General features: G+C 44.3%; 3 protein-coding genes across 3 annotated transcripts; 2 read left to right on the top strand and 1 right to left on the bottom strand.

The window, feature by feature from the left end:
- Positions 1-21876: 21876 nt before the first annotated feature.
- Positions 21877-22752, top strand: LOC130134893 (uncharacterized). Its single transcript, XM_056302756.1, has 2 exons — positions 21877-21945; positions 22036-22752. The coding sequence occupies exons 1-2, from the start codon at positions 21877-21879 to the stop codon at positions 22750-22752; spliced, it is 786 nt and encodes a 261-aa protein (XP_056158731.1).
- Positions 22753-43649: 20897 nt separating this feature from the next.
- LOC115681122 (uncharacterized) lies at positions 43650-46514 on the top strand. Its single transcript, XM_056302705.1, has 2 exons — positions 43650-45026; positions 46326-46514. Exons 1-2 carry the CDS (start codon positions 43650-43652, stop codon positions 46512-46514), a joined length of 1566 nt encoding a protein of 521 aa, XP_056158680.1.
- Positions 46515-55670: 9156 nt separating this feature from the next.
- Positions 55671-56863, bottom strand: LOC115681124 (uncharacterized). The gene is made up of 3 exons (XM_056302662.1): positions 56810-56863; positions 56563-56688; positions 55671-56432 (listed from the first exon to the last, which is right to left on the bottom strand). The coding sequence occupies exons 1-3, from the start codon at positions 56861-56863 to the stop codon at positions 55671-55673; spliced, it is 942 nt and encodes a 313-aa protein (XP_056158637.1).
- Positions 56864-72089: the final 15226 nt, after the last annotated feature.

The raw sequence follows: 72089 nt of genomic DNA, 5'->3' as shown, positions 1-72089 counted from the left end.
TACCATCATACATGGCTCCCTCCACTCTTTCTCCGACATCTACCAACTGAGAGAAGGTCAGGCATCCAGAACCCACCAACTTCAAATAGAAATCATTAGGTAATGCCTTAAGGAAGAGATCCAATAGCTCTTTTTCATCGAGCGGAGGACGGACTTGAGCAGCGAGAGTACGCCGTCTTTAAGCAAAAGCTCTGAAGGACTCACTCCTTTTCTTTTCAGTTCGAGTCAACACTTCACGTGTGGGAGCTATCTCGGTGTTGTATTTGTATTGCAGGACGAACGCTTCGGCTAACTCCTCCCACTTCTCAAACTTCTCAGGTTCCGACAACACATACCATTGCAAAGCAGGCCCCGTCAAACTCTCTTGAAAAGTCTAAATCATTAATGGGACATTCTGGGCATATCTCGCCATTCGGTTCAAATTGTACTTCAAGTGGATCTTTGGGTCTCCGGTCCCATCATACTTAGTAAAGTCGGGAATCTTGAACTTCTCAGGAAAGCTCATTTGCGCATATCGGGAAAGATCCTCGATCATGTGCTCTTCATATTCCCGTAGTGCACGGAGTTTCTCTTCTATCTTTGCAAACCTCTTGTTGTGCTCTTCTTCCAAACTGGCCGTGACGGCTTCCGAAACGAGATCAAGTTCTACCACTACGGGTGCGGCATTCAATGTCTCCCCGACACCATTCCTCCTTACAGAACCCTCTTCGGGATCAGGGGCAGCTTGTGGCGTGGCTTGGTTAGCATTCGGCGCCGCCAGTGCGGCTCTAACTTCATTAGCGAACTGCGTGAGCTGAGCAGTTAGCTCATTGATCTTGTTATCAAGCGCGGTGAAACGGGCATTTTGCTCCTCGATATTCATCCTTACCACTCTCGAGCGTGTACGAATAGGTGAGCGCCACGAAGCCGTAGTTTCGAGACCTGGTTCTTAAAATAAAACAAGAAGGCCGAAATTAGTACGCAGTAAAGCGAGAGAACGGAAATTTACACCTTTTAATTTTATATTTTTCTTATAATGAAACTGAAATAAGAAACCTTTTGCACAAGCCGCACCTCATGTAAGCAATTTCTTATAAAAATTTCATTGTAATAAATTATATAATCAAAAGGGAGTAACACATAGTGATTGATTCAAATGCCCATGTCATGTTCCATTCAACCTACAAAAGAGGGAATTTCACTAATTACATCAAAATTTGTGAAAGGAGATCCTTATACATCCGCTAAAGAGTAAAATCTGGGAAAATCTAATCATGAACAAACAATTAAGCACCCAAGAATTAGATGCGCAATCAATGGCAAATCAATCATAGCAACCCTAATTTGGCCTTTAAAAATGAAAATCAAGCAAAACACCCAAACCTTAATGAAGCCCTAGAGGCTTACTCATTTAATGGTGCATTTTTGGGTTTAGGGTTTTTTAGGGGTTTTAACCCTTAAATTTGGAATTTTCCAAAAATGCCACTTAGGCATTTTTGAAAATTCAAATTTCACTTTTTATGGCTAGCCACGATGATTTTGGACCTTTCTGTGAATTTTCAAATTTTTTGAATATTTTGATTTTTTTTTTTGAAAAATTTTTAAGCCGAGAATTGATTTTTTTTTATGATTTTCTGAAAATTTTCATAAATTTTCCAATTTTTTCAATTTTATATATATTTTTTATATTTTATATTTTCTCAATTTTTTTTTCTAATTTTTCCGAATTTTTTAAATTTTTTATGAATTTTCTAAAAAAAATTTTGAATTTTTTTGAATTTTTGAATTTTTGATATATTTTTTCTCTTTTTTTTTAAAATTTTCCAGTCGGGGAACAAACCGGACCAGTTCAGACCAGTTCGCCCGAGACCAAATCGGCCGGCACCGGCGCCGATCTTCTTCTCCGGCGGGCACGGCACGCCAAAACGGCGCCGTTCTGGCCCAAATTCATTGAGGCATTTATGGAATTTTCTGATTCCATTTACTATTTTTCTTGATTTTCTTGCTTATTTTGACTAAAAGAAATTAAGAAAAAATGCAGAAAAATGCTAAGAAATTTTTTTTTTTGTTTAGAAATAGGTTTCTAGGCTTGGCCAAGATCCCTAGACCTAATTTTGAAATTTTTGAAAATATGATACAAAAAATGAGCTAAAAATTAGGTGTCAACAGCTGCCCCTCTTTGAGATTGAGCTCGTTAGAGATTGATCTCAAAGACAATGTGACACCTGAATTTTTAGTCGACTCACTAAACAAGATAAAATGAAAATTTCACAACAACTGATTAGGGTCTTTGCTTTTGAAATTCGTAATCTAATCCAAAGGTTCTCTTTTTGGAACATATTTTGAAAGGTTCTTAATGATTGAGAAAGATAAACTTACCTGTTTGTGAGAGTTTCTTTGTTGCTCATCCAAGGGCATGAATTGATGGTAGTGAAGATTATGATGATTATTCTAATTTCGCGGTTTAAAGATGAACTCACAAACTATGAACGCCCGCGGCTCTTCGCCTTAGGACTTGAATTTGCCTAGTGGTTCCTCACCAGTAGGACTTCGGATATTTGCCTAATGACTCCTCGTCAAATAGGACTTTAGAATTTGCCTAGTGGCTCCTCGCCAGTAGGACTTGAAATTTGCCTAGTGGTTCCTCACTAGTAGGACTACGGATATTTGGCTAGTGGCTCCTCGCCAAATAGGACTTTGGAATTTGCCTAGTGACTCCTCGTCAAATAGGACTTTGGAATTTGCCTAGTGGCTCCTCGTCAGTAGGACTTTGAAAATTCCCTAAAGGCTTTTTTGCCAATAGGACTTGAATTTTGGAGACTTGCCATGTAGTTCCTCTCCCGTAGGATTTTGGAAATTGCCTAAAGGCTTCTTGCCAACAGGACTTGGATTTTGCCTAGTGGTTCCTCACTAGTAAGACCTTAGGAAGACTTCAATGAATGCCTTAACTGTGAGTTTTGTGATTTTGAGGTTTCACTAACCTTAATAGGATTTTTAGTTGACCAAAAACTATTTTGAAAAGTAGTTTTGAAATTAATCAAAACCGTTTAAAATGTGGTTTTTTCTTTTAGCTTATCACAAACTATTTGAAAACTTGGTTTTAAGTTAACCAAAAACTTTTGAAACCTGATTTTGAAATATGCATCCTTTGTATGCATTTCAGACAATCAAATTTCCTTTTCAAGGAATTATTTGAACAAAATACTTGCAAACTTTCAACTTTTTGATTTTTCACAACTTTTGCTTTGCTTTTAACTTGACTTTTGTCATTCTTTCTTTTGAATGTTTTTCTTTCTTTTCTTTTGCTCACTCTTCTGGGCATTGGCCTTGCTTTTACCAGGCACACTGCTTTTTCATGCCCCAGACTCCTTTGTCCTTGATCTTTTTGCATTCTAAGGACTCTGTATTTTGCCCTTTTGCTTTCTATTTATTAAAGTGGATCATATGCTCATGCTCCAGTGCGAAGAGATGATCACCAACTTGGGGTTCTGAAATGAATATTCAGGCTCAATTGGGCTTTATCAAAGGTAATGTGTTTGGGTATAGGAAATGAAGTGCTCTTCTTCCTCTTGGGATATTTTGAGCTTCCTTATGACTTCATGTGAAGTTATCTCAGAAAGATTGATGCAAGAGTATGCAATAAAATCTTTCTTGATCCTATTCTCCATAGCTGTTAATCCACAAACCTCCTGATTTGCCCCAATGTGGGGTGGTTCTTAACAGGGTTAATTTGGGAAAAACTTTTCCACTATTTTTGCTCAAATTTGGTTTGCAAGGGATAAGCATGTGTTTGGAGTAGTGAAATGATTGCCTTTCATCATTTCAATCCATGTAATTATTGTGAATATCCCCTATTTCTTTCGGATGAGTTTTTTCGCACTCACTTCAACACTTTGCCTTTGAGTGTATAGGGGACGTGCTTGGATATGGCTTACCTTTCATCATTTGAAGGTCTTTCCATTTGATTTGATCCAAACTTTTTCTATGAAATTTTTCAAAGCCTTTTGTCAAATTATTCTTTTTAGAGAATTTTGATGCTTATTGCATTTTTCAAAGAAAGCGTGTTTCAAAATCTTTGATTGAAACATTTTTGAAGTATTTTCCTTTTCAAAACACTTTGTTTTGTTTTTGTTCAGCCTTAGTGTCATTCCGCTTGGGGAAGAAAAAGGTTTTATTTTTCTCTTAGAAAGGCGACCTCACATGCCCTCATAATTTAGGGATACCTGTCTGATCAATTTATCCAGATCCCTCTTGTTTGCATGCATTTGCTTTGGTTACACTGGGTATTCTTCTATTGTTGCTCCCTTGTTTTTTTCTCTCTGGGCATGATAAAAAAGAAAGCACATTAGAGGACATCAATAGAAAATAGAATTGGGAAATGATACTTCCCTCTACTATTTGATAACTCCATTGGGAATTCTGAAATTGTCAACTGGTTTAGATTCAAACTTGCTTTCTTCTGCAAAACAGATAAACATGTTTATGAAATGTATGCATGATATGCACATGTTCTAAAGTGACCCGAATCTTTTCTTGAATGTTCGTCTTCATTTCATGGGTAGAAAATCTTGACAGCATCTGCATTTACAGGATATGCCAGTTCTGTTCCTGTCATATCTACAAGAATCAATGCTTCTCCAGGAAGAACCTTCTTAACAATGTATGGCCCCTCATAATTCGGAGTGAATTTGCCACGGGATCTGAATTGTTGAAGATGACTTTCTTCACTACTAGATCATCCACTTCAAAACGTCTTGGTTTCACCTTTCTGTTAAAAGATTTAGCAACTCTTTTCTAGTAAGCTTCTCCATGACATATAGCCCTTAATCTTCTCTCATCAATCATGTTAAGCTATTCGCATCTTTGTTGGCTCCATTCAACTTCTGAGAGTTTCGATTAGGATAATATCCTTAATGAAGGAATTTCTACCTCGACGGGTAATACTGCTTCCATCCCATATACTAAGGAAAATGGAGTTGCCCCAGTTGATGTTCGAATTGAAGTTCGGTATGCCATCAGAGCATATGGCAATCTTTCGTGCTAGTCACGATAGTTCTCAGCTGTTTTGGATAATATCTTCTTGATATTCTTGTTTGCTGCTTCCACTGCTCCGTTCATTTGTGGGCGGTATGGAGATGAATTCAAGTGTCGAATGTGGAAGTGTTCAAGCAGATCATTTACGATTTTGTTATTCAAATTTGAACCGTTGTCGGTAATGATTGCTTCTGGAACTCCATACCTAGCGATGATGTTTCGCTTAATGAATTTTGCCACATTCTTGGCAGTGACATTTGTATATGAATTCGCTTCAATCCACTTGGTGAAGTAGTCAATTGACACCAAGATAAAGCGATGTCCATTTGAGGCCTTGGGGTTAATTGGACCAATCATGTCAATTCCCTACATTGACAATGGTCATGGTTCTGACATTTGATGCAACTCATTCGGCGGTGCATTGATTTTGTCTCCATAAACTTGACATTGGCAACAAAACATCACATGTTGAATGCAATATGTTTCCATTGTCATCCAATAATATCCCAATCTCATGATTTTGCGGGCTAGGAGATGGCCGTTCATGTGCGGACCACATTCGCCTTCATGGATTTCTCTCATGATTTGTTCAGCTTCTTTGCTATCAATGCATCTTAACAGGATCGAATCGAATGATTTCTTATAAAGAACCTGTCCGTTGAGAAAGAACTTGTTGGCTATCTTTCTGATAAATTTTCTATCGCCTGACTAGCTTTCTTCAGGAAATTCTCCTGCTTGTAAGTACTTCTTGATATCATGAAACCATGGTTCATTGTCAAATTCTGATTGAACTACCATGCAGTGTGCTGGTTGTTCGAGAATATTGATTCTCAATGGTTTTATATCCATACCATCTTCAGCTTGGAGTAAGGATGATAAGGTTGTAAGAGCATATGCAAAATGATTCTGAGCTCTTGGAAGATAATCAAATGTTACATGCTTCATATTCAGCGATGTTGTTGGTGCATGGGAATACCAGTTTTGCAGATACTGGGTAATGTTGGCTTTCTAGGGAGATTAGCACTGCCCCAGTTCCTGATTCAGATAAGTTGGTTGCACCATCAAAATACATGGTCCATTTATCGTCGACCAATGTTAATATGTGATCATCAAGTTGTTCATCAGAACTGGTGATATTCTGTGAATTTTTTACCAGCATGTCTGCTATCGCTCATCCTTTGACTGACTTTTGGGATGAACTTTTGATATCGAACGCAGATAATAGGACTTGCCATTTTGCTAATTTCCTAACCAAGGAGGATTTCTCAAGAAGATACTTGATCGGGTCATTCTCGGTCACTAGCAAAATTTGGTGATGAAGGGTGTACTGTCTTAATCTGTGTAATACCCAAATTAATGCAACGCATGTCTTCTCAACTGCTGGGTAATTCACTTCTGATGTTGTGAATTTCTTGCTCAAGTAATAAACGGCTTGTTCTTTACCATCATTTGGTCTTCTTTGTACAAGCACCGCTCCTAGCGACTCATGGTAAATCGTCAAATATAAGATCAACGGGACTCCAGGAATTGGGGGTACCAACACTGGTGGGCAGACCAGATATTTTTTGATCTTGTCAAAAGCTTGTTGACATTCTGCATCCCATTTTACTTTGACGTTTTTCTTCAACAGTTTGAAGAATGGTTCAGCAGTCTCAGAAAGCTGATAGATGAAACGGGCAATGTAGTTTAATCGCCCCAACAAGCTTCTCACTTCTTTTACTGTAGAAGGAGTCTTTAAGTCATATATTGCCTTGATCTTGGAAGGATCAATTTCGATTCTCCTGTTACTGACCATAAATCCTAGCAGTTTGCCAGATTTTGCCCTAAATACACACTTGTTGGGTTCAGTCGCAATTTGTACTTTCTAAGTCTTTCGAACGATTTGTGAAGCACTTCAACATGATCTTTTCCTTATTTGAATTTTGCAATCATGTTATCCACATATATTTCGATTTCTTTGTGCATCACGTCATGGAACAGAGTTACCATTGTCCTTTGATATGTGGCACCAGCATTTTTCAGACCGAAAGGCATCACCTTATAACAAAATGTGCCCCATGGTGTTATGAAGGATGTTTTCGCCTTATCCTCTTTCTTCATGAGGATTTGATTATATCCTGAGAAACCATCCATGAATGAAAATGTTTCGAACACAGCAGTGCTATCCACTGATACATCAATATGTGGAAGCGAAAAATCATCCTTTGGGCTTGCTTTATTTAGGTCGCGATAATCAACACACACCCGCACCCGACCATCTTTCTTCATTACGAGTACTATGTTGGCAGCCCATTCTAAATATGGCACTACTACGATGAAATCGACTTTGAGTAATTTCATCACCTCTTCTTCTATTTTCTTTGCCAATTCCGGCTTTGTTCGCCTCAATTTTTGCTTCTTTGGTGGAATACTTAGATCAATTGGCAAAGCATGTTCAACTATACTTGGATCAAGGCCTGGCATGTCAGCATAGGACCATGCGAATATATCTTGATATTCCTTGAGCAAATCTGTTATTCTTTCTGCTTCTGTTGAGGGGAGACTTTATCCAATCTTAACCTCTTTGGGATAGTCTTTATCACCCAGATTAATAGTAATCGTTTTCTCTAACGTGAGTGGCTTTGATTTTTCATGACGGATCCATTCTCTTCTGATCCATTCCTCATCTTCATTATCCACTTCAATATCACAAGCGATCTCCTCGGAGAGATTTGGGTCACCTATGAACCTATTATGGATGTGTGAATGCTCATGCCTGACATGTAACAAACATGATTAGTAATCGCATATGAAATGAATTGATGCATGAGGTTTAATGAAAAACCATTTTGAAAAATTATTTTGAAATCTGTTTTGAAGAGATCAGGAGAATAGAGCTAATTCTCATATCCTTGGACATCCTTGCTCTTAAAACCGTTGTCACAATTAGGAGTCATATGGAAACCCAAAGCCTTAAGCCTCACGTGTGAGAGCAATATTCATCATTGGTTTGGTTTTGTTTCCATATGTCCTTAACAAAACATTGAACACTTTTATTGAATTACAAAACGTGATTACAACTGTATTAACAAGAATGAGAATTGCAACTAAGCCGAAATTGCAAACAACATCAATATGAAACAGACAAATTGTAAAAGCAACAATAAGGAAAGGGTTCAAAAGAATCTTCCTATTCCAGTGCGTAGGTGTCTTCGTCTTTAGTTATAACGACGCTGATAACGTCCTCTTCAAATAAACCCAACAAGATAGACTCTGCTTCTGCATGTAAATTTTCTTTTGAAAGTAGTTTGGGAGGCCCAGGAAAGTTTTCTCTGATATGAATTTGATGATAGGGTAACTCTCTAGCCTTACCTTTCCACATTGATGGGTTAATGGTTTGATCACCTCGGCTTCCACGGCCTTCATGATTCTTTTGACCTTGGCCTCGGCCTCCATGGTGATTACTAGTGACTTCATACCCCACCCCACACTTTTTCTTTGTACCAAATGGGAGAATGGGTTCTTTAATTCCTTGCGCTTTTGTCCCAAGTCCATCATCAAGGTTGAATCCATATTGGCATAATACTTTTCCTGACATAATAGACGATGTCGAAAGTTCCGGAGACTTCATGACACTACCAGCGAGAATTTGTATCATAGAAATCATCTCAAAGGGAATGATAGCTGGGCTCTTCTTTTATCTCAGTCTCAACATAAGGTGTGCCACTTTCCTTGTAAGTGGTGAAGTCCGTTTCCCCGTGCACGGTAATCATTTTACCATTAATAACAAATCTAACTTTTTGATGAAGACTAGAAGGAATGGAGCCAGCCATATGAATCCAAGGCCTCCCCAATAGTAGGTTGAAAGTCCTTGGAATGTCTACCACTTGAAAATCGATCAGGAAAGGCACAGGGCCTATATTTACTTCCAGCTCGATGTCACCGATAACATCTTTCGTCATCCTATCGAACGAACGTACAGTCACCTTTGAAGGCTTGACGAACTCTTCATTAATTCCTAGACAATGCAACGTGCTTAATGGACACAAATTAAGCGCGGAGCCATTATCAATCAACACGCGAGATACTTCCTTGCCCCCGCATTTGACGGCAATATATAAGGCCTTGTTATGTGAACGGCCATCCATTGGAAAATCTTCGTCAGAAAAAGCTATTTGATCTTTCAAAAGAATAGCCCCAATGAAATCTTCTAGTTGTACCTCGTTGATTATTTCAGGAACATGTACTTCATTAAGAAGCTTCATAAGCACCATTTTGTGGCTTTCTGAGGTTTTAAAAAGATCTAATAATGAAATTTGTGCGGGCATCTTCCTCAATTGCTCAATTACCTCATATTCACTTGTCGTCATGACTGACAACAACTGCTTGACATCTTCTTTAGTTACTCCTTTCTTTTTGTGCTCACCTTCTTTTGGGACATAACATATTCTCGATCTGATTATTGCATCAACTTCTTTAGGTGTGAAGTCCCATGGTACACATCTGGTATCAAATTTCTCCTTTGGAGGCAATGGTAATTGGTTGATCAAATTTCTCCTTTGGAGGCAAAGTGATGATCACAGGCTGAACCTCTTTCTCTTCGATCTTTAGTTGATCAATTGGGAGCTCAATGGTAATTGGTTCAACATGATCCTTCTCTTCCTCAAGCCTATCCACTTCATCAAGATTAATCAATAGTTGTGTAATCATGGACACTATGCTTTTGTCAGCTTCAATAGTATCCATTCCACCCCAACCGTCAGGCACGATATTTTCATCTTTGGATGCCCATGAAGGTGGTGTGTATTTGACACGGTAGTTATACCGGCCACTGTTTTGTCCCAGATAATCCACAATTTCGCCTTGTTTTCGTACTTTGCAAACAAATCGTCTGTCTCCTTGGTGAGCCTTTTTCTTCATTTTCTCGTCTTGATCTTCTTTCTCCTCAAGATTTAATTTGTTGATTGGAATTTCATCTATGCCTCCCCATCCATCAGGCACAATAGTTTCGTTTTTAAAAGCCCAGGGTGGAGGTGTGTACTTAACACGGAAGTTGTACTTTCCACTGTCTTGACCAAGGAGGTCTACAGTGTCACCTTGCTCAAGTGATGTTTGGGTAAATCGCCTTTCACTCCGCCGAATCCTTTCTTTTTGCTCTTCAAATTGATCCACTTCATCACCGGATGGAGTCTCACTTTGTCTGCTGAGCTCATCGTCCATGCCACCCCAACCATCGGGCACGATCACTTCACTTTTAAAGGCCCACGGTGGTGGAGTATACTTTACTTGGAAGTTGTATTTGCCAGAATCTTCTCCTAAGTTGCCTATAATTTCCCCTTTTAAGAATACTTCATGATGAAAGCGAGCATCTCCTTGTCGAGCAGTCTTTAATTTGGCCTCATATTCATCTTCATCATCAGGCCTTATTATTTCTCCTTCTGTAAGGACCATATTTACCATATTGTGCTTAGGAAGAGGGTTCTGATGCACATTTGGCTCTGGCTTTTGAAAACTTAATATCTTCTTGTCTATGAGTTGCTGAACTTTGTATTTCAAGACTATACAATTGTCCACATCGTGTCCTCTTTCTCCCATGTGATATGTGCAAGTCTTTGACTCATCGTACCAGGGGAACCTTGCAGGATTATCTCTTGGCACTTCTTTGGCCACCAAATGCCTTTCCAATAGTATCGGTAGTAATTTCGACAGGGGCGTGGCAACGAAGTGAATTGCCTTACGGGTCTTTTTTTCAGCTCAAACTGTTTTGGATTTCTCCAAGGGACGTTAGACTGTTTTGGGAATGAAGCCTGATTAACATTGGGACTAGATACCATAGCCACGTCCTGTACAGGTTCTTTATCCTTTCTTCCAGGATACGATCTTCGTGCTATCACTTCTTGAGATTTCTTTTCCTTCAACGACCATTCGATTCTTTCACCGACCTTCACCAACATGGTGAATGTTTGGCAGCCCGATATATGCAGCTTGTCGTAATACTCAGTTGGTAACGACTTCAAGAAGAGTTCAATAAGCTCATCCTCACTTATAACCGGTTTAACTTGTGAGGCTACAGCTTTCCACCTCTAAGTGTAGGCTCTGAATCCTTTGCTTCTTCGTTTCTTGGTTCTGACTAAGTCTTCCCGGGTTGGAAGTACTTCGACATTGAATTTGTATTGGCGAAGGAATTCTCCCGCCAAATGGTCCCATTCGGTAAAATCTTCTATATCGAGAGTAGTATACCGTGCCAGGGCTGCTCCCTTCAAACTATCTTGAAATGTGCTGATAAGAAGTGGCATATTGTTTGAATATCTTGCCATCTTGCGGAGATAATATTTCAAATGGCTTTTAGGACAGCCAGTTCCATCATATTTATTCACAAACTCCGGTTCTTTGTAGTTTTCTGGACCCACCACCTTTGCGTAAGGCGAGAATTTATCGAACCTTTGAAGCTCATATCCTTGGCTTGCAAGGCATTCTTCAATTTTGGCCAATCGTTTGGCCTCCTCTTCATCCTTGGATGTCTTTTTAACCCGAATGTCTTCTTCCAGATCCACTATTTCAGGTGTAGCTTTTGGAGGATTCTCCTGAACTGGTTCTTTACTTCTCATTGGCTCTTCAACAGGTACTTCAGCGGTATTTGCAGCTCCTGGATTTGAAACTGTAGGATAAGATCCCTTCGCAGCTATAATGAAGGCCTTCATTTCTGTCATCATGGCAGCCATTTGTGTCATCTGGTTCTCCACTTCAGCTAGTCGAGTACGAGTTTCTTCCTCGGCCATTTTAATTTGTAAACGGGTTCGGGGTCTTATGCCTTCCGTTGTTAGAAAACCTATCTTCATGAAAACCATCGGGATATTAGAATTGGTGAAATGAATATGAAAACTCACATTCTTTTAATTGTATGGTTTCTTGTGATTAACAAGGATAAGAACTTTTACAAAAGCCTTAGCCTTGCATAAAACTTCTCATCAATGTTTTTCTCAAGGAATCAAACCATTCAAAGAATTGTAATCCATGGTGATCCTTCTTTTTAATCATGTCTTTGAATCTATCCAAACGGATTTTGAAAAATGAGTATTTCATATAAAATCCAAGATTGCTTTACAAAACGATTTTAAACTCGAATGGGAATTCTAAATCATCCAAGTCTAGGCCTCTTGCTAACCAAGGTAGCTTCCGCCCCGTGGTAATCCTTCCATTCCTTGATTTGAGATTCCCATTCTTCGACATCGATCACGACTTCTTCGGGGATGTAAGGCTCAACTCCAGGCACATATGGGACAATGTATTATGGGACATACTCCCTATCGGGATCCGTTATAATGCTCAATGGAACGTATGGCTCCACATAAATTGGTCGTTTACTTTCCATCCACTTGATGTATTCCTTGGATGCCACCATGTCTCCTTCCAAGTTCTTTGGCCATTCCACTACTTGTGAAGGTGAATTATCCAAAGAAAGGATGATTTTGTGAACCTTGGCTTGAAGGTCTTTCTTCTCTTCTACGGGTATATTTCCATTTGGGATGTCAAAAGCAAACTCCTTAAGGTTCCATGCCGGTGGGACTTGTTGAAGCATCCCAAATTGTCTGACAACTCTCAAGGGACAATAGGCGGCTCCTCCATTCAGCCCGAGTAATGGTACCACGTTCCCTTCTTGGCTTGTAATCCTTGCCTTACTAATCTTTGGCCAATTGATCCGCCATTGGATTTGATTAGGAGTTAAGGCTCTAATGAAATTGGCCCAATCTAAGAAAGATTGTTTGGGTAATTTATTTTGGATACGAATGTATCGCTCAATTGGATTTATCGCCGAACAAATTTCGTGAATGTTCATGAAGCGACACCAAGGTCGAATGTGTGAGATGAACCATAATGACAAAAGACCAGTAGAAGCTTGAAAGATACCCTTCACATGCTTTTGATATGTGTTTAAGGAGATGACGGTTTGGGCAAGAAGCATATTAGAAAAATCCCATTTAAGACATGCTTGTCTTGCGATCACAGCCACTAAATGGTCTAATCCCGTTCTAGACACGGGAAATAGAACAAAGCCGAGGGAAGCTAGAATGAATACCCGGGCTGAAGTGTTTCCCATTTCCTTAGGAAGTTTTGAAAAATTGTCCATTAGAAAGGATAATGGAAATCTACCCGTGTTTGATTTGATTAACTTTTGGATTTTGGAAGTTTTAAGGTTAAGGAATTCTACAAGAATGCTTATGGGATTAAGTCCAACGGGTGGCTCTACGACCCTAGGCTTGGAATCAATTCCAATGGCGGCTTGATATTCTTCCAAAGTCGGTGTCAATTCATACTCTCCAGATTGGAAGGTAGCGGTGGAAACTTCCCAAAAATACGCCAATGCTTGGATCAAACTGACTTGATGTTCCACATGGATCAAGTCTAAAAGGTATCCCAACCTATCTTGGACATAAACTTGGTTATCTTTTGTCATGTCCTTCCACCAAGCCATGAGTTCTTTTCGTGGAATGGGAACCACTTGGATGTCTAGTTTTCCCATCGAGCCTAATCATGCAAAAAAAAGTTCATTATTAATCACCATGGATTACACATCAATTTTAAATGCCCCCATTTTAGTTATATGTCCTTTTATGGAAAAAAATGGAGGTAAAGTACATTTGCATACTTATGACGTAATACAAATGCCACTTCTAATCCATTTATGCCTTAAAAGAACATATACTTGAAAATGTGAATGAAACCAATGTTTAATGCAAATGCCTTTTGTCATGCTCCATTTTGACCATAAAGTCCTATCCTATGGTTTACAACTTCGAATACATTGAAAATAGACTTTTGGCAAATGGGATTGTACTTGTCACATCTTGAGCATTCAATCTACTTGAATTATATTGAAAATCGTCATGGGCCTATACATTCCATCTAGAAATGAAAAATATGACCAAATGGAGCATGTCACCCTTTTCATTCATTCTAGTATAAAAAAGGCATTTTGATCAAACATTGATTGTTATTTGGGCATTTTTTTAACAAAATTGTGTCAACTAACTTTGCATAATTGAAAAGATGAGAGAAGTGGAACGACACTTACTTACCGATACATTTTTGCTTGGTTTTAGGTATACCAACCACAAGGACAAGCATATGCAACAAGTGAGGTTTTGACACCTAAAAGGGTGGGATATACTAAAGGCTCAAAGTCACTACCTTAATGGACAAGGGATTCCGTTCCAATAGGCGATCGACCTAAAGTAATGGAATATTATTCCATCTCGGTGATCGGTATTATATTTAAACGATCCCATGAGCAATCGGCTCACAGTTTCGCCTAAACACATACCTCCTAAGGGTGATCCTAAATGTAGCCGGGGTTGGGCCACGGGTGGTGTGTGCGAAAAGTGTAGTGCTAAAGTAATTTAAAGGCAAGCACAACAATTTATAACCAAACAACACTTCTAAAATTTGGTGGAATCATATTCAATCCCAACACCATCCTGCAAAACAAAGGTAAGTACGGACTACAACCCTTATACCTCCCACCTGCATCACCATTTAGCACGTCATTATTGGAACGTACCTGAGATCCTTGCGAGCACAAACACATGCATATCGTTCTATTTTAGGCTTAAGTCCACTTAAAAACCCAAGGTTCCCCAGTGGAGTCGCCAAGCCTGTCGCGCCACGCTCTCGCGTGCTAGAATGGAGATATTTTTCTACATGGGTCTCTCTCAGATCATACCTCACGTGACAGCAAGGTTTATTTGATCTAAATTTGAACTTGGAGTCGCCACTAGTCATTTATGGTAGGTTGACTAGAAACCTAATCGAGGTACGGGAAAAATACCACGATCCTACGAACCAGAGAATCTGAATAAGGGACTTGGTTACATTAACGATCCCAAATTGAGATCATTAATGCCCTTTCGGTACCTAAGAACGATTATGGCATGTCTAACGTGTCACATGGATTCCTAAGGTCAATTCACTAATCTAATCATGAACAAACAATTAAGCACCCGAGAATTAAATGCGCAATCAATGGCAAATCAGTCATAGCAACCCTAATGTAGCCACTAAAAATGAAAATCAAGCAAAACACCCAAACCCTAATGAAGCTCTAATAGCTTGTTCATTTCATGATTTACACATTTTTAGGGTTTTAGGGGTTTTTAGGGGTTATAACCCTTAAATTTGGAATTTTCCAAAAATGCCACTTAGGCATTTCTGAAAATTCAAATTTCACTTTTTATGGCTGGCCACGATGATTTTGAATCATTCTGTGGATTTTCAAAATTTTTGATTTTGTTTTTCGGAAAATTTTTTAAATCGAGAACTGATTTTTTTTATGATTTTCTGAAAATTTTTATGAATTTTCCAATTTTTCAATTTTTTATTTTTTATGAATTTTCATATTTTCTATTTTTCTGAATTTTCTGAATTTTTATGAATTTTCTAATTTGTTTTAATTTTTCTAATTTTTTTTTGAATTTTTATGAAATTTTCTAATTTTTTGATTTTCTAAAAAAATTCTAATTTTTTTATGATTTTCGTGATTTATTTTTTTGAATTTTTCTGATCTATATTATTATTTTTTTTTTTTGAATTTTCCCGCCGAGGGAAACGAACCGGACCGGCCCGGTTCAACCCGGTTTAGCTGAGCTGAACCGGGAGTCACCGGCACCGACGCCGATCACCCCCTCCGGCGAACCCAACGCCGAAACGGCGTCGTATTGGGTATTTTTCATTAAAGCATTTTTGCAAACACCTAGTATGCACTGTTTCCACTTCAACGTTCTCGAGATCACCGATTCAGGCTTGTCACTGACGAGCCTCCGGCGACCTTTTGACCATTCCGATTGCATCACAATGAAGTCCATGTTACCTATTACCAATCTAGCCTAATTTTTGTGCCGTCAGATGTTCGCCGGCCGGCGAAAAAACGATAGAAAATGTCAATTTACTATTATTCCCGGCCTAACATTACCAGATGCTCCGAGTTCCTACTTTCATCGCCCTAGCCATCTACATCGATTAAAATAATTTCCAGAACATCAAACAAGGTAAGAACAGACTGACTTGATAGGCCTATGGCCTCGGCGATGCTCCGGCGAAGCTTTGGGGTTTCTGGCGAGGGGGTTTAATGGTGAGGCCGACTCGGTTCATGCATTTTTAGTACCCAAAAATACAATCAAACAACACCAAAATGAGTAGAAACTAATAATGAATATCAAAATGCCAAGATTCGTCAATAAAATCACTCAAACATGCACATTGAAACCAAAACCAAATTTTGGAAAATTTTTGAAAAAAAACTGATCGTGAACGATATTTACCTGCTTCGTTCGATGATCAAACAAAATTTTCGAACTAATCGATGCCCCGAGGGTTGTTCTTTGACACTCGATCTTCACCCTGGTGGCCTTGGCCTCACCGGAACAGGTCTGGATTGGCCGGAATATGCTCAATTTCAGGCCTTCCGGATCAGCCGAGTCGACCGGAACGGTGAGGGGAGAATCACAGCCGAACCATGATTCGCCGGTGCTCCGCCGTCTACGGTGACACCGAGCACTCGTGAGAGGACTCTCGACCCTCTCTCTCTACCTTTTTCGCGTTGGTTTTGCTCCTTTTTCTCTATTGACACCTAATTTTTAGCTCATTTTTGTCATATTTTCAAAAATTTTCAAAATTAGGTCTAGGGATCTTGGCCAAGCCTAAAAACCTATTTCTAAACCAAAAAATAATTTTTTAGCATTTTTTAGCATTTTTTCTTAATTTCTTTTAGTCAAAATAAGCAAGAAAATAAAAAAAAATAGCAAATGGAATCAGAAAATTCCATAAAAATAGTCATTAGTTTTATTTTAAATCCAATTTCATAAATAAATTGTCACTTTTGAAAAATTTCAATCGGGTATATGTTTTTCCCAAAATTCGGCAAAATTAAACCCGAATTGAACCAAAAATGAAATTAAATTTTTTTTAGACATTTTTAAATCATAATGTCTTCACAACAATTGGTTCTGGGATCTTGAATTGCATAATGGTCGGTCCAATTACACAATTTGACATAAAAATAAAAAAATCCCCAAAATTTGATTGAAAATTAAGAATTTTGAACCCAAATTGGGAATTGTGCCCAATATGAAATTGTCGAAATGTGAGACCATCATTTCTAGGGTTAATCAGGTGTGGGTAATTCAATTTTGGCATTAATTTTGCCTAATCAGGTCATTAGGACATCAAATTAAACAAAACCCTACTAACCCGAATATAAAAATGAGAAAATCTTGGGCACAATTATAATAAAAATTGGGGCAAATTATACATTTGGGGTTCGGAATATGATGGGGAATTCAATTTTGGGGTTTAATTTGAAAAATTGGGTCAAAATCGGGTTGAATTGACGAATTTAGACCTACCCGGGTCTGCCGGGTTAGTTGGGTCAACCCGACTCGACCCAGGTAGCTTGTCTTCCCTACCCAACTTGTCCACGGCACAAAAAAAAACCCAGAAAAATAACTCGTGCCCGCAACTTCATTGACTCACCCCGATCAAATTAGCACGTTTTAATTGGTTTTTCCAGCTAGAAAATGTCCAGCTGGCACCGGTTAACGATCCCAACCGATCGAAAGTCGGTTCCAACTGAATTTGAGCGAGAAATCAATCAACAAAAAAGGAGAAAAACTGAAGAACATGGACGAAACCTATTCGAGGAAATTCCAGAGAGAAGGAGGAGAGAGAAATAGAGAGAAAACGCTTGAAATCTAGAGAGAGAAAGGAGTAGAGATCCCCCTGGTCGAGTGATCGGCGCCGGTGAATCGACCGTTTTGGGAGGATTTCCTCCTTGGTTGAACCAGGAGGAGGCTGATCGGGAAGGCCTGAAACCAGGCGTTTTCTGGCGTATTCAGACCTGTTCCAGCGAAGCTACGGCCACCGAATTGAAGACCAAATGTTAAGGAACGAGACTGCAGGCTTGGATTACTTCAACAATTTCGTTTAATTGTTGGACGAAGAAGGTAAATATCGTTCATGGTCAGTTTTCTCAAAAATTTTCCAGAATTCGATTTTGGTCTCAATGTGCATGTTTGAGTGATTTCATTGACGAACCTTGGCATTTTGATATTCATTATTAGTTTCTAATCATTTTTTATGTGGTTTGATTGCATTTTGGGCATCAAAAACACTTAAACCGAGTCGGCCCGTGCATTAAATCCCCTGGCCGGAAAACTCGAAGCCTCGCCGGAGCATTGGCATGGCCGTACGGCCATTCAAGTTAGTATCCCTGACCTTGTTTGATGTTTTGATGATTGTTAGAACCGATTTAGATGGTTAGGGCGGCTAGTGTTAGGATTAGTGTTCTGGAAAATTTTGTTTAGATTAGTGTTACATTAGGATTTTCCAATCGATTTTTCGCCGGCCGGCAAGTGTCCGACGTCGATCTGATTGGGCTAAAATGATACTGGAACATGTGGACTTGATGATAGTGCAAACAGAACGGCGAAATAGTCGCCAGAAGGTCGCCGACAGAAGGTTCAAACCGGCGGCCTAGAAAACATTGGATACAAAATAGTGCCCACCAACTGTCCGAGGAAATGCTTAAATGAAAAAAGGCCCAAACGACGCCGTTTTTGGCATTGTGCTCGCTGGAGAAGGAGATCGGCGCCGGCACCGGTGCCGGCCGGTTCGGTCTTAGCCGAACCGGTTTGAACCGGTCCGGTCCGGTCCGGTTCAATTCACCAGCGGGAAAAATTCGAAAATAAAAAAATAATAAAAAAAACCAAAATCAAATAATAAAAATTCGGAAAAAAATTCAGAAAATTCATAAAATTCAGAAAATAGAAAATATAAAAATATAAAAATTCAGAAAAATAAAAAATTGAGAAAATTGGAAAATTCATAAAAATTTTCAGAAAATCATTAAAAAAAAATCAATTCTCGATTTAAAAAATTTTCCGAAAATAAAATAAAATAAAAATTCAAAAAATTTGAAAATTCACAGAAAGATCCAAAATCATCGTGGCCAGCCATAAAAAGTGAAATTTGAATTTTCGAAAATGCCTAAGTGGCATTTTTGGAAAATTCCAAATTTAAGGGTTATAACCCCTAAAAAACCCTAAACCCAAAAATGCACCATTAAATGAATAAGCCTCGAGGGTTTCACTAGGGTTTGAGTGTTTTGCTTGATTTTCATTTTTAGTGGCCAAATTAAGGTTGCTATGATTGATTTGCCATTGATTGCACATTTAATTTTGGGTGCTTAATTGTTTGTTTGTGATTAGATTAGTGAATTGACCTTAGGAATCCGTGTGACACGTTAGACATGCCATATCATTCTTAGGTACCGAAACGGCGTTAATGGTCTCAATTTGGGATCGTTAACGTAACTAAGTCCCTTATTCAAAGTCTCTGGTTCGTAGGATCGTGGTATTTCTCCTGTACCTCGATTAGGTTTCTAGTCAACCTACCGTAAATGACTAGTGGCGACTCCAAGTTCAAGATTAGATCAAATAAACCCCGCTGTCACGTGAGGTATGGTCTGGGAGAGAACCGTCTAGAAAAATACCTCCATTCTAGCACGCGAGAGCGTGGCACGACAGGCTTGGTGACTCCGCTGGGGAACCTTGGGTTTCTAAGTGGACTTAAGCCTAAAATAGAACGATATGCATGTGTTTGTGCTCGCAAGGATCCTAGGTACGTTCCACTAATAACGTATTAAATGTTAATGCAGGTGGGAGGTATAAGGGGTGTAGTCTGTGCTTACCTTTGTTTTGCAGGATGGTGTTGGGATTGAATGTGATTCCACCAAATTTTAGAAGTGCTGTTTGGTTATAAATTGTTGTGCTTGCCTTTAAATTGCTTTCACACTACACTTTTCGCACACACCACCCGTGGCCCAACCCCGGCTACATTTAGGATTACCCTTAGGAGGTACGTGTTTAGGCGAAACTGTGAGCCGATTGCTCATGGGATCGTTTAAATACAATACCGATCATCGAGATGGAATAATATTCCATTACTTTAGGCCGATTGCCTATTGGAATGGAATCCCTTGTCCATTAAGGTGGAGACCTTGAGCCTTTAGTATATCCCACCCTTTTAGATGTCTAAACCTCACTTGTTGCATATGCTTGTCTTTGTGGTTGGTATACCTAAAACCAAGTAAAAATGTATCGATAAGTAAGTGTCGTTCCACTTCTCTCATCTTTTCAATTATGCAAAGTTAGTTGACACAATTTTGTTAAAAAAATGCCCAAAAAACAATCAATGTTTGATCAAAATGCCTTTTTTATACTAGAATGAATGAATAGGGTGACATGCTCCATTTGGTCATATTTTTCATTTCTATATGGAATGTATAGGTCCATGGTGATTTTCAATGTAGATTGAATGCTCAAGATGTGACAAGAACAATCCCATTTGCTAAAAATTTATTTTCGATATATTCGAAGTTGTAAACCATAGGATAGGACTTTATGGTCAAAATGGAGCATGACCAAAGGCATTTGCATTAAACATTGGTTTCATTCACATTTTCAAGTATATGCTCTTTTAAGGCATAAATGGATTAGAAGTGGCATTTGTATTACGTCATAAGTATGCACATGTACTTTACCTCCATTTTTTCCATAAAAGGACATATAATTAAAATGGGGGCATTTAAAATTGATGTGTAATCCATGGTGATTAATAATGAACCTTTTTGCATGATTAGGGTAGATGGGAAAACTAGACATCCAAGTGGTTCCCATTCCACGAAAAGAGCTCATGGCTTGGTGGAAGGACATGACAAGAGATAACCGAATTTATGTCCAAGATAGGTTGGGATACCTTCTAGACTTGATCCATGTGGAACATCAAGTCAGTTTGATACAAGCATTGGCGCATTTTTGGGAGGTCTCCACTGCCACCTTCCAATTTGGAGAGTATGAATTGACACCGACTTTGGAAGAATATCAAGCCGCTATTGGAATTGATTCCAAGCCTAGGGTCGTAGAGCCACCTGTTGGACTTAATCCCATAAGCATTCTTACAGAATTCCTTAACCTCAAAACTTTCAAAATCGAAAAGTTAATCAAATCAAACACGGGTAGATTTCCATTATCCTTTCTGTTGACACCTAATTTTTAGCTCATTTTTGTCATATTTTCAAAAATTTCAAAATTAGGTCTAGGGATCTTGGCCAAGCCTAGAAACCTATTTCTAAACCAAAAAATAATTTTTTAGCATTTTTCTGCATTTTTTCTTAATTTCTTTTAGTCAAAATAAGCAAGAAAATCAAGAAAAATAATAAATGGAATCATAAAATTTCATAAAAATAGTCACTAATCTTATTTTAAATCCAATTTCATAAATACACTGTCAATTTTAGAAAATATCAATTGGGTATATATTTTTCCCAAAATTGGGCAAAATTAAACCCGAATTGAACCAAAAATTAAATTAAATTTTTTCTAGACATTTTTAAGTCATAGTGTCTTCACAACAATTGATTCTGGGACCTTTAATTGCATAATGGTCGGTCCAATTGCACAATTTTACATAAAAATAAAAAATCCCCAAAATTTGATTGAAAATTAAGAATTTTGAACCCAAATTGGGAATCGTGCCCAAAATGAAATTGTCGAAATATGAGACTATCATTTCTAGGGTTAATCAGGGGTGGTAATTCAATTTTGGCATCAATTTTGCCTAATCAGGTCTTTAGGACCTCGAATTGAACAAAACCCTATTAACCCGAATATAAAAATGAGAAAATCTTGGGTACAATTATAATAAAAATTGAGGAAAATTATATGTTTGGGTTCGGAATATGATGAGAAATTCAATTTTGAGGTTGAATTTCGAAAATTTAGTGGAAATTGGGCTGATGGGGTCATACAAGCACTGTAGGAGATAGAAAATTTGATGGGAAGGCAGGCTCAAGAGAGGGCTGCCAATATTGCCCAAGCTGCTGAGGCCGCTGCAGCTGCTGTTGTTAATGAAAATCAAGCCAATTAGGGGCCAGCTCAAGTGGTCGTGAATAGACAAATGCACCAGCTGGTGGAGTAGTTCTTGAAATTGAAGCCGCCGAAGTTCGATGGAAAGGGTGACCCTGAGGCCGCGCCGCGTCGGGTGGAAGAACTGAAAAAGGCCTTTGAAGTCTTGGGGTGCACCGAGGCCGAGAAGGTGACTTTGGCTATGTACCAGTTGCAAGAAAATGCCAGTGATTGGTGGAAGGCCACTAGGGGGAGAGTGTTCCCTGAGGGTACTGCCCAGACTTGGGCTATGTTCACTGAGAATTTCTACGGAAAATACTTTTTTGAGAGTGCTAGAGAAAGGAAATTAGCGGAGTTCATGAGACTTCGCCAAGGATCGATGACTGTGGATCAGTATGAGGCGGAATTTGCAAGGCTATCGAAGTTCGCGCCAAGGATGGTGGAGGACCCACTAGATAAGGTCCAAAGGTTCCGGGATAGGCTGAAGCCGGACCTTCGTAGCCAGATGATCTCGCTGAATATCCGGGATTATGGAGAAATGTATGAGCGAGCTCAAGCGATAGAACGGGATCAGATGGATAGGGCCGCCGCTTCTGGATCGCGGTTTGCCCCGGCTAAAGACAACCACCGCTTCGGGAAGAGGCCGATGGCGGGAAACAGGCGTTTTGTCCCTCCCGTTAAGAAGAACATCGGGAAGCCGAACCATTCTCAGAATCAATTTGGGGCATGTTTCGGGTGTGGGAGCCTGGATCATCAGATAAGACATTGCCCTCAATGTCCAACAGGACCGCCAATACAATCTTAGCCGCCCCGGAGTGAAAATCAGACTGGAAATCCCCCGTCGGCAATTCAGAGTAGACTGCCAGCTCAAGGAAGAGTGTATGCAATGGCGAGAAGGAAGGGTGAGGACATGCCAGGCGTGGTCATAGGTACGGTCTCTCTCTGTTATCATGCTGCCTATGCCTTGTTTGATCCGGGAGCTTCGCACTCGTTTATATCGGAACAGTTTGTTAGATTGACTGGAATTGAGAAGATTTTGCTTGAAGTTATGTTTTGTGTAACGACTCCGCTGAACGATATGGTGTTAGTCTCGTTAGGGTGTCCTAACTGTAAGATAGTAATTGGGGGTAGAGAGGAAAGGATAGACTTGGCGGTATTGACTATGTTCGATTTTGATGTGATTGTCAGGATGGATTAGTTAGTTAAGCAAAAAGCCGTGATGGACTGTAGCAACAGGGTGATCAAATTCAACCCGATTGGGCATCCTAGATTCGAGTTTATGGGAAATCGAGGAGGGACCTCGATCCCTTGGATTTCTTCACTTGAAGTAACCAAGTTGTTGGATGAAGGGTGTGAAGGGTATTTGGTAAACGTAGTCGATCCGAAAGTTGCGGAACCAAGATTAGAGGATATACCCGTGGTGTGCAATTTTCCCGAAGTATTTTCTCAGAAATTGCCGGGTTTGCCACCAGAAAGAGAAGTGGAATTCGTAATCCAGTTGGCCCCAGGAACTGAGCCGATCTCGAAGGCGCCGTACCGGATGTCACTATCAGAACTGAAGGAGTTAAAGGTCCAGATGCAAGAGTTGTTGGACAAGGGTTTTATCCATCTAAGTGCATCTCCATGGGGAGCACCGGTGTTATTTGTAAGGAAGAAGGATGGGACATTGAGGTTCTGTATAGACTACAGGCAGTTGAACCAGATAACCGTCAAGAATAAGTACCCATTGGCGAGGATTGATGACCTGTTCGATCAGTTGCAGGGAGCTTCAGTATTTTCTAAGATCGATCTATGGACGGGGTATCATCAGTTGAGGATTAGGAAGGAGGATATACCTAAGACGGCCTTTCGGACGAGATATGGGCATTACGAATTCACGGCGATGCCTTTCGGTTTGACTAATGCCCCCGCTGCCTTCATGGATTTGATGAATCGGGTATTTAAGGAGTTCTTGGATCGGTTCATTATAGTCTTAATCGATGATATATTGGTATACTCGAAGAACCCGGAAGATCATGAGATGCATTTGACTGAAGTGCTACGGACCTTAAGAGAACACGCACTCTACGCCAAGTTCAGTAAGTGCAAATTCTGGCTCAACCGAGTGGCGTTTCTTGGACATATAATTTCTGGAGATGGAATTTCGATAGACCCGACTAAGATTGAGGCAGTGACCAAGTGGGCAAAGCCGACGTCAGTAAGAGAAATTCGGAGTTTTTTAGGTTTGATAGGATACTACAGGCGTTTTGTAGAAGGATTCTCGTCAATAGCCATGCCGTTAACGCGATTACTCAAGAAAGAAACGAAGTTCGAATGGGACGATAAGTGTGAGAGGAGTTTTCAGGAGCTAAAGCATAGGTTGACGACTGCTCCAATGTTAACTATTCCGTCTAGGTTAGGAGGGTTTGAGGTCTACAGTGATGCGTCGTTGAGAAGACTTGGGTGTGTTTTGATGCAACATGGAAGGGTGGTTGCGTATGCGTCACGTCAGTTGAGACCGCACGAAATGAATTACCCGACTCATGATTTGGAATTGGCTGCAATCATCTTCGCCCTTAAGATTTGGAGGCATTATTTGTGCTGGAAAAGTTTCAGATTTACACAGATCATCAGAGCATCAATTATTTGTTTTCACAGAAGGAGTTGAATATGAGGCAACGTCATTGGATGGAACTCCTCAAGGACTACGATTGCGACATCTTGTATCACCCTGGAAATGCTAATCGAGTGGCGGATGTGCTAAGTCGGAAGTCGAGTATTGCGCACATAATGGTCAAGGAATGGACTCTATCGGAAAGGATAAGAGATTCAGAATTTAAGTTTGAAGTGAGCCGTGTGTCGAATTTACTTGCCGCGTTGAGGATCGAACCGAAAATTCAAACCAAGATAAAGGCATTGCAATCTACGGACCAAGAAATTCAGAAGATAGTGGAAATGGATGCCGCCAAGAGAAAACCGGATTTCCAAGTATCCGAGAATGGGATCTTGAAGTTCCGTGGACGATTGTGCGTGTCCGACGATGTGGAACTGAAGGAGGAAATTTTGAGGGAAGCTCATCGCAGTAATTATAGCATTCATCCGGGCAGTACAAAGACGTATCAGAACCTGCGGTAGCATTACTAATGGAATGTGACGAAAACGGATGTGGCCAAACATGTGGCGAAATGTCTGACATGTCAGCAAGTAAAAGCGCAGCATTGTAAGCCTGGAGGACTTCTGTGATCATTGGAAATCCCCGAATGGAAATGGGAACATGTCACGATGGACTTTGTCACGGGATTACCAAGGAGTCAGAGAGGGCACGATTCGATTTGGGTAATAGTGGACAAACTGACTAAGTCAGCACACTTCCTGGCGGTGCGAAAGGATTTTGAGTTGGAAAGGTATGCAGATTTGTATGTACGACAGATTGTCTGACTTCATGGAGTACCGGTGACGATCACTTCGGACCGTGATCCCAGGTTTACCGCCAATTTTTGGAAAAGTCTATAAACGGCCTTAGGGATGAAATTTCAGTTTAGTACGGTCTATCATCCACAGACGGATGGCCAATCGGAGAGGAGGATCTAGACTTTGGAAGACAGTAATTGGAGGGTAGAGAGGAAACGATAGACTTGGCGGTATTCACTATGTTCGATTTTGATGTGATTGTCGGGATGGATTGGTTAGTTAAGCAAAAAGCCGTGATGTACTATAGCAACAGGGTGATCCAATTCAACCCGATTGGGCATCCTAGATTCGAGTTTATGGGAAATCGAGGAGGGACCTCGATCCCTTGGATTTCTTCGCTTGAAGTAACCAAGTTGTTGGATGAAGGGTGTTGAGGGTATTTGGTAAACGTAGTCAATCTGACGGTTGCGGAGCCAAGAATAGAGGATATACCCGTGGTGAGGAATTTTCCCGAAGTCTTTTCTCAGGAATTGCCAGGTTTGCCACCAGAAAGAGAAGTGGAATTCGTAATCGAGTTGGCCCCAAGAACTGAGCCGATCTCGAAGGCGCCGTACCGGATGTCACTATCAGAACTGAAGGAGTTAAAGGTCCAGATGCAAGAGTTGTTGGACAAGGTTTTATCCGTCCGAGTGCATCTCCATGGGGAGCACCGGTGTTGTTTCTAAGGAAGAAGGATGGGACATGGAGGTTGTGTATAGACTACAGGCAGTTGAACCAGGTGACCGTCAAGAATAAGTACCCACTGCCGAGGATTGATGACCTGTTCGATCAGTTGCATGGAGCTTCAGTATTTTCTAAGATCGATCTACGGACGGGGTATCATCAGTTGAGGATTAGGAAGGAGGATATACCTAAGACGGCCTTTCGGACGAGATATGGGCATTACGAATTCACGGTGATGCCTTTCGGTTTGACTAATGCCCCCGCTGCCTTCATGGATTTGGTGAATCGGGTATTTAGGGAGTTCTTGGATCGGTTCGTTATAGTCTTCATCGATGATATATTGGTATACTCGAAGAGCCCGGAAGATCATGTGGTTCATCTGACTGAAGTGCTACGGACCTTAAGAGAACACGCACTCTACGCCAAGTTGAGTAAGTGCGAAGTCTGGCACAATCGAGTGGCATTTCTTGGACATATAATTTCTAGAGACGGAATTTCGATAGACCCGACTAAGATTGAGGCAGTGACCAAGTAGGCAAAGCCGACGTCAGTAACAGAAATTCGGAGTTTTTTAGGTTTGGCAAGATACTACAGGCATTTTGTAGAAGAATTTTCGTCAATAGCCATGCCGTTAACGCGATTACTCAAGAAAGAAACGAAGTTCGAATGGGACGATAAGTGTGAGAGGAGTTTTCAGGAGCTAAAGCATAGGTTGACGACTGCTCCAATGTTAACTATTCCGTCTGGGTTAGGAGGGTTTGAGGTCTACAGTGATGCGTCGTTGAGAGGACTTGGGTGTGTTTTGATGCAACATGGAAGGGTGGTTGCGTATGCGTCACGTCAGTTGAGACCGCACGAAATGAATTACCCGACTCATGATTTGGAATTGGCTGCAATCATCTTCGCCCTTAAGATTTGGAGGCATTATTTGTGCGGGGAAAAGTTTCAGATTTACATAGATCATCAAAGCATCAATTATTTGTTTTCACAGAAGGAGTTGAATATGAGGCAACGTCGTTGGATGGAACTCCTCAAGGACTACGATTGCGACATCTTGTATCACCCTGGAAAGGCTAATCGAGTGGCGGATGCGCTAAGTCGGAAGTCGAGTATTGCGCACTTAATGGTCAAGGAATGGACTCTATCGGAAAGGATAAGAGATTCAGGATTTAAGTTTGAAGTGAGCCGTGTGTCGAATTTACTTGCCGCGTTGAGGATCGAACCGAAAATTCAAACCAAGATAAAGGCATTGCAATCTACGGAACAAGAAATTCAGAAGATAGTGAAAATGGATGCCGCCAAGAGAAAACCGGATTTCCAAGTATCCGAGAACGGGATCTTGAAGTTCCGTGGACGATTGTGCGTGCCCGACGATGTGGAACTGAAGGAGGAAATTTTGAAGGAAGCTCATCGCAGTAATTATAGCATTCATCCGGGCAGTACAAAGACGTATCAGAACCTGCGGTAGCATTACTGGTGGAATGTGACGAAAACGGATGTGGCTAAGCATGTGGCGAAATGTCTGACATGTCAGCAAGTAAAAGCGCAGTATTGTAAGCCTGGAGGACTTCTGCGATCATTGGAAATCTCCGAATGGACATGGGAACATGTCACGATGGACTTTGTCACGGGATTACCAAGGAGTCAGAGAGGGCACGATTCGATTTGGGTAATAGTGGACAAACTGACTAAGTCAGCACACTTCCTGGCGGTGCGAAAGGATTTTGAGTTGGAAAGGTATGCAGATTTGTATGTACGACAGATTGTCCGACTTCATGGAGTACCGGTGACGATCACTTCGGACCGTGATCCCAGGTTTACCGCCAATTTTTGGAAAAGTCTGCAAACGGCCTTAGGGACGAAATTTCAGTTTAGTACGGCCTATCATCCACAGACGGATGGCCAATCGGAGAGGAGGATCTAGACTTTGGAAGACAGTAATTGGGGGGTAGAGAGTAAATGATAGACTTGGCGGTATTCACTATGTTCGATTTTGATGTGATTGTCGGGATGGATTGGTTAGTTAAGCAAAAGCCCGTGATGGACTGTAGCAACAGGGTAATCCAATTCAACCCGATTGGGCATCCTAGATTCGAGTTTATGGGAAATCGAGGAGGGACCTCGATCCCTTGGATTTCTTCACTTGAAGTAACCAAGTTGTTGGATGAAGGGTGTTGAGGGTATTTGGTAAACGTAGTCAATCCGACTGTTGCGGAGCCAAGATTAGAGGATATACCCGTGGTGAGCAATTTTCCCGAAGTCTTTTCTCAGGAATTGCCGGGTTTGCCACCAGAAAGAGAAGTGGAATTCGTAATCGAGTTGGTCCCAGGAACTGAGCCGATCTCGAAGGCGCCGTACCGGATGTCACTATCAGAACTGAAGGAGTTAAAGGTCCAGATGCAAGAGTTATTGGACAAGGTTTTATCCAGCCAAGTGCATCTCCATGGGGAGCACCGGTGTTGTTTGTAAGGAAGAAGGATGGGACATTGAGGTTGTGTATAGACTACAGGCAGTTGAACCAGGTGACCGTCAAGAATAAGTACCCACTGCCGAGGATTGATGACCTGTTCGATCAGTTGCATGGAGCTTCAGTATTTTCTAAGATCGATCTACGGACGGGGTATCATCAGTTGAGGATTAGGAAGGAGGATATACCTAAGACGGCCTTTCGGACGAGATATGGGCATTACGAATTCACGGTGATGCCTTTCGGTTTGACTAATGCCCCCGCTGCCTTCATGGATTTGATGAATCGGGTATTTAAGGAGTTCTTGGATCTGTTCGTTATAGTCTTCATCGATGATATATTGGTATACTCGAAGAGCCCGGATGATCATGAGGTTCATCTGACTGAAGTGCTACGGACCTTAAGAGAACACGCACTCTACGCCAAGTTGAGTAAGTACGAAGTCTGGCACAACAGAGTGGCGTTTCTTGGACATATAATTTCTGGAGACGGAATTTCGAGAGACCCGACTAAGATTGAGGCAGTGACCAAGTGGGCAAAGCCGACGTCAGTAACAGAAATTCGGAGTTTTTTAGGTTTGGCAGGATACTACAGGCGTTTTGTAGAAGGATTCTCGTCAATAGCCATGCCGTTAACGCGATTACTCAAGAAAGAAACGAAGTTCGAATGGGACGATAAGTGTGAGAGGAGTTTTGAGGAGCTAAAGCATAGGTTGACGAGTGCTCCAATGTTAACTATTCCGTCTGGGTTAGGAGGGTTTGAGGTCTACAGTGATGCGTCGTTGAGAGGACTTGGGTGTGTTTTGTTGCAACATGGAAGGGTGGTTGCATATGCGTCACGTCAGTTGAGACCGCACGAAATGAATTACCCGACTCATGATTTGGAATTGGCTGCAATCATCTTCGCCCTTAAGATTTGGAGGCATTATTTGTGCGGGGAAAAGTTTCAGATTTACATAGATCATCAGAGCATCAATTATTTGTTTTCACAGAAGGAGTTGAATATGAGGCAACGTCGTTGGATGGAACTCCTCAAGGACTACGATTGCGACATCTTGTATCACCCTGGAAAGGCTAATCGAGTGGCGGATGCGCTAAGTCGGAAGTCGAGTATTGCGCACATAATGGTCAAGGAATGGACTCTATCGGAAAGGATAAGAGATTCAGGATTTAAGTTTGAAGTGAGCCGTGTGTCGAATTTACTTGCCGCGTTGAGGATTGAACCGAAAATTCAAACCAAGATAAAGGCATTGCAATCTACGGACCAAGAAATTCAGAAGATAGTGAAAATGGATGCCGCCAAGAGAAAATCGGATTTCCAAGTATCCGAGAACAGGATCTTGAAGTTCCGTGGACGATTGTGCGTGCCCGACGATGTGGAACTGAAGGAGGAAATTTTGAAGGAAGCTCATCGCAGTAATTATAGCATTCATCCGGGCAGTACAAAGACGTATCAGAACCTGCGGTAGCATTACTGGTGGAATGTGACGAAAACGGATGTGGCTAAGCATGTGGCGAAATGTCCGACATGTCAGCAAGTAAAAGCGCAGTATTGTAAGCCTGGAGGACTTCTATGATCATTGGAAATCTCCGAATGGACATGGGAACATGTCACGATGGACTTTGTCACAGGATTACCAAGGAGTCAGAGAGGGCACGATTCGATTTGGGTAATAATGGACAGACTGACTAAGTCATCGCACTTCCTGGTGGTGCGAAAGGATTTTGAGTTGGAAAGGTATGCAGATTTGTATGTACGACAGATTGTCCGACTTCATGGAGTACCGGTGATGATCACTTCGGACCGTGATCCCAGGTTTACCGCCAATTTTTGGAAAAGTCTGCAAACGGCCTTAGGGACGAAATTTCAGTTTAGTATGTCCTATCATCCACAGACGGATGGCCAATCGGAGAGGAGGATCTAGACTTTGGAAGACAGTAATTGGGGGGTGAGAGTAAATGATAGACTTGGCGGTATTCACTATGTTCGATTTTGATGTGATTGTCGGGATGGATTGGTTAGTGAAGCAAAAGCCCGTGATGGACTGTAGCAACAGGGTGATCCAATTCAACCCGATTGGGCATCCTAGACTCGAGTTTATGGGAAATCGAGGAGGGACCTCGATCCCTTGGATTTCTTCACTTGAAGTAACCAAGTTGTTGGATGAAGGGTGTTGAGGGTATTTGGTAAACGTAGTCAATCCGACGGTTGCGGAGCCAAGATTAGAGGATATACCCGTGGTGAGCAATTTTCCCGAAGTCTTTTCTCAGGAATTGCCGGGTTTGCCACCAGAAAGAGAAGTGGAATTCGTAATCGAGTTGGCCCCAGGAACTGAGCCGATCTCGAAGGCGCCGTACCGGATGTCACTATCAGAACTGAAGGAGTTAAAGGTCCAGATGCAAGAGTTGTTGGACAAGGTTTTATCCGTCCAAGTGCATCTCCATGGGGAGCACCGGTGTTGTTTGTAAGGAAGAAGGATGGGACATTGAGGTTGTGTATAGACTACAGGCAGTTGAACCAGGTGACCGTCAAGAATAAGTACCCACTGCCGAGGATTGATGACCTGTTCGATTAGTTGCATGGAGCTTCAGTATTTTCTAAGATCGATCTACGGACGGGGTATCATCAGTTGAGGATTAGGAAGGAGGATATACCTAAGACGGCCTTTCGGACGAGATATGGGTATTACGAATTCACGGTTATGCCTTTCGGTTTGACTAATGCCCCAACTGCCTTCATGGATTTGATGAATCGGGTATTTAAGGAGTTCTTGGATCGGTTCGTTATAGTCTTCATCGATGATATATTGGTATACTCGAAGAGCCCGGAAGATCATGAGGTTCATCTGACTGAAGTGCTACGGACCTTAAGAGAACACGCACTCTATGCCAAGTTGAGTAAGTGCGAAGTCTGGCACAACCGAGTGGCGTTTCTTAGACATATAATTTCTGGAGACGAAATTTCGATAGACCCGACTAAGATTGAGGCAGTGACCAAGTGGGCAAAGTCGACGTCAGTAACAGAAATTCGGAGTTTTTTAGGTTTGGCAGGATACTACAGGCGTTTTGTAGAAGGATTCTCGTCAATAGCCATGCCGTTAACGTGATTACTCAAGAAAGAAACGAAGTTCGAATGGGACGATAAGTGTGAGAGGAGTTTTGAGGAGCTAAAGCATAGGTTGACGACTGCTCCAATGTTAACTATTCCGTTTGGGTTACGAGGGTTTGAGGTCTACAGTGATGCGTCGTTGAGAGGACTTGGGTGTGTTTTGATGCAACATGGAAGGGTGGTTGCGTATGCGTCACGTCAGTTGAGACCGCACGAAATGAATTACCCGACTCATGATTTGGAATTGGCTGCAATCATCTTCGCCCTTAAGATTTGGAGGCATTATTTGTGCGGGGAAAAGTTTCAGATTTACACAGATCATCAGAGCGTCAATTATTTGTTTTCACAGAAGGAGTTGAATATGAGGCAACGTCGTTGGATGGAACTCCTCAAGGACTACGATTGCGACATCTTGTATCACCCTGGAAAGGCTAATCGAGTGGCGGATGCGCTAAGTCGGAAGTCGAGTATTGCGCACATAATGGTCAAGGAATGGACTCTATCAGAAAGGATAAGAGATTCAGAATTTAAGTTTGAAGTGAGCCGTGTGTCGAATTTACTTGCCGCGTTGAGGATCGAACCGAAAATTCAAACCAAGATAAAGGCATTGCAATCTACGGACCAAGAAATTCAGAAGATTGTGGAAATGGATGCCGCCAAGAGAAAACCGGATTTCCAAGTATCCGAGAACGGGATCTTGAACTTCCGTGGACGATTGTGCGTGCCCGACGATGTGGAACGGAAGGAGGAAATTTTGAAGGAAGCTTATCGCAGTAATTATAGCATTCATCCGGGCAGTACAAAGACGTATCAGAACCTGCGGTAGCATTATTGGTGGAATGTGACGAAAACGGATGTGGCTAAGCATGTGGCAAAATGTCTGACATGTCAGCAAGTAAAAGCGCAGTATTGTAAGCCTGGAGGACTTCTGCGATCATTGGAAATCTCCGAATGGACATGGGAACATGTCACGATGGACTTTGTCACGGGATTACCAAGGAGTCAGAGAGGGCACGATTCGATTTGGGTAATAATGGACAAACTGGCTAAATCAGCGCACTTCCTGGCGGTGCGAAAGGATTTTGAGTTGGAAAGGTATGCAGATTTGTATGTACGACAGATTGTCCGACTTCATGGAGTACCGGTGATGATCACTTCGGACAGTGATCCCAGGTTTACCGCCAACTTTTGGAAAAGTCTGCAAACGGCCTTAGGGACGAAATTTCAGTTTAGTACGGCTGATCATCCATAGACGGATGGCCATCGGAGAGGAGGATTTAGACTTTGGAAGACATGTTGCGCGCATGCGTGTTGGATTTTCAGGGTAAATAGGAAGAGCAGTTGCATTTAGTCGAGTTTGCCTATAATAACAGCTATCAGCAGAGTATTCAGATGGTACCGTTTGAGGCATTGTATGACACAGTATGCAGAACACCAGTGTGTTGGGATGAAGTTGGGGAATGGAATATAACGGGTCCAGAATTGGTGCAACAGACAGTTGAGGCAGTCGAGATCATTCGGGAAAGGTTAAAGACAGCACAGAGTCGTCAGAAAAGCTATGCCGATTGGAGACGGAGACCCTTGGAATTTCAAGTTGGAGATCATGTTTTTTTAAAGTGTCGCCAATGAAAGGACTATCCCGATTTGGCAAAAAAGGAAAGTTAAGCCCGAGATATGTCGGTCCATACGAAATTTTGGAGAAGATTGGAGATCTGGCCTATCGACTCGCCTTACCACCTAACTTGTCCCAAGTGCATAACGTGTTCCACGTGTTGATGCTGAAGAAGTACGAGCCGGATCCGACCCATGCTGAGATATGAAGAAATAGACGTGGACGACAGGGTGTCGTACGTGGAAAGGCCAGTGAGGATCGAGGATAGAAAGGATCGGGTGCTGCGAAACAAGACGATTATGATGGTCAAAGTTGTTTGGGAGCATCATGGAACGGAAGGTGCCACTTGGGAGAGTGAAGAAGTGATGCGACGTCAACACCCCCAGTTGTTCGAGTAGACGGGTTTGGGTTGTAAATTTCGAGGACGAAATTTTTGTAAGGGGGAAGAGTTGTGACATTCTGAATTCGACCCACTTCCGGGATCAATGAAATGAATGTGTATTTCTCATTTCGTTTTAGTAAGTCTCGCCCGGAACTGATCACTCTCGGGATACTGACCAATAGGGAATGGCTAACTAGGAAAACGGTACGTGGACCCAAGAACTCGACCGTGAATCAAGCTTCGATTCCGAGGAACGACGAGGGAATATTTTGGGCCAATGTGGGCCGATCCAAAGAGGGCGACGGATTTGGTTTGCCAACGACGTATGATCGGATCGCGAGTGATTCCGTACGACCGAGAGTACGCATGGCGAACGATCCTAAACTTACTCAAAACGATCGCGACCTCCGGAACTAGCGATAGATCCTTGCGTTCTCTTGGAACTCGAGACCGTCACGACTCGAGTAACCCTAGGTCGATATGCATAACCCCTAAAAAGCCACCCGTTAGTAAGAGACGCTAAAATCGCATTTGAGCGAAATTGATCGTTAAGTTGAATCCGGACTTGAGCGTTGAATTTTACGAACGTACACAACTAATTTTCAAGGACGACGTCGTATTAGTGTGGCCAATCATATTTGGGATCGGTATGGTCGAAAAATGGAAATTTTGGATTGGGAGTGAAAAATTACCATTTTGCCCCTGAGCCTTATGCATTAATTCCGAATTATTGGAGAATAATATAGACATATTCAGCCCCCAAGAGAGCCGAAATTCATGGACCATGTTGCCCCCATCACTCTTGCTCATTCTCAACTTTGCCCTTAGATATTTTGTTTTAGATTGAATACTAGCCATTGGTTTTAGATGTGATTGATTGGTCTTTTAATCTTGGCCATTGGATTAGGTTGATAGTGGGGTGGATAGGCTTGTCAATGTGAGTGGAGTGGGTCACCTACTCCCACTCAAGGTTTTGTTTAAACTCTCATTCTCTCTCTCTCTCCTCCGTCATTAACCCCCATTCGGCCGGCCACTCCCCATCCCACTCTCCCCACTCTCTTCTCCCCTTGGCCACGAGAAGCCAAGCCGCCAGAGCAGCCCAGCCGTGGCCGTGCCGCCACCGCAGGAGCTGCACGCCGCCGCCGGCCGCTCGACCACCTCACGCGCGCCACCACCACCATTCGGCCACCCCATTCCCTCATTCTCCCCTTCTCTCTCTCATTTTCGGCACCACTAGCACCGACCAGCACCGCCTTGGCTGTGTGCCGCCGCCACCGCCGGCCGCCCTACCGCCTCACGCACCGCAACCACCGCCACCCTCACCTTTCCCCTCTCCATTTCCACGCCTCACCACCATCACCATCATCCTACCTCTCCGTTTGATTCAGCTGAGAGCCACCAGCCCGTCGCCGCCGCCAATCACCGCCGTGGGAGCCGCCGGAGTTCCTTGCTAGTCTGGCGTGATCCGGCGACCGTCCGGCCCATTTTTCCCTTAGTTCGGCACCCTTTGGAGCTTAGGACCTTGGTGAGTGGAAACCCTAAACCCTAATTAGGCTTTGATGCATTTTTAGACGAGTTTAGGGATTATTTAGGGTAATTTAAGGGTCGTTTTAGGGCCGGTGATTAGGGCTGATCATGTGGTGATTTTGGTGGCCTAGTGTGATGATTTAAAGGTGATTTAGAGGCCTAGAGTGGTCTGTTTAAGGGATGAATAATGTGAGCTTGAATGGACAATATGTTGCTAGTCTATGGTTTAAAGGTGTATTGCCATGGGTGTTTTGATTGGACCATAAGTGGCATATTTAGGCATCGTTTAAATTACTTGTGCGACATTGTGATGTTGCAAGGGGTGCTCGATATGGCCGTGAAAAGGAGAATACATTGTGGGTCATAGACTTGTGTGATTTCAATGACTTAATTGCATGATCTTTGGTGTGTCAAATTATGTACCGTGGCTGAATTACATTAAATGATGAATTGAGCATGTTGTTATGTGAATTGAGTACTCAATGTAGATTCAATTGATGCCCTGAGTTTTGGATGTTATGGCCATGGTTTCGTGCATATTGAGTGACGGCATATTATGTGAATCATGTGAGTTTGCACAAATGGCATTGAGCATGTGATCATCTAAAATGCCTTGAGGCGTCGTTTACGCGGGGTTCAGATAATAATTGGTGAAGTGTGTACGTGTGATCATATAAGCCCTGAAGCATTTAACGCGGGGCATTGAACCCATCCTGAAGCGTTTAACGCGGGACGATACCCGGTTTGCCGGATGATGGCCAACCTGAGGCGTCGTTCATGCGGGTTGTGTCACGGACTTGAGGCGTATTACGCGAGTCCCGAGCAGTGATGGACCTAATACGTTTAACGCGGGTCAGAGATTAATTGATGAATTGGCACACGTGCGAAGTGTGCATTAATGAGTGCAAGCATGTGCATGGCAAGTGATTGTGGCCAATTGATATTGTGTTGGTGCCATGATTGGTTTTATTGGTGTTATTATTATGTGCCTAATCTGCAGGGTCGGTTATATGTTTGATTTGGGCCCGAGGGCCTAAGTCGTTTGAGTACTGGACTGTATGTTTGATGGTTACTTGTTTGGAGGTACGAGGTGCATATTAGCCTAGTTTAGGTTTAGGGGGTCTACTCACTGAGATTCGTTCTCACTGTTGTTAAACCCAAATATTTCATACCCCCGACCTTGAGGATGGCCGGCATACCACTACATTTTGGGATCCCGAACCATATAGAGTGTTCGGTGATTGAGTACCCCGGTTGAAACGGGGAGGCCTATATTAGATTTTACACTATCGTTTGGGTCGACGAGGGCAGGCCACAGCTCAAGGCCCATCCCTACCTTAGTTGGTGTTATCGGGACCAGACCGGCTTTCACGGATCCCTTAGGACTTTCGACGTTCCGTTTGATGGGCTAGGCCAGTGGGATCCGTATGCAGCTGATGGAGAGGTAGTGAGTCCCGATGCCGTGTCCGAGGCGGATTCTGACCCCCGGCCAGTCATCTTTGAGTCCGACATGGATTTCGACCACCAGGAGGAGGAGCCGATGGAGTGGGAGTTCGATCCCGAACCGGAGCCGATGGAGCTAGAGTCAGAGCCGAAGGATGATCCCGAGGAGAAGCCGTTGGAGGTCGAGTCCGAGTAAGAGTCTTTGGATTCTGAGTTCGAGTCGTCTGATGATTCATCCGAGTCTTCGGGATCCGACCCGGATTGGATACCCTAGGGATTAGCCTAGAGCATAGCTAGGGCCGACACTTTTTGGGAGAAACCATTTTTAGATATAGTACCTGACCGCCCCGAGCCACAAATCCCTTTTTGATGTTGGTGGCTGCTAACCCGTTTTGGTTTATATATACTTATGTTTTTAACGGATATTGTAAATCCTCATTTTATGAATGTAAGTATGTGTTTATGATATTTGTTGCTACCTTGGTCATGTTTAATTATGTACGGGTCTATAATCGTTTCCGCATGTGTATTATTCTCTGATTTGAGTTTTGGGTCGGCGATGCGTCCTGGGACGTCGCACTAATTCGACCAAAGAAGGGATGCCATGTGCCGTAGGGTTCGGGGTGTGACATCCCGCGTTGATTTGGTATCAGAGCGAGGTCAGCTCAATCCAACTCGGTCGAAGCCTGGAGTGATAAGGAGCGATTGTAACGCCCCGACCTCGGGGTCACTAACGTGACGTCCCGTTCATTATTATCTTTCTTTACACACAAGCGGAAGCATATCTCGGGACAATCACATTTTAAACAAACAGCGGGATTCAGAAAAACAGCATCATGAGCAAACCTTGTATTTATAGGACACGCAAACATATTTTACAAGCCAACTTAGCCGATTTTAACCATTTACACAACAATAACAAGTGGCTTGGGTGTCCTAAGCCCACTACTTCGGATTCACAGCTCCTAGCTTTCCCCGAACTCCAACATGGCTCAAACTCCCCTTGTCGCCGCCGTCCGTTCGACCATCCTATGAACCTAAGAGGGAGAAACGGGGGATGAGTCGGGGAGACTCAGCAAGTGAAAACACTAATGTCAAGTGAGGATAAATCGATCACCGTTAACATGAGTCGGCCCTTACCGCACCGGCGTCGATGGCAAATCAATAGCAAAGTTCATGCGGATAAATACTAGAGAACTCTAAGCATGGCTATAACACGTGAACATCACTAGCCAAATTCCGGCTTCTATCTCGAGATATGAACGTCAAACACAAAACATAAACAAGCCAAAGAGATAACCAAGCAAGACCGAACACGGTCCAAGCAAACTACGTCACAACGCATCTCATCATCCTTTCCCGAGATTAGGGAATTCACTTACACAATGATATCAAACAAGAACTAGAGAAAACGAGGCGTGTGAAGGACACGTGAGTCTCGGCGATTCTCAGGCGATTCTTGGGTGGTGCTCGGGCTTGAACACGAACACTCGGGCCTTGGACGTGGCTTCCTCACTCGATCAAACCACAAGAGAGACACGAGCTAGTCGATAAGTTCTCTCTCTTTCTTTTTCTCTCTTTTCTCGGTCATGAACAAGAAGCAAGAAAGCAAGAACCAAGATGGTGGTGGCGTGAGGATGAGGAGAGAGTGGCGTGAGAGAGCTTGAGGGTGGCCAAGCCTATTTATAGGCAAGCCAAACTTGCTCCCCAAGTTGCTTTCCAACTTGCTCAAGAAGATACGTGGCCATCATGACAAAGCTTCCAAAGTCAAGACTCATCATAGCATGCATTTAATGTCATTAAATGCTCTTAATGAACTAAAATGATGAAGGGCCAATGCTTATCTCAGTCTCATTGGTCCTCTCTCTCTCTCTCTCTCTCTCCCTCGCGGCTACTCTCTCTCTCTCTCTCCCTCTTGGCCGAATGGCCTTCTTTCTATTTATAGAGAGACAAACTTGGGGCCAAAGTTTGGGGTATGAAGTCACGGCATATGTCATGTGTGGCTTAAGTCATGGTTTAGGTCATTTGGGGCATGAGGTCATTGCTTACCTCACATGGCCATTAAGAACATAAGCCAAAAGCCATGATGAAGGTGATAAGCTTGGACCAATAAATGTGACTTCCACAAGAAGATTTAACCCTTGACTTGGTTAATTTCGTTTTCTCCTGGGATGACCTCCAATCAAAGTACAAAATATCTCATTTGAAATCTCGGAACGTGTACTTTAAATCACCAGAAGACACCAAGTCCAAATTCCAATGTTCTCGTATAGAAAATGCCGAATCTTTGAAATCTGACAAAACCGGACAGCTTTGCACTGTTCAGGAAATCGGACTTGAAAACATAGTAAATGGACTTAAAAAATTCTCAAATTTCAATACGTCATAAACAAGATCTTAACAAACATTTTTCATGCAGAGCACGAAATCTGAATCTCTCTGTAAACACCATTTTTAGTAGTCCAAATACAGACTAAAAACAGTTCGCTGGAACAGCATTCTTGTTTCTCAAATTAAGCTCTGTCCAGAATCCAAATCATCTCGGAAAATTCCCAAATTTATATACATTATAGAAAAGGACGTTCTCAACAAGTTTTGTGAAGGAAAATTTTCCAAAATGGGCCCAGAAAAGCTTGTAGAAAATAAGGACGGTGTGAATATCACCGAAATACCCATTCTGGGCAGTTTCACACGGTCCGAAAATCAGTCCATCGTACCACTCATATTAACTCCAAAAATTATGAAATTAAAGTATGTAAAACTTAAATATGTTTGGAACAACTTTCAAGAATAAATTATTTGGAAATTCGGATCACAAAAATCTCCCCAAAAATAACAAAATGAAGGGGTACAAAGGATCCGAAACTGGGTTTTCCAAAACAAGAGTAAAAATTAGTTCCAATTGGAAAACCACCAAACTTAAACCATAGCCATTTCCCAGGGACTGAAATTGAGGATATTACAATTTACCTGCGGCTTCCCAGGCCCAAAAATCGGGATGTGACAATTCTCCCCCTCTAATAAAATTTCGTTGTCGAAATTTAAACGCGTACCTGGTTCCTCGAATAAATGCAGGTATCAACTTTTCCTCAATTCCTCACTCTCCCAGGTGACTTCTTTTATGCCCTGGTGACACTATAGGACCTTAACTAAGGGAATGGCCTTACCTCTCAATACTTGCTCCTTACAATCCACGATCCGCACCTGCTCTTTAGCATTGGACACTCTGCTGTCCACTTTGACCTTGTCAAAAAAAATTCAGCACGCGTGCCGGATCGGCTCATACTTTCACAATATCAATACATGGAACACAACATGTACCTGAGCAAGTTTTGGTGGCGGCGCCAACCGATAGGCCAAATTCCTTATTCTTCCTAGAATTTCAAAAGATCATACGTACCTGGGACTTAACTTACCTTAGTACCTTTACAGCATCCACTTTAATGTGGACTAGCTTTGGACCAGCGACCTTTCTTTCCCCGACCTCGATCCAACATACTAGAGTGCAGCAAGCTTGACCACGCTTCCGCTGCGCTACTCTGATAAAATCTTCCTCAAACACAATTTACTTACTTATAACAATCACGAAGATCGCACTTATCATTTCAAGTAACAGTTCCCATCTTACTTTCAATTCAGTTCCTAGTTCGGTTTATTCCTTTTCTTACCCACCATCCTAGAAGCCTGCCAGGAGCTGCACCTTGTTCAAGGTTTTAACCTCGGCGATCACTCTTGCTAGAAGCCGCACCTTGATCAGGCTTCTTGCCTCGGCGTCCACTTCCAGCCAAGAGCCGCTCCTTGATCAGGTTCTGCCCCGGCGATCACTCCCCACCCTCATCGGATCGAGCTATGTCAAAATTCAATAGCCTTCTCTTGGCTTAACACCGAACTGCAACTTACTAGAGGGGAACCTGCTTGGACTTTTCTTTTAAGGTCGTGGCGTCCTGATGGGACTTTCCTTTTTCCTCAGCGGTCGCAGCCTGGTCCTGAACACTTATTTTGCTATCAGTAGTCTATCAAGACTTTCTACAATACAAGAATAGGTCAGTGATCACAAACAAACAAGAGCATTTAACCTATTCAACCACAATCAATCATTCACATGCATAGGGGTGTTTCCTGGCTACCCAACTTCAGCGCACCTTATCACTCCAGATCTTTATTCCCGCTTTGATTTTAGAATCGTTTTCCCAATTCGGTGCACAGTTCGATCATTCTTGCCTTTAGCCATCCTAGAAGCCTGCCAGGAGCCGCTCAACGATCAGGCCCTTCACCTTGACGGCACTTCTGCCTAGAGGCCGCTCAATGATTAGGTCGTATGGCCCCGGCGCCACTCCCCGCCCTCATTGGACTGGCCAATTGTAAGTTGCCCTGAACTGCACCTACTGGAGGGAAAACCTGCTCTGATACCAAATTAAACTGTAATGCCCTGACCTCGGGGTCATTAACGTGACGTCCCGTTCATTATTATCTTTCTTTACACACAAGCGGAAGCATATCTCGGGACAATCACATTTTAAACAAACAGCGGGATTCAGAAAAACAGCATCATGAGCAAACCTTGTATTTATAGGACACGCAAACATATTTTACAAGCCAACTTAGCCGATTTTAGCCATTTACACAACAATAACAAGTGGCTTGGGTGTCCTAAGCCCACTACTTCGGATTCACAGCTCCTAGCTTTCCCCGAACTCCAACATGGCTCAAACTCTCCCTGTCGCCGCCGTCCGTTCGACCATCCTATGGACCTGAGAGGGAAAAACGGGGGATGAGTCGGGGAGACTCAGCAAGTGAAAATACTAATGTCAAGTGAGGATAAATCGATCGCCGTTAACATGAGTCGGCCCTTACCGCACCGGTGTCGATGGCAAATCAATAGCAAAGTTCATGCCGATAAATATTAGAGAACTCTAAGCATGGCTATAACACATGAACATCACTAGCCAAATTCCAGCTTCTATCTCGAGATATGAACGTCAAACACAAAACATAACACAAGCCAAAGAGATGACCAATCAAGACCGAACACGGTCCAAGCAAACTACGTCACAACGCATCTCATCATTCTTTCCCGAGATTAGGGAATTCACTTACACAATGATATCAAACAAGAACTAGAGAAAACGAGGCGTGTGAAGGACACGTGAGTCTCGGCAATTCTCGGGCGATTCTTGGGTGGTGCTCGGGCTTGAACACGAACATTCGGGCCTTGGACGTGGCTTCCTCACTCGATCAAACCACAAGAGAGACACGAGCTAGTCGATAAGTTCTCTCTCTTTCTTTTTCTCTCTTTTCTCGGTCATGAACAAGAAGCAAGAAAGCAAGAACCAAGATGGTAGTGGCGTGAGGATGAGGAGAGAGTGGCGTGAGAGAGCTTGAGGGTGGCCAAGCCTATTTATAGGAAAGCCAAACTTGCTCCCCAAGTTGCTCTCCAACTTGCTCCCCAAGTTGCTCTCCAACTTGCTCAAGAAGATACGTGGCCATCATGACAAAGCTTCCAAAGTCAAGACTCATCATAGCATGCATTTAATGCCATTAAATGCTCTTAATGAACTAAAATGATGAAGGGCCAATGCTTATCTCAGTCTCATTGGTCCTCTCTCTTTCTCTCTCTCTCCCTCTTGGCCGAATGGCCTTCTTTCTATTTATAGAGAGACAAAACTTGGGGCCAAAGTTTGGGGTATGAAGTCATGGCATATGTCATGTGTGGCTTAAGTCATGGCTTAGGTCAATTGGGGCATGAGGTCATTGCTTACCTCACATGGCCATTAAGAACATAAGCCAAAAGCCATGATGAAGGTGATAAGCTTGGACCAATAAATGTGACTTCGACAAGAAGATTTAACCCTTGACTTGGTTAATTTCGTTTTCTCCTGGGATGACCTCCAATCAAAGTATAAAATATCTCATTTGAAATCTCGAAACGTGTACTTTAAATCACCAGAAGACACCAAGTCCAAATTCCAACGTTCTCGTATAGAAAATGCCGAATCTTTGAAATCTGACAAAACCGGACAGCTTTGCACTGTTCAGGAAATCGGACTTGAAAACATAGTAAATGGACTTAAAAAATTCTCAAATTTCAATATGTCATAAACAAGATCTTAACAAACATTTTTCATGAAGAATACGAAATTTGAATCTCTCTGTAAACACCATTTTTAGTAGCTCAAAACAGACTAAAAACAGTTCGCTGGAACAGCATTCTTGTTTCTCAAAGTAAGCTCTGTCCAGAATCCAAATCATCTCGGAAAATTCCCAAATTTATATACATTATAGAAAAGGACGTTCTCAACAACTTTTGTGAAGGAAACTTTTCCAAAATCGGCTCAGAAAAGCTTGTAGAAAATAAAGACGGTGTGAATATCACCGAAATACCCATTCTGGGCAGTTTCACACGGTCCGAAAATCAGTCCATCGTACCACTCATATCAACTCCAAAAATTATGAAATTAAAGTATGTAAAACTTCAAGATATTTGGAACAACTTTTAAGAAGAAAGTATTGGAAATTCGGATCACAAAATCTCCCCAAAAATAACAAAACGAAGGGGTACAAAGGAACCGAAACTGGGTTTTCCAAAACAAGAGTAAAAATTAGTTCCAATTGGAAAACCACCAAACTTAAACCATAGCCATTTCTCAGGGACTGAAATTGAGGATATTACAATTTACCTGCGGCTTCCGAGGCCCAAAAATCAGGATGTGACAGCGATGACCTTGGGTAGCTAATAGGGAGACTTGTGTGCTACATGTACCTCCAGACAGTTTGATTTTCGTGATTGATTGATTGTTGGATATGACACGTAAAGTGCAGGTACGGCAGGACCGAGGTAAGTACGCATATCTCTTTGGTTGAGACTTCATGCTGCTTGTGATTGACCGCCTGTTATACGAATGATTGTTGTGATTCTTTGCCTAGGACCTTATACTGGTATAGTTTGGCCTGGGTCTCTAATTCCTGAATGGAATTATAGCAGGTAGGTGAGTAGTGAGAAAACCCGTGAGGATGAGCAGAGGAATAGGGACACGAGGACAATCGAGTGCAATGGGCCAAGAGACGAGAGACCCGAGTATTGATGGGGTCATTCAGGCACTGCAGGAAATAGGAAACTTGATGGGAAGGCAGGCTCAAGAGAGGGCTACCAATATTGCCCAAGCTGCTGAGGCCGCTGCAGCTGCTGCTGGTAATGAGAATCAAGCCAATCAAGGGCAGGCTCAAGTGGCTGTGAATAGACAGATGCACCAGCTGGTGGAGCAGTTCTTGAAGTTAAAGTCGCCAAAGTTCGATGGAAAGGGTGACCTTGAGGCCGCACCGCGTTGGGTGGAAGAACTGGAAAAGGCCTTTGAAGTTCTGGGGTGCACCGAGGCTGAGAAGGTGACTTTAGCTGTGTACCAGTTGCAAGAGAATGCCAATGATTGGTGGAAGGCCACCAAGGGGAGAGTATTCCCTGAGGGTACTGCCCAGACTTGGGCTGTGTTCACTGAGAACTTCTACGGGAAATATTTCTCTAAGAGTGCCAGGGAAAGGAAATTGGCGGAGTTCATGAGACTTCGCCAGGGATCGATGACGGTAGATCAATACGAGGCGGAATTTGCAAGACTATCGAAGTTCGCGCCAAGAATGGTGGAGGACCCACTAGATAAGGTCCGAAGGTTCCGGGATGGGCTGAAGCCGGACCTTCGTAGCCAGATGATCTCGCTGAACATCCGGGACTATGGAGAAATGTATGAACGAGCTCAAGCGATAGAACGGGATCAGATGGACAGGGCCGCCACTTCTGGATCGCGATTTGCCTCGGCTAAAGACAATCGCCGCTTTGGGAAGAGGCCGATGGCGGGAAATAGGCGTTTTGTCCCTCCCATCAAGAAGAACATTAGGAAGCCGAACCATTCTCAAAATAGGTTTGGGGCATGTTTAGGGTGTGGGAGCATAGATCATCAGATCAGACATTGCCCTCAACGTCCAGCAGGACCGCCAATGCAATCTCAGCCGCCTCGGATGGGAAATCAGACTGGAAATCCCCTACTGGCTATTCAGAGTAGACTGCCAGCTCAAGGAAGGGTATATGCAATGGCAAGAAGGGAGGCTGAGGAAACGCCGGGCGTGGTCACAGGTACGGTCTTTCTCTGTGATCATACTGCGTATGCCTTGTTGGACCCGGGAGCTTCACACTCGTTTATATCGGAACAGTTTGTTAGATTGACTGGAATTGAACCGGTTTTGCTTGAAGTCATACTTTGTGTAACGACTCCGCTGAATGATAGGGTGCTAGTCTCATTAGGGTGTCCTGACTGTAAGATAGTAATTAGGGGTAGAGAGGAAAGGATAGACTTGGCGGTATTGACCATGTTCGACTTTGACGTGATTGTCGGGATGGATTGGCTAGTTAAGCAGAAAGTCGTGATGGATTGTAGTAACAAGGTGATCCAATTCAACCCAATTGGACATCCTAGATTCGAGTTTATGGGAAACCGAGGAGGAACCTCGATCCCTTGGATTTCGTCACTTGAGGTAACCAAGTTGTTAGATGAGGGGTGTGAAGGGTATTTGGTGAACGTGATTGATCCGACGGTTGTGGAGCCAAGATTAGAGGAAATACCCGTGGTGTGCAATTTTCCCGAAGTTTTTCCTCAGGAAATGCCGGGTTTACCACCAGAAAGAGAAGTGGAATTCGTAATCGAATTGGCCCCAAGAATTGAGCCGATCTCGAAGGCACCGTACCGGATGTCCCTGTCACAACTGAAGGAGTTAAAAGTCCATATGCAAGAGTTGTTGGACAAGGGTTTTATCCGTCCAAGTGCGTCTCCATGGGGAGCACCGGTGTTGTTTGTAAGGAAGAAGGATGGGACATTGAGGTTGTGTATAGACTACAGGCAATTGAACCAGGTGACCATCAAGAACAAGTACCCACTGCCGAGGATTGATGACCTGTTTGATCAGTTGCAGGGAGCTTCAGTATTTTCTAAGATTGATATACGGACAAGGTATCATCAGTTGAGGATTAGGAAAGAGGATATACCTAAGACGGCCTTTCGAACAAGATATGGGCACTACGAATTCACAGTGATGCCTTTCGGTTTGACTAATGCCCATGCTGCCTTTATGGATTTGATGAATCGGGTATTTAAGGAGTTTTTGGATCGGTTTGTCATAGTCTTCATTGATGATATATTGGTATACTCGAAGAGCCCGTAAGAGCATGAGGTACATCTAATCGAAGTGCTACGGACCTTAAGAGAATACGCACTCTATGCCAAGTTCCGTAAGTGTGAGTTCTGACTCAACCGAGTGGTGTTTCTTGGACATATAATTTCTGGAGAAGGAATCTCAGTGGACCTGACCAAGATTGAGACAGTGACCAAGTGGCCAAGACCGATGTCTGTAACAGAGATTCGGAGTTTCTTGGGTTTGGCAGGATACTACAGGTGTTTTATAGAAGGGTTCTCGTCAATAACCACGCCGTTAACACGATTACTTAAGAAAGAAACGAAGTTTGAATGGTATGATAAGTGTGAGAGAAGTTTTCAGGAGCTAAAGCATAGGTTGACGACTGTCCCAGTATTGACTATTCCGTTCGGGCCAGGAGGGTATGAAGTCTACAGTGATGCATCGTTGAAAGGGCTTGGATGTGTGTTGATGCAACATGGAAGAGTAGTTGCGTATGCGTCACGTCAGTTGAGACCGCACGGAATGAATTATCCGACTCATGATCTGGAATAGGCTGCGATCATCTTCGCCTTTAAGATTTGGAGGCATTACTTGTGCGGGGAAAAGTTTCAGATCTACATGGATCATCAGAGCCTTAAGTATCCATTTTCACAGAAGGAGTTGAATTATGAGGCAGCGTCGTTGGATGGAACTCCTCAAAGACTACAATTGCGACATTTTGTATCACCTTGGAAAGGCTAATCGAGTGGCGGATGCGCTAAGTCGAAAGTTGAGTGTGGCGCACATGATGGTCAAGGAATGGACTTTATTGGAAAGGATAAGAGATTTAGAATTTAAGTTTGAGGTGAGCCGTGTGTCGAATCTACTTGCCGCGTTGAGGATCAAACCGAAAATTCAAACCAAGATTAAGGCATTGCAATCTACGGATCAAAAAATTCAGAAGATGGTTGAAATGGACGCCGCCAAGAGAAGACCGGATTTCCAAGTATCCGAGAACGGGATCTTGAAGTTCCGTGGATGATTGTGCGTGCCCGACGATGTGGAACTTAAGGAGGAAATTTTGAAGGAAGCTCATCGCAGTAATTATAGTATCCATCCAGGCAGTACAAAGATGTATCAGAACCTGCGGCAGCATTACTGGTGGAATGGGATGAAAACGGATATGGCCAAGCATGTGGCGAAATGTCTAACCTGTCAACAAGTAAAGGTGCAGCATTGTAAGCCTGGAGGACTTCTGCGACCATTGGAAATCCTCGAATGGAAATGGAAACATGTCACGATGGACTTTGTCACGGGATTACCAAGGAGCTATAGAGGGCACGATTCGATTTGGGTAATAGTGGATAGACTGACTAGTCAGTCGCACTTCTTGGCAGTGCAAAAAGATTTTGAGTTGGAAAGGTATGCAGATTTGTATGTACGACAGATTGTCCGACTGCATGGAGTGCCAGTGACGATCACTTCGGACCATGATCCCAGGTTTACTGCAAATTTTTGGAAAAGTCTGCAAACTGCCTTAGGGACAAAGCTTCAGTTTAGTACGACCTATCATCCACAGACGGATGGCCAGTCAGAGAGGACGATCCAGACTTTAGAAGACATGTTGCGCGCATGTGTATTGGATTTCCAGGGCAAATGGGAAGAACAGTTGCATTTAGTTGAGTTTGCCTACAACAACAGTTATCAGCAGAGTATTCAGATGGCACCGTTTGAGGCATTGTATGGCAGAGCATGCAGAACACTAGTGTGTTGGGATGAAGTTGGGGAACAGAGTATAACGGGTCCAGAATTGGTGCAACAGACCGTTAAGGTAGTCGAAATCATTCGGGAAAGGTTAAAGACAGCATAGAGTCGTCAAAAAAGTTATGCTGATCGGAGACGGAGACCTTTGGAATTTCAGATTGGAGATCATGTTTTTCTTAAGGTGTCGCCAATGAAAGAACTGTCCCGGTTCAGCAAGAAAGGGAAGTTGAGCCCGAGATATGTCGGTCCATTCAAGATTTTGGAGAAGATTGGAGATTTGGCCTATTGACTCGCCTTGCCGCCTAACTTGTCCTAAGTGCATAACGTGTTTCATGTGTCGATGCTGAGGAAGTACGAGCCGGATCTGACCCACGTGCTGAGATATGAAGAATAGACGTGGACGACAGGGTGTCGTACGTGGAAAGGCCAGTGAAGATCGAAGATAAAAAGGATCGGGTGCTACGAAACAAGACGATCCCGATGGTCAAAGTCGCTTGGGAGCATCATGGAACGGAGGGTGCCACATGGGAGAGTGAAGAAGCGATGAGACGTAAGCACCCCCAGTTGTTCGAGTAGACGGGTTTGGGTTGTAAATTTCGAGTTAGAAATTTTTATAAGGTGGAAGAGTTGTGACATTCTGAATTCGACCCACTTCTAGGATCAATGAAATGAATGTGTATTTCTCATTTTGTTTTAGTAAGTCTCGCCCGGAACTGATCACTCTCGGGATACTGACTAATAGGGAATGGCTAACTAGGAAAACTGTACGTGGACCCGATATGTCACGCCCCGAACCCTACGGCGCGCGAACATCCCTGCCGAGGTCGAAAGTGTGCGACGTCCTAAGATGCATCGCCGTCCCAACACCCAAACAGAGATCATTGCACATGCGGAAGTAATGTAAAAACACCTGTACAAATAAAACACCAGACCAAGGATAGCATGAACAACAAACAACGGGATAACAAATATACACTTGTATTAACCAGGGAAACATATACATTATCCATTTACACCAAAATACACACCTCGAACCAAAAACGGGTCAACGGCCACTAACTGCAAAAAGGGGTAGGTGGCCAGGCGGTGAGACTACTACCTAAGGTGGGGCTCCGATCAAAAAGGTACTGGCCCGACCTATCTGAGCTAAGGCTAACCCTACGAAACACAGTCTGGGTCGGATCCTGAGGACTCAGAAGATGAAGAACTGTCAGACAGCTCAACCTCAGAGTCTAGGGAATCCAGCTCGGACTCGGCCTCTGCCGGCTCCTCCTCAGAGTCCATCTCCTCAGGCTCGCCCTCCTGCTCGAGATCCTCCTCCATAGGCCCTGGCTCCTCATCCGACTCCATCGGCTTCGGGTCAGAGTCCCAATCCACCGGCTCCTCGTCCATTAGGTCCAGCTCATCCACCTCCTAGACGACAGGTCCGGCGCCAGAACTCGAACTTCCCGCGGGCGTAGCTTCGGGGCTCGCCAGGTCTCTGTCGGCACACTGCGGATCTATCTCGCCCAACTCGTTGAACGGGACATCAAAAGTCCGAAGAGGTCCAAACTCCCCGGAGTAGTCCCTAAAGCACCAAGCTACATTCTCGTGGGTCTGGTAATGCGTTTCCCCCACATCAACCCATACTATAGTATAGTGCCTAATGTACGTATCCCCGTTCCCTACGGGGTACTCGGTCACCGCTCTCTCTATCTGATGCAGGATCAAAAAACGTACCGGAACTTCTTACATCCTCAGGGCCGGGGGTCTGAAAAGTTGGGTTTTAACAACAATGAGACGAATCTCAGCGAGTAAAACCCCCTAAACCTAAACTCGGCTAACATGCACCTCCTGACAGGCAACGAATCACATACAACTAGTAATAATTGACAATCAATTGACCTAGGTCCTCGGTCCCAGATCGATCACACAATTGACCCTGCAGGTTAGGTATAATATAATCACCATAATGGCACCTATGCGACAGGCTTAGTCACACGTACGCCATGCACATGCTCATGCTTGTTAATGTCTACATCACACACGAGTCACCGATACGCATAACTGCCAATGCACTCTTGCACACATATACCACCATTATGCCATACTCATGATCTGGATCAATAATACACACTCGCACACTGTTCACTTCTCAATTAGAATTCGACCCGCGTAAAACACCTCAGGTCTATCAATCAATACCAACATTTCATGGCCCACGTAAAACGCATCAGGCCCAGTGTCTCTAGCCCTAGTAAAACGCATCAGGCGCAACACCGATCTCCATATACAGACCAAAACCCGCGTAAAACGCATCAGGCTGGCCGTCTTCCGGTAGAACCGCGCATCGTCCCACGTAAAACGCATCAGGACTCATAATGATCACACGTGCACACAACCAATTTTATCTGAACCCCGCGTAAAATGCATCAGGGCAATTAGGTGATCACATGCTCATGTCAGATCTGCATACTCGCACAAATCTCGGTTCAAGCTAATGCTCAACATGCGAAATGCGTGGTCATACAATCCGGCATTCGGGCAACAACACCATGCACAATGAGCACTCAATTTCACTTAGGCACCTCAATAATTTATGCCAATTCAACTCACATCTCAACGTGCCCAATTTATGCCAATTCAACTCACGTCTCAACATGCCTGATTCGCGATCGGATCCCTGGTCCACGTACCGTTTTCCTAGTTAGCCATTCCCTATCGGTTAGTATCCCGAGAGTGATCAGTTCCGGGCGAGACTTACTAAAATTAAATGAGAAATAATATCTATTTCATTGATTCCGGAAATGGGTCAAAATTCAGGATGTTACACGAGAACTCGACCGTGAATCGAGCTTCGATTCCGAAGAGCGACAAGGGAATATTTTGGGCCAATGTGGGCTGATCCAAGGAAGGCGACGGATTTGGTTTGCCAACGACGTACGATCGGATCGCGGATGATTCTGCATGACCGAGAGTAAGCGTGGCGAACGATCCTAAACCTACTCCAAATGATCGCGACCTTCAGAACTAGTATAGATCCTCGCGTTCTCTTGGAACTTGAGACTGTCACGACTCGAGTAACCCTAGGTCGATACGCGTAACCCCTAAAAAGCCGCCCGTTAGTAAGAGACGCTAAAATCGCATTTGAGCGAAATTGATCGTTGAGTTGAATCCGGACTTGAGTGTCGAATTTTACGGACGTGCACGACTAATTTTCAAGGACGACGTCGTATTAGTGTGGCCAATCATATTTGGGATCGGTATGGTCGAAAAATGGAAATTTTCGACCGGGAGTGGAAAATTACCATTTTGCCCCTAAGCCCTATGCATTAATTCCGAATTATTGGAGGATAATATGGACTTATCCAGCCCCCAAGAGTGCCGAAATTCATGGACCATGTTGCCCCCATCACTCTTGCTCATTCCCAACTTTGCCCTTAGATATTTTGTTCTAGATTGAATCCTAGCCCTTGGTTTTGGATAGAATTGATTGGCCTCTAAATCCCAACCCTTGGATTAGCTTGATAGTGGAGTGGGTAGGCTTGTCAATGTTAGTGGAGTGGGTCACCTACTCCCACTCAAGGTTTTTGTTTAAACTCTCACACTCTCTCTCTCCTCCCTCATTCCCCTCATTCGGCCGGCCACTCCTCCTCTCACTCTCTCGACTCTCTCTTTCTCCTCCTTGCCACGTGAAGCCAGCCACCGGAGCAGCCCAAGCCGTGGCCGTGCAGCCCCGCCAGAGTAGCGTACCGCCGCCAACCGCTCGACCATCTCATGCACAACAACCGCCACCCTCACTTTTCCCCTCTCCTTTTTCCCTCGACCCATCACCATTACCGTCACCCCACCTTCGTCGTGAAGATCAGCCGTAAGCCCCCAGCCGTTGCCGCCGCCGTTCGCTACCGTGGGAGCCGCCGGCATCCCCGCTGCTGCTCGGCCACCTTCTCCTCCTGTCCAGCCAACATTTCAAGCTTAGGACTTGTGTGAGTGGAAACCCTAAATAGGTTTTAATGCATTTTTAGACGAGTTTAGGGGTTATTTAGGGTAATTTAAGGGTCGTTTTAGGGCTGATCATGTGGTGATTTTGGTGGCCTAGTATGATGATTTAAAGGTGATTTAGAGGCCTAGAGTGGTCTGTTTAAGGGCTGAATAATGTGAGCTTGAATGGACAATATGTTGCTAGTCTATGGTTTAAAGGTGTATTGCCATGGGTGTTTTGATTGGACCATAAGTGGCGTATTTAGGCATCATTTAATTTACTTGTGCGACGTTGTGATGTTACAAGGGGTGCTCGATATGGCCGTGAAAAGGAGAATACATTGTGGGCCATAGACTTGTGTGATTTCAATGACTTAATTACATGATCTTTGGTGTGCTAAATTATGTACCGTGGCTGAATTACATTAAATGGTGAATTGAGCATGTTGTTATGTGAATTGAGTACTCAATGTAGATTCAATTGATGCCCTGAGTTTTGGATGTTATGGCCATGGTTTCGTGCATATTGAGTGACGGCATATTATGTGAATCATGTGAGTTTGCACGAATGGCTATGAGCATGTGATCACCTAAAATGCCCTGAGGCATCGTTTACGCGGGGTTCAGATAATAATTGATGAAGTGTGTACGTGTGATCACATAAGCCCCGACGCATTTAACGCGGGGTATTGAACCCGTCCTGAGGCGTTTAATGCGGGACGATGCCCGGTTTACCGGATGATGGCCAACCTGAGGCGTCGTTCACGCGGGTTGTGTCATAGACTTGAGGCGTATTACGCGAGTCTCGAGTAGTGATGGACCTAATGCGTTTAACGCGGGTCAAAGATTAATTGAGAAATTGGCACGTGTGCGAAGTGTGCATTAATAAGTGCAAGCATGTGCATGGCAAGTGATTGTGGCCAATTGATAATGTGTTGATGCCATGATTGGTTTTATTGGTGTTATTATTATGTGCCTAATCTGCAGGGTCGATTATATGTTTGATTTGGGCCCGAGGGCCCAAGTCGTTTGAGTACTGGATTGTATGTTTGATGGTTACTTGTTTGGAGGTGTATGTTAGCCTAGTTTAGGTTTAAGGGGCCTACTTACTGAGATTCGTTCTCACTGTTGTTAAACCCCAACATTTCAGACCCCCGACCTTGAGGATGGCCGGCATACCACTACGTTTTGTAATCCTGGACCGTATAGAGCGTTCAGTGATCGAGTACCCCGGTTGGAACGGGGAGGCCTATATTAGATTTTACACTATCGTTTGGATCGACGAGGGCGGGCCACAACTCAAGGCCCATCCCTATCTTAGTTGGTGTTATCGGGACCAGATCGGCTTTCACGGACCCCTTAGGACTTTCGACGTTCCGTTTGATGGGCTAGGCCAGTGGGACCCGCATGCAGCTAATGGAGAGGTAGTGAGTCTCGATACCGCGTCCGAAGCGGATTCTGACCCCCGGCCAGTCATCTTTGAGTCTGACATGGATTCCGACCACCAGAAGGAGGAGCCGATGGAATGGGAGTCCGATCCCGAACCGGAGCTGTAACGCCCCCACCTTGGGGTCATAAACGTGACGTCCCGTTCATTGTTATCTTTCTTTAAACACAAGTGGAAGCATATCTCGGGACAATCACAATCAATACACACACACCGGAAATAAGACAAGAAGCATCATGAGCAAACTTTATGTTTACAATGCATACAAACATATTTTAACAAGCCCTTCAGGCCATGGCAAAAAACACATATTTCATCGCCGACTATAAATAGCAAATTTTAACTTGGGTTAACCTATACCCACTACGGCTTCTCGCTCCTCGCTTCTTCACCTTCACCCCGGTCCCGTCCGCTTGGCCATCTCACATCCTACCCGTGGCTTTATACCGGAGCCGGCCCGCCCGCACCGCCAAAGCACCGTTGAACCTAGGCACGGATGAGGCACCAAGTCCGTTAGGCCCTCATCGAATCGTCACAAGCATCGAGATTGACGATAGGCGCGGTCTTTCTGACATCTATTACGGTGAGCAGTTCGGCTTTCTTCTCCACGGGATTGCCAACGCGGGCTGGGGGAGATGCCATCCTACGGACCTTAAAAAAAGGGAAACAACGGGGGATGAGTCGGGGAGACTCAGCAAGTAAAATTTTACTAACAAGCGAAGACATATCAATCGTCATTACACGAAACATTCTTACCGTACCGGCCTCCATGGCCGATCAAACAACGACGGGCATAGCAAGCACAAAACAAGGATTCCAGGCATGGCTAAGTCACGATTTACCTCATGTGTCGCGCCTCGGTTTCTAATTCGTGTTAGATAACATGCAAAAACACGAAACAAGGCAAACTTGTTATAGAGAACACAACATCGGAACACCAAGAACCGAGAACGGGGAAAGCTCGTGATACAACGTATTTCAACGTCATTTCCCGGTAGTAAAATCTCTCTTACTCTAATACAACAGGAACTAAAGGGTAGAGAATGGGCGGGAAAGGCAACGGCCTCGGGTCTCGGACAACTCACGGTGTTGGCTTTTCTTTTCTCTCTCACGGGTTTTCTCTCTCGGTTTTCTCTTTCTCTCTCTATCTCGGCACTCTCTCTCTCTCTCTCTCTCTCTCTCTCTTTCTTGGCCGGTTTGTGTATGAGGGAAAAGTGAGCCAAAACTCTCCCAATGGCTTCTATTTATGGAGGAAGCAAGGGCTAGGGTTTTGATGAGGCGTGCGCCCACATCACTTGGGAGATGAGGTAAGCGCGCGTGTCATCCACCCAATAATGGCCTAAGTCCAAAAGTCAAGAATAATGATGAAAATGGCAATTATTCTTCCTTTCTCTCTCCTCACCCATTGGCCGTGGGTCTCTCTCTCTCTCCCCAAGCTGGCCGTGACTCCTCTCTCTCTCCCTTGGTCAATACTTGATGACCAAGGCTTCATAATGGCTTCATAAAGGCTTGTGGAAAAAGAAGGCCAAGCAATAAATGAGAGTAATGATGAAGATGATAAGGTTTGACTTAGTCAAACTTTCTAGGGTTTTCTCGTAAAAATAATTCCCAAATTTATATACGTTATAGAAAAAGACGTTCTCAACAACTTTTGTGAAGGAAACTTTTCCAAAATCGGCCCAGAAAAAGCTTGTAGAAAACGACAAAGTGTGAACATCACCGAAATACCCATTCTGGGCAGTTTTACACGGTCCGAAAATCAGGCCATCGTACTATTCATATCAACTCCAAAAATTCTGAAATTAAAGTATGTAAAACTTCAAGATGTTTGGAACAACTTTCAAGAACGAAGTGTTGGAAATTCGACTCACAAAAGTCTCCCCAAAAATAACAAAACGAAGGGGTACAAAGGATCCGAAATAGGGTTTTCCAAAACAAGAGTAAAAATTTTAGTTCCGATTGGAAAACCATCAAACTTAAACCATAGACATTTCCCAGGGACTGAAATTGAGGATGTGACAATTCTTCCCTTGTAAAAGAATTTCGTCCTCGAAATTTAAAACGTACCTGAGATTTAACTTACCTTTCCTTCCGAAGTGTGACACACCCCTCATTAGTGACACCTTCAGAAAGACATAGTCGCCTTCCGGAAACTTAAGCGGTTTCTGGCGCTTGTCAGCCTAATTCTTTTACCGACTTGTGCCGTCCTAAGTTTTTCTCTACTTATCTGGACAGCATCTAAGGTGAGTGGGACTAGCTCTGGACCCCTGACCTTCTTTTCCCGACCTCGTTCCAATAGACCGGAGTTCTGCAAGCTCGACCGTATAATGCCTCGAATGGCGCCATCTTGATGCTTTGCTGATAACCGTTATTACAGTTGGATTCTACATTCCTTTCTGAAGGTAGCCTTGTTTAGCTTTTTCGAAAAATGTCGAAAATTTTCTTGATATCTTCTAGCTTTGGCTTCCCACGCTTCCGCTGCGCCACTCTGATTTATCTTTTACCATCCTTAAATATTTCTCATGCTTGCTTGCTTGGATTTTTCGATACATTGAAATGTCATACATAAATACTATGATAAAACAGTACAAGTACAGTTCCGATCACCCGATTTATCAAGTCTCCGTAATAACATTCTTAGAGTTTTCTGCTTCGTCTTGAGTAATTGTATAAATCCTTCCTTGAGCTGGAGGACGATTTTCATGCGGTGGAACTTCTTTTTGTTGCATCGCATGTGGTTGTTGTGACTACTTCACTTGCTGTCGTTGCGGGCAGTCCTTTATGTGGTGGCCTTGTTGACCACAGCCGAAACATGCTCCCGTTTGTTTTGGACACGGAGCACTTCCATGAAACCTTTCGCAAGTATGGCAAACATCGCATGCAGTGGAAATTGGCTTCTGATTTTTTATCTTCTTGTTGGGAGTGGAGAAATGGTTTTCTCCCGACATCGGTCTCTTGTCATGATGCTGGTTGGATTGAGAAGCCGGATGATAGGGTTTTCCTTGGTTAGTCGCCGTGGCAGCTTGTTCCAGGGACTCTTTCTCCACTAGCTGTGCTCGTTCATACAGCTCGTTGTAATCCTTGAGGTTCAGCGGCACCAACTGTCTCCGGATGTCTGGGTTCAAACTGTCTCGGAATCTTTTTGCCCTTTCCACTGGATCTTCAATAAATTTAAGGGCGTACCTCGACAGTTGAGCGAATCTTGCTTCATACTGGTCTACCGTCATGTTGTTCTGCTGAAGTTGCAAGAATTCCTTCATCTTTCGGTCACGAGCACATTCGGAAAAATACTTTCCGTTGAATGCTTCAACGAAAGTATTCCAGTTGACAGTAGCATTTTCTGGGAACACGATTTCCTTGGTCGCTTTCCACCAATAGCTGGCATTACCTTGCAGTTGATAGGTCGCTAAGGTAACTTTCTCTTCCTCAGAACATCTCAAAAGCTCAAATGCCTTCTGGAGTTCATCGATCCAGGATTCCGCTTCTTCGGGATCTCCAGTTCCGATAAACTTCGGGGGTTAGAGCTTCAGAAATTGCTCGACCAATCCGTGCATCGTACGGCCACCATTTCCATTTCCATTTTCATTTGCTGCCACATTCTCAGCATTAGGCATTCGTTGTTGGGCCTATTGTCCCAACAGTTCTCCCACGGTCGCTAGAGCCTGCAGAATTCCGTCTATTCGATGGTCTTGATTTGACTTCCCCTTCGAGGTTGAGGTCGCAGCCGGGTTCCGAGCACTCATAATGGTATTCTAAGGGGTCTTTCTACAACACAAGAATAGGTCAGTGGTCACAAACAAATATTAGTACACAACCTATTCAACCACAATCAATCATTCACATGCGCAGGGGTGTTTCCTAGCTAACTACCCCAACTTCAGCGCACCTTATCACTCCAGGTTTTTATTTCTGCTTGGATTTCAGAATCGTTCTCCCCCATTCAGTGCATAGTTCGGTTTCTTTCTCTCTTACCCATCATCTTAGAAGCCTACCAGGAGCCGCACTTTGTTCAGGTCTTCAACCCCGGCGACCACTCATGCTAGAAGCCGCACCTTGATCAGGCCTCATGCCCCGGCGTCCACTTCATAGCCAAGAGCCGCTTTTTGATCAGGTTCTACCTCAACGACCACTCCCCGCCCTCATCAGACTGGGTCCTTTCAGGATTCCACAGCCTCTTCTTAGCTCAACACCGAACTTGTACTTACTAGAGGGGAACCTGCTCTGATACCAAATTAATCTCTAATGCCCCCACCTCGAGGTCATAAACGTGACGTCCCGTTCATTGTTATCTTTCTTTAAACAAAAGCGGAAGCATATCTCGGGACAATCACAATCAATACACACAACACCGAAAATAAGACAAGAAGCATCATGAGCAAACTTTATGTTTACAATGCATACAAACATGTTTTAACAAGCCCTTCGGGCCATGGCAAACAACACACGTTTCATCGCCGACTATAAATAGCAAATTTTGACTTGGGTTAACCTATACCCACTACGGCTTCTCGCTCCTCGCTTCTTCACCTTCACCCCGGTCCCGTCCGCCTGGCCATCTCACATCCCACCCGTGGCTTTATCCCGGAGCCAGCCCGCCCGCACCGCCAAAGCACCGTTGAACCTACGCACGGATGAGGCACCAAGTCCGTTAGGCCGTCATCGAATTGTCACAAGCATCGTGATTTGACGGTAGGCGCGGTCTTTCTGACATCTATTACGGTGAACACTTTGGCTTTCTGCTCCACGGGATTGCCAACGCGGGCTAGGGGAGATGCCATCCTACAGACCTGAAAAAAAGGGAAACAACGGGAGATGAGTCGGGGAGACTCAGCAAGTAAAATTTTACTAACATGCGAGGACATATCAATCGTCATTACACAAAACATTCTTACCGTACCGGCCTCCGTGGCCGATCAAACAACGACGGGCATAGCAAGCATAAAACAAGGATTCCAGGCATGGCTAAGTCACGGTTTACCTCATGTGTCGCGCCTCGGTTTCTAATTCATGTTAGATAACATGCAAAAACACGAAACAAGGCAAACTTGTTATAGAGAACACAACATCGGAACAACAAGAACCGAGAACGGGGAAAGCTCGTGATACAACGTATTTCGACGTCATTTCTCAGTAGTAAAATCTCACTTACTCTAATACAACAGGAACTAAAGGGTAGAGAATGGGCGGGAAAAGCAACGGCCTCGGGTCTCGGACAACCACGGTGTCGCCTTTTCTTTTCTCTCTCTCGGGTTTTCTCTCTTGGTTTTCTCTTTCTCTCTCTATCTCGGCACTCTCTCTCTCTCTCTTACTTGGCCGGTTTGTGTATGTGGGAAAAGTGAGCCAAAACTCTCCTAATGGCTTCTATTTATGGAGGAAGCAAGGACTAGGGTTTTGATGAGGCGTGCACACACGTCACTTGGGAGATGAGGTAAGCGCGCGTGTCATCCACCCAATAATGGCCTAAGTCCAAAAGTCAAGAATAATGATGAAAATGGCAATTATTCTTCCTTTCTCTCTCCTCACCCATTGGCCGTGGGTCTCTCTCTCTCCCCAAACTGGCCGTGACTCTTCTCTCTCTCCCTTGGTCAATACTTGATGACCAAGGCTTCATAATGGCTTCATAAAGGCTTGTGGAAAAAGAAGGCCAAGCAATAAATGAGAGTAATGATGAAGATGATAAGGTTTGACTTAGTCAAACTTTCTAGGGTTTTCTCGCAAAAATAATTCCCAAATTTATATACGTTATAGAAAAAGACGTTCTCAACAACTTTTGTGAAGGAAACTTTTCCAAAATAGGCCCAGAAAAAGCTTGCAGAAAATCGACAAAGTGTGAACATCACCGAAATACCCATTCTGGGCAGTTTTACACCGTCCGAAAATCAGGCCATCGTACTACTCATATCAACTCCAAAAATTCTGAAATTAAAGTATGTAAAACTTCAAGATGTTTGGAACAACTTTCAAGAAGGAAGTGTTGGAAATTCGGATCACAAAAGTCTCCCCAAAAATAACAAAACGAAGGGGTACAAAGGATCCGAAATAGGGTTTTCCAAAACAAGAGTAAAAATTTTAGTTCCGATTGGAAAACCATCAAACTTAAACCATAGACATTTCCCAGGGACTGAAATTGAGGATGTGACAGGAGCCGAAGGAGCTGGAGTCAGAGCCGGAGGATGATCCCGAGGAGGAGCCGTTGGAGGTTGAGTTCGAGCCAGAGTCTATGGATTCCGAGTTCAAGTCGTCCGATGATTCATCCGAGTCTTCGGGATCCGACCCGGATTGGATACCCTAGGGATTAGCCTAGAGCATAACTTCAGCCGGCACTTTTTGGGAGGAACCCTTTTTAGATATAGTACCTGACCGCCCCGAGCCACGAATCCCTTTTTGATGTTGGTGGCTGCTGACCCGTTTTGATTTATGTATACTTATGTTTTTAACGGATATTGTAAATCCTCATTTTATGAATGTAAGTATGTGTTTATGATATTTGTTGCTACCTTGGTCATGTTTAATTATGTACAGGTATATGATCGTTTTCGCATGTGTATTGTTCTCTGATTTGTGTTTTGGGTGGCGATGCGTCCTCGAACGTCGCACTAATTTGACCGAAGAAGGGATGCCACGTGCCGTAGGGTTCGGGGAGTGACATTAGTGGGGTGGGTAGATTTGTCATGGCTAGTGGGGTGGTTCACCTAACCCACTCAAGGATTTGTGATAAACTCTCTCTCACTCTCTCTCTCCCCTCACTTTCCCCCCTTTGGCTGATCACCACCCCCTCACCCTCTCCATTCTCTCTTCTCCTCTCCTTGCCACGAAGCTAGCCGCCAGAGCAGCCACCAGCCGCGATCGTGCCGCTCTGTCGTAGCCGAGTGCCACCGCCGTGCTGGCATTCATTCGCTCGGTCCCCTCCTTCTCTCCTTCTCTCTCTCATCCCCGTCGCCACCACTAGCACCGATCAGCCAGCCCTTGGCCGTGTGCAGCCACATGAGCGCCGCCGCCACCACCGGCCTCGAGACCGCCTCATATACCACCACCGCCGACCTCACCCTTCCCCTCTCCTTTTTCCACAATTGACCACCATCACCGTCACCCCCTCTCTCTCCGTTTGGATCAACAGTGGGCCACCAGCCTGTCGCCGCCGCCGTCCGCCGCCCGTGGGGGCCGTCGAAGCCCTTGCTGGCCTGCATGAACCAGCGGCCCTCCAGGCCTGTAACATCCCGAATTTCGACCCATTTCCGGAATCAATGATATTGATATTATTTCTCGTTTAATTTTAGTAAGTCTCGCTCGGAATTGATCACTCGCAGGATACCAACCAAAAGGGAATGGCTCACTAGGAAAATGGTACGTGGACTAAGGACCCGATCGTGAATCGGGCACCGATTCCGAGAAACGACAAGGAAATATTTTGGGCCAATGTGGACCGATCCTAGGAAGGTGACGGATTTAGTTTGGCCAATGACGTACGATCGGATCGCGGGTGATTCCGTACGACCGAGAGTACGCGTGGCGAACAAATTCCGAACTTAATCCGAACGATCGCAACCTCCGGAACTAGCAATAATTCCTCGCGCTCTCCCGGTAATCGAGACCGTCACGACTCGAGTAACCCTAGGTCGATACGCGTAAACCCTAAACAGCCGCCCGTTAGTGAGAGAACCTAAAATTGTAATTGAGCAATTTTGATCGCGAAATTGGATCCGGACTTGGACGTCGAATTTCGTCGACGTACACGACTATTTTGCGAGGACAACATCATTTTAGTGCGGCCAACTATATTTGGGATCAGTACGGTTGAAAAATGGAAATTCGGCCCGGAATCGGAAAATTACGATTTTGCCCCTTAGCCTATGTTTTGTATTCCGAATTTTGGGAAATTATGGAAGGTCATTTTGGGGATTTAATTGGATAATATCAGCCCCAATAATTCAGAAAATTTGGGTCTAATATGCCCTTGGATATTTTGGCCTTGGATTATCTCAACCCTTGGAGTGAAGGGCAAGATGGGCATTAGGAAAAGTTTGGTCAAACCCCCTTTAAGACCAATAATTCAATCTCTCTCTCCCTCATTCCTCACCACCTTCGGCCACTTCCCCTCTCCTCTCTCCCTCGCTGAACCTCCCCTTCTTCCTCTCGGCCGTGAGCCGTCGATCGTTGGAGGAACGCCGCCGCCGTCCTCAGCCACCTTGCGCCACCACCAACCGACCGTCCCTCATCCTCTTGCCACCCTCACGCCTCACTTTCTCCCTCTTTCCTTCCCCTCGGCCGCGTGGAAGGAGCCACGACCGCCGCTCGCCAGACCGCGGCTCGCCAAGGCCAATCGCCACTGCTGTCCGCGTGAGCCGTTGCCACCACCACCCGGCCACCATTCTCTCTCTCCCTTGTTTGCCGTCAACACCGACCATCACCCTCTCCCCTTCGCCATCGTGACTGCCAAGGATCGCCGGTCGCCGCTGCCGCCCAAGCGCCGCCGCGGATGTCACGTCCCGAACCCCATTGAGCTCGCGACATCCCGCAACGGCCGAAAGATTGCGACGTCCCAAGAACATCGCCGACCCAACCTAAATATCAGAGACACATGCGGAAGCGAATATAAAAAGTCCCATACTATCAAGACGACGACAGAGTAGAACATCAAGACAGTTAAAGAACAACAACATTCATTTTTATACAATGCCATTACAACGAGCACACAAACATTATATTTCCAACAAACTTAACAAATGAGCATTCATAACCACCGACATAACAAAAGGATCGGGTGGTTCGGTTAACTTAGCTTCACTATAGGTCGACCTATTTATCAAAAGGTGACTGGTCAGACCTATTTTACACAACCCCTAAAATACCCTAGGGGAAACTTAATGGTCGCCCTCCTCCACTCTGCTTCAGCGTCATCTGACTCGTGCCCCCGGAAGATCACTTGGACCACGATACGGGGGAAATCGCCTGCAGCTCCACTTGGGCACCATGGTCGGCTTCTCTTACTCCAAAATGGGGAGGCAGACCTCCCGGGTTTAAGGCTGGGGGTCTGAAATTGTGGTTATACAACTATGAGATGAATCTCAATAAGTGCACAACCCCAAACCCCACATAGGCTCTCACGTACCGCCAGACGAAACACGCATAACACACAACGATCAACCATACTAACAAGCACATACGATCCTAACTGGAATCCATCATGCACGTCCCTGCATGTTAGATCATAATACAGCCAACATGCCACAATGATGCATCATCCATATCAGAAAACCAAAGCATGTAATAAGAATTCACATACATCAATGCATCACGGTTGCACGTGCCTCGATTATAAGGCAAAACCCACTTGGGCACGTCCCATACCATGCCTAGTAGTTCTTACCCTATAATCGAGCACCACATCACACGATACAAACCACACTCGCACACTAACTCACACCATGCATCAACTTTCACAATTCTCACACGTCAAGCCAAGTCCCACTCATTCCCGACTTTTCCACCACTACCGCGCCTGCGTAAAACGCATCAGGCCAACGGTCTTCTGACCTCGTCAGGCATCGTCACCCCGTCGGGCCGGGCATAGTCACCTCGTCAGGGACGGCATCATCCCGCGTAAACGAACACGCCTCAGGATGGAACCTACCCCGCGTAAACGAACACGCCTCAGGGTATCACTTTTCCAACCAATCCTACCTTTCCGTACCTTCGTTCCATACATACCACACGGCTACACATATACACGGCCACACACAATCTCACATCTCACATACACTTCACAAATGCACATCCTCGTCGCAAGAACACATCACACGACCACTTACGCTTGGCACGCGACCTCATTACGCGATCACACCGGCATACCTTACGATCACACACACACGGCACAAGGCCAAACCATACTCAGCCCGAAACACATTCCAAACCAGCCAACAATCACAAGCCATACAATCATTCAAATAAACCCATTCAAGCCATAAAACCGCCAATAAAACGCACAATTCAGCTCAGATCATTCCGCGTCACCTCAGCCCTATCCGAGCCTCCTAAACCTCGCATTTTTCCTCCCATAAATCAGCCCACAACAGCCATACTACCCAGTCCCCTTCACATGCTTCAAACAGCCCCTAATTTACCCAAACCGAGTCCTAAACAAGTCCTACAATACCCGAGGTCCTAAGGAAGGTTTGGGGGAGTCACTTACCTTGAAAAGGCGTGACAACAAGCTAGATGGATGGCTGGAACAGTCGGCCCAGCAGCAGCAGCCGAACATCGGCGCCGGCGGCCAGGTGGGCGAACGGCTGAGCTGCCGTGGACGGGTGGCTGGCGGGGGGCGATCGGCCTGCTAGGGGCGGCGATGGGTATGTACAAGGTAGGGAAGGACGGCCTGGGGTGGGTCGGTGGTGGCGGGGCTGAACAGGACGGCGAAACAGAGAGAGAGACAGGCGGATGGTGGGTGAGGTGCGGCTGAGGAAGGAGAGGCAGCGGCAGCGGACGGCTGGCCGACGGTGACCAGGCAGCTGGGTGGACTGGTGGCCGGCCAAGCTGGCTCACGCAAAGGAGGAGAGAGAGAGCTTCGGTGGGTGGGGGTGAGGAGAGAGAGAGAGAGAGAGAGTGAATTATGAGAGAGAGAGAAAGAGAGAGAAATAGATATTATATGGTACCCCAATAATTGGACTCTAAAACCCCACCGGAAATTACCATTATACCCCTCTAACTACCCCTCCGATCCAAAGGCCACGGTTTGATCTTATCCAATTCCAACGGCCCACAATCAACCTTATCCAATAATTCAAGTGGCAAAAGAGTAATTACTCATGGGAGGAGAGGGGCATTCTTGTCCCTCTAATTTCAGTCAAACAGGAATAATATCAGTCCCCCGACTTAATCCAGTCCTCAAAATTCGTTCGCAGTCCCAGGGGCAAAATGGTCATTTTTTCGGTCCCGAACCGAAATCCATGTTTTTTACAAAAACGGGTGGCCCCAAGGTTGGCCATACCAAAAATGCCATCGGCCGCTAAAAATTATCACTTTCAAAATTCTCGATTCTCGGGCCTGAATTCCAAGAAATGACTAGAATCGAACAATCGCGACTTTAGCTTATCTCTTACTAACGGGTGGCTCATTGGGATTCCGCACTCTCGACCCGTGACCGACACTAAGTCAAATCATGTTTAAGTTTGCTCGAACCAAGGCGACCTTGATTGTCATATAATTGCGAGGGTCTGTCACTAGTTCCCTTCGGACACGATCAATCAAATAGATCGGTCTCTGTTGGCCCAAAACATTCCCTCGTTAATCCTTACGGTCGAAGGTCGAACCAAGGTCGAGTTCTTTGGTCGTGCGAACTCAATCCCGTAATGGCCTTACCCCTAAGGTTAGCATCCCGTGAATGCGCGGTTCCGGGTGAGATCTCACTATAAGTGCATTGGCCAAAATATTCATTTCATAAATCCCGGGAAAAGGATCGAAAATTCAGAATGTTACAATTCTTCCCCCTAATAAAAATTTCATCCTCGAAATTTACAACTACACCCAGCTATCCAAACAAGTGGGGGTGATGACGTTTCATTACTCCTTTGAATCTCAGGGTCCGTAGACTGCAACGCCTAAATTTTGATCCGCACTTCCAGTTCAATCCTTAACATCGTCATCAGCCTGGGAAGGTGTCCTACCTCGAACCGAAACCCTGAGTTTCGTACTTTCTCTTTCAACGCCCAATCCTTAACCATCAAATGTGCGACGCTTAACTTCAGACTCAATACATCGGCTACCCGGTTGGCCTTTCCGGGATAGCACGAAAGGTCATAGTCATAATTCTTAAGAAGCTCCATCCCTCGGCGTTGCCTCATATTCAATTCCTTCTGATTCGGACGGAATACCCAATATCGGGGCAGTTATCGGCCTATGCTTCAACTCCTAGAAACTCCTTTTATACTTTTCATCCCATTCTAACTCAGTTTCCTTCTTAAGCAGTAGCGTCAACGGCGTGGCTATCGACGAGAATCCTTCTACAAAACGTCGATAATAGCCAGCTAGTCCTAAGAAACCTCGAATCTCCTTCACTGATGTCGGTCTCAGCCACTTAGTGACTGCCTCAATATTCGTCAGGTCCACAGACATTCCATCTCCCGAAATCCTGTGTCCAAGGAATGCTACTCTGCTACACCAAAACTCACACTTACTGAGCTTGGCGTAGAGTGCATGTTCTCTTAAGGTCTGTAGATCAATCTTAGAGAACATTGAGGCTCCTTACAATAAGTCAAACAGGTCATCAATCCTCGGCAATGGTTACTTATTCTTAATCATCTTATGATTCAACTGCTGGCAATCGTTACACAATCTCAATGTCTCATCCTTCTTCCTTACGAATAAAACTGGCGCTCCCCATAGAGACGCACTCGGTCGAATAAAACCCTTATCCAACGGTTCCTGCATTTGAACCCTTAATTCTTTCAACTCCGACAACAACATCCTATAAGGCGGCTTCGAGATTGGCTCAGTTCCAGGGGCCAACTCGATCTTTCTGGTGGCAATCCCGGTAATTCCTGGGGAAAAACATCGGGAAAGTTGCACACCACCGCTATATCCTCTAGCCGCATTTCTTCTGTCGTCAAATCGACTACACTTGCTAAGTAACCTTGACACTCCTCATCTAACAATGTGGTTATTTCTACTGACGAAACCCAAGGGATCGAGGTTCCTCCTCAACTTTCTATAATTTCAAATCTAGGGTGTCCAGCCGGACTAAACTGAATCACCCTGCTGCTGCAATCCATTACAGCATTCTATTTGACTAACCATTCCATACCCACTATCATATCAAAATCATACATAGTCAAAACAGCCAAATCTATCCTGCTTTCTACACCATCGATCACAATTTTATAGTCTGGGCATCCTAACGATATGCATATTTTATCCATCAATGGTGTAGTCACACACATTTGCACTTCTAATAAAACGGTTTCAATCCAGCCACTTTAACAAATTGAGCAGACCCAAACGAGTACGACGCCCCCGTATCAAATAAAGCATATGCAACATAATTATACAGAGAAACCATACCTGTGATTATGCCTGGCGCATTCTCAGCTTCCTTTCACACCATAGCGTACACACGTCCTTATGCCGGCGGCCTGTTCGGATTAGTCGGCGGGGCTGCATTAGTCGGATTCCCAATCCGAGGTGTCTGCGATGATGGGGGTGGTCGAACCTGCTGATTCGGGCAATTCCTTATGTGATGTCCCATTCCACCACACCCAAAGCATGCCCCAGTTACACTTGGGCAGGGACCACTCCCATGATGTCTCCCACAACGTCTACAAGCTGAATTAGATTGATGTCGTGATTTCCCAATATTCCTTCTTACTGGAGGAACAAAACGTCGGTTTCCCATCATCGGCCCTTTCTCTTGCTGACAATCGTCCCTAGCTGAGATATACCTTGATCCAGACGCGGCGGCCTTATCCATCATATCCTGTTCGATAGCCTGAGCCTTCTCATACAATTCTTCATAGGTCCTCAAATTCACCGGTATCAATTGGCTGCGAATGTCAGCCCTCAATCCATCCCGAAACCTTCGCGCCTTATCCTCAGGATGGTCTACCATTCTCGGTGCAAATTTAGACAGCCTGGCAAATTCTGCCTCATATTGATCTACGGTCATTTGGTTCTACTGCAACCTAAGGAAAGCTGTCATCTTTCTTTCTCGGGCGCTTACCGAGAAATACTTCTCATTAAAAGCCTGAACGAAGGCCGTCCAATTCTGTTCCACACCTGCTGGGAACACTCGGCCTTGCGTGGCTTTCCACCAATTGTTCGCATTACCCTGCAGCTGGTACACTACCAGCGTCACTTTCTCTGCTTCCGTACACCCCGATAAAGCAAAAGCTTTTTCCAACTCCTCAACCCATTTAGAAGCAGCCTCCGGATTCCCTACTCCTTCAAACTTGGGTGGTTTCAATTTCAGAAATTGTTCTACTATCTGATGCATCTGTCGGTTCCCATTTCCATTACCAGCATTCTCATTAACTACAGCAGCTGCAGCCTCCGCAGCTTGGGCGGTCGCATTAGTCCGCTCTTGAGCTTGCCTATCCGACAAATTTCCAATCCCCTCTAACACTCTGAGGACTCCTTCCATACGTGGATCTTCCGCGATCGGGATCTGAGAACTCGACGAGCCTCCCGCTCCTGCACCTCTCCTACTCATTCTCACGGGCTCACGCTATCCTCCTACCTGCTATAATTCCATATGGGAATTAGGGACCTAGGCCAACTATACTAGTCCAAGCCCTAGGTACAAAACTCGACAACTAACGCTCAACAACCAACAACCAACCGTTAAACCAATCACATAACATCAAACCAATATCACTAAACAACCAACAGGGTTCTTGTACTTACCTCAAGTCCTGCCGCACCTTCGTCTCAATCAACATCACAACCACCATAAACCACTCAGCAACCACAGGCGCGCATTCACAGGACATGCATAATCAACATAAACATGCATTCTACGAAGGTATCCCTAACTGACTACCCCAAAGTCGTCGCTCCTTATCACTCCAGGTCTCGACCTTACCGGGATCAAGCTAGCCTTGCTCCGATACCAATTCAATAGGAGATGTCACGCCCCGAACCCCATCGAGCTCGCGACATCCCGCTATGGCCAAAAGATTGCGACGTCCCAGGAACATCGCCGACCCAACCCAAACAACAGAGACACATGCGAAAGCGAATATAAAAACTCCCGTACAATCAAGACGACGACAGAGTAGAACATCAAGACAGTTAAAGAACAACAACATTCATTTTTATACAATGCCATTACAACGAGCACACAAACATTATATTTCCAACAAACTTAACAAATGAGCATTCATAACCACCGACATAACAAAAGGATCGGGTGGTTCGGTTAACTTAGCTTCACTATAGGTCGACCTATTTATCAAAAGGTGACTGGTCAGACCTATTTTACACAACCCCTAAAATACCCTAGGGGAAACTTAATGGTCGCCCTCCTTCACTCTGCTTCAGCGTCATCTGGCTCGTGCCCCCGAAAGATCACTTAGACCACGATACGGCAGAAATCGCCTGCAGTTCCACTAGGGCACCATGGTCGGCTCCTCATACTCCAAAATGGGGAGGCAGACCTCCCGGGTTTAAGGCTGGGGGTATGAAATTGTGGTTATATAACTATGAGACAAATCTCAATAAGTGCACAACCCCAAACCCCACATAGGCTCTCACGTACCGCCAGACGAAACACGCATAACACACAACGATCAACCATACTAACAAGCACATACGATCCTACCCGGAATCCATCATGCACGTCCCTGCATGTTAGATCATAATACAGCCAACATGCCACAATGATGCATCATCCATATCACAAAACCAAAGCATGTAATAAGAATTCACATGCATCAATGCATCACGGTTGCACGTGCCTCGATTATAAGGCAAAACCCACTTGGGCACGTCCCATACCATGCCTAGTAGTTCTTACCCTATAATCGAGCACCACATCACATGATACAAACCACACTCGCACACTAACTCACACCATGCGTCAACTTTTACAATTCTCACACGTCAAGCCAAGTCCCACTCATTCCCGACTTTTCTACCACTACCGCGCCCGCGTAAAACGCATCAGGCCAACGGTCTTCTGACCTCGTCAGGCATCGTCTCCCCGTCGGGCCGGGTATCATCACCTCGTCAGGGACGGCATCGTCCCGCGTAAACGAACACGCCTCAGGACGGAACCTACTCCGCGTAAACGAACACGCCTCAGGGTATCACTTTTTCAACCAATCCTACCTTTCCGTACCTTCGTTCCACACATACCAAATGCCTACACATACACACGGCCACACACAATCTCACATCTCACATACACTTCACAAATGCACATCTTCGTCGCGCGAACACATCACACGACCACTTACGCTTGGCACGTGACCTCATTACGCGATCACACCGGCACACCTTGCGATCACACACACACGGCACACGGCCAAACTACACTCAGCCCGAAACACATTCCAAACCAGCCAACAATCACAAGCCATACAATCATTCAAATAAACCCATTCAAGCCATAAAACCACCAATAAAATGCACAATTCAGCTCAGATCATTCTGCGTCACCTCAGCCCTATCTGAGCCTCCTAAACCTCGCATTTTTTCTCCCACAAATCAGTCCACAACAGCCATACTACCCAGCCCCCTTCACATGCTTCAAACAGCCCCTAATTTACCCAAACCGAGTCCTAAACAAGTCCTACAATACCCGAGGTCCTAAGGAAGGTTTGGGGGAGACACTTACCTTGAAAAGGCGTGACAACAAGCTGGATGGATGGCCAGAATAGTAGGGCCAGCAGCAGCAGCCGAATAGCGGCGCCGGCGGCCGGGCGAACAAGCGGCTGAGCTGCCGTGGAAGGGTGGTTGGCGGTCGGCCTACTGGGGGCGGCGATGGGTACGTACAAGGCAGGGGAGGATGGCCTGGGGTGGCTCGGTGGTGGCGGGGCTAAACACGGCGGCGAAACAGAAAGAGAGAGGCAGCGGTGGCGGACGACTGGCCGGCGGTGACCAGGCAGCTGGGCGGACTGGTGACCGACCAAGCTGGCTCACGCAAGGGAGGAGAGAGAGAGCTTCGGTGGGTAGGGGTGAGGAGAGAGAGAGAGAGTGAATTATGAGAGAGAGAAAGAGAGAGAAATAGATATTATATGGTACCCCAATAATTGGCCTCTAAAACCCCATCGAAAATTACCATTATACCCCTCTAACTACCCCTCCGATCTAAAGGCCACGGTTCGATCTTATCCAAATCCAACGGCCCACAATCAACCTTATCCAATAATTCAAGGGGCAAAAGAGTAATTACTCATGGGAGGAGAGGGGCATTCATGTCCCTCTAATTTCGGTCAAACAGGAATAATATCAGTCCCCCGACTTAATCCAGTCCTCAAAATTCGTTCGCGGTCCCAAGGGCAAAATGGTCATTTTTCCGGTCCCGAACCGAAATCCATGTTTTTTACAAAAACGGGTGGCCCCAAGGTTGGCCATACCAAAAACGCCATCGGCCGCTAAAAATTATCACTTTCAAAATTCTCGATTCCCGGGCCCGAATTCCAAGAAATGACTAGAATCGAACAATCGCGACTTTAGCTTATCTCTTACTAACGGGTGGCTCATTGAGATTCCGTGCTCTCGACCCGTGATCGACACTAAGTCAAATCACGTTTAAGTTTGCTCGAACCAAGGCGACCTCGATTGTCATATAATTGCGAGGGTCTGTCGCTAGTTTCCTGCGGACACGATCAATCAAATAGATCGGTCTCTGTTGGCTCAAAACATTCCCTCGTCAATCCTTATGGTCGAAGGTCGAACCAAGGTCGAGTTCTTTGGTCGTGCGAACTCAATCCTGTAATGGTCTTACCCCTAAGGTTAGCATCCCGTAAATGTGCGGTTCCGGGTGAGATCTCACTATAAGTGCATTGGCCAAAATATTCATTTCATAAATCCTGGGAAAAGGATCGAAAATTCAGAATGTTACAGCGAAAGCCGCCGCTCTTCGTCATCGCTAGGCCGCCGTCGCTAGGCCGCCTCTTGGAGCCTAGAATTAAGTGAGTATAAGTCTCTAAATCCTAATTAGGCTAAGAAACATTTCTAGATAGGTTAGGTTAATTTAGGGGTTAAATTAGGGTAATTTAGGGGTAGTTAGTGGCTGGATATTGTGGCTACCTATGTGATGGTTTTTGGTGGATTATATTGCTGGTTATGTGGAGATTTAGTGGCCTAGAATGACCGAGGAAGTGGCTGTCCATATCGGGAATTAATTGGACTAAAATCGGTCAATTGGGGTTTAATCGCGAATTCCCGAGCATGCCTTGTTTGGTTGATGTGGTGGCTAATTTATGCTCGTTTGAAATCAATACTATGATGCCATGTTGTGTGTCCTAAAGTGGCCGATTATGGTGTAGCATGGCAGGCCTTGAGTGTGCGAGTTTGTTTCGTACTAATTACATGATTTATGTGCCATGCCGAAATATGTTAAATTGAATTGGTTATTTGAGCATGACTTGGCATAAATTGTTGATGTGCCTAAGTGAAATTGATTGGTCATTGTGCATGGTGTTGTTGCCCGAATGCCGGATTGCATGGCTACGTATTTCGCATGCTCAGCATTGGCTTGAGACGAGACTCGTGCGAATATGCGTGCCTGACATGAGCATGTGATCACCTAATTACCCTGATGCGTTTTACGCGGGGTTCAGATGAAATTGGTTGTGTGCACGCGTGATCATTATGAGTCTTGATGCGTTTTACGCAGGACGATGCCCGGTTCTACCGGAAGACGGCTAACCTGATGCGTTTTACGTGGGTTTTGGTCTGTAAATGGAGATCGGTGTTGCGCCTGATGCGTTTTACGCTGGCTAGAGACACTGGGCCTGATGCGTGTTACGCGGGCCATGAAGTGTTGGTATTAATTGATAAACCTGATGCGTTTTACGCGGGTCGAACTCTAATTGAGAAATGAGCAGTGTGCCGGTGTGCATTATTGAACCAGATCATGAGCATGAACATATTGATGGCATATGTGTGCAAGCATGTGCGCACCGATGATTCGTATGTGAGGCCGGCACTAATAAGTATGAGCATGCGTATGGCGTACGTGTGACTAAGTATGATCGCATATGTGCCATGAGTAGTTTTATGAACTGTCTAACCTGCAGGGTCAATTGTGTGCTTGATCTGGGCCCGAGGGCCTAGGTTAATTGATTATCAAATGTTACTAGTTATTTGTGCTTTGTTTGCCTGTCAGGAGGAAATGTTAGCCTAATTTAGGTTTATGGGGTTTTACTCGCTGAGATTCGTCTCATTGTTGTTAAAACCCAACTTTTCAGACCCTCGGCCCTGAGGATATCAAAAGTTCTGGTACGTTTTGGAATCCCGCATCAGATAGAGAGAGCGGTGACCGAGTACCTCGTAGGGAACGGGGATACGTATATTAGGCATTATACTATAGTATGGGTTGATGTAGGGGAAATGCATTACCAGACCCACGAGTATGTAGCTTGGTGCTTTAGGGACTACTCCGGGAAGTATGGACCTCTTCGGACTTTTGATGTCTCGTTCAACGGGCTGGGCGAAATGGATCCGCAGTG

This window comes from Syzygium oleosum, unplaced genomic scaffold, assembly GCF_021117445.2.
Source record: "Syzygium oleosum isolate NSW1041296 unplaced genomic scaffold, Sole_v2.1 Sole_v2.01, whole genome shotgun sequence".
Lineage (NCBI taxonomy): Eukaryota > Viridiplantae > Streptophyta > Magnoliopsida > Myrtales > Myrtaceae > Syzygium > Syzygium oleosum.
The sequence above is the reverse complement of the archived record's forward strand: the minus strand, read 5'-3'. Positions and strand labels throughout refer to the sequence as shown.

Bases quoted from the DNA above. Each gene is read 5' to 3' on its own strand.
- LOC115681122 (XM_056302705.1), top strand. From the start codon at position 43,650: ATGGGCCAAGAGACGAGAGACCCGAGTATTGATGGGGTCATTCAGGCA. The intron at 45,027-46,325 runs GTGATCCAATTC...GATCTGGAATAG, and splicing joins TGATGGATTGTAGTAACAAG to GCTGCGATCATCTTCGCCTT.
- LOC130134893 (XM_056302756.1), top strand. From the start codon at position 21,877: ATGGGAAGGCAGGCTCAAGAGAGGGCTGCCAATATTGCCCAAGCTGCT. The intron at 21,946-22,035 runs GTTAATGAAAAT...TTGAAATTGAAG, and splicing joins AGGCCGCTGCAGCTGCTGTT to CCGCCGAAGTTCGATGGAAA.
- LOC115681124 (XM_056302662.1), bottom strand. From the start codon at position 56,863: ATGGGGGAGAACGATTCTGAAATCCAAGCAGAAATAAAAACCTGGAGT. The intron at 56,689-56,809 runs GTGCGCTGAAGT...CTTGTGTTGTAG, and splicing joins TAAAAACCTGGAGTGATAAG to AAAGACCCCTTAGAATACCA. The intron at 56,433-56,562 runs GTTGGGACAATA...TAACCCCCGAAG, and splicing joins CTAGCGACCGTGGGAGAACT to TTTATCGGAACTGGAGATCC.